This window comes from Schistocerca americana, chromosome 3 (assembly GCF_021461395.2).
Source record: "Schistocerca americana isolate TAMUIC-IGC-003095 chromosome 3, iqSchAmer2.1, whole genome shotgun sequence".
NCBI classification, from domain to species: domain Eukaryota; kingdom Metazoa; phylum Arthropoda; class Insecta; order Orthoptera; family Acrididae; genus Schistocerca; species Schistocerca americana.
In genome coordinates this window covers 44,574,617-44,646,705 of record NC_060121.1, presented here as the reverse complement: position 1 = coordinate 44,646,705, position 72,089 = coordinate 44,574,617, and the positions used below count along the sequence as shown (strand labels likewise).

The 72,089-nt window shown below is 45.1% G+C and overlaps 1 pseudogene; it reads left to right on the top strand.

Annotated features, from left to right (window-relative positions):
• Positions 1 to 36,115: 36,115 nt before the first annotated feature.
• On the top strand, positions 36,116 to 36,233 carry LOC124607693 (annotated as a pseudogene).
• The last annotated feature ends 35,856 nt before the right edge of the window (positions 36,234 to 72,089 follow it).

Genomic DNA, 72,089 nt, shown 5'->3' with positions numbered 1-72,089 from the left:
ATGATTTTGAAGTAATAGGTTTAACATCAGAAGAGGCACCAATGTTAGCACTGAATAGGGGATCATGGTCGAATTTTATAAGGGGGGCTATGCTCCAGACTGAACGCTGAAAGGCATAATCAGTCCTAAATGATGATGAGGAGGAGGAGGAGGAGATTAGTGTTTAACGTCCCATCGACAAGGAGGTCATTAGAGACGGAGCACAAGCTCGGGTTAGGGAAGGATGGGGAAGGAAATCGGCCGTGCCCTTTCAAAGGAACCATCCCGGCATTTGCCTGAAGTGATATAGGGAAATCACGGAAAACCTAAATCAGGATGGCCGGACGCGGGATTGAACCGTCGTCCTTCCGAATGCGAGTCCAGTGTGCTAACCACTGCGCCACCTCGCTCGGTGATGATGATGATGATACCAAGTTTGACTTATGTAACACACTGTCTCACAAAGTTCTCATGCCATTGAAACAATTTCAACATGTTAGCTTTTTGGGCATACAAAAGATCATGTCTGGATTCAAGCTCTATCCACACTTGGCGCAACATATCCACATGAACTGTGGCAACACCAGCAGCTACTAGGTTCTTTAAATTATTAATGTGGTTGACAAGCGTTTGGTAGACTCTGTCTATGACATACCCACACAAAAGAAGTCTGAAGGTGTAACGTCTGGTGACCTAGGTAGCCAGGAAATTTGACGACGGCTGCCAGTCCAGCGATCTGTCAACACCTGATCTAGAACGTCATGCACAGTCTGAATCCAGGGTGGCTGTGCACCGTCTTGTTCGAAAGCGACTTTGTCTTCACAGACAATTGTGGTAACGAATATAGCTCCAGCATATCAAGGTAATTGTTGGAATTGAATGGCTTCGGAGAGGGAAAATATGGTGCCACAATGCGACCAACAATCAAACACCACCACATATTCACCTAGGCTGTCGCGTAACCCTTCCGCCACAATTTTCCCCAGGATGAAACACTGAGTTTCTTTATCATACGTGGAATGTTGCTTCGTTAGAAAATACTAGGGTGTTTACAAAATTTCCAACTTCATTTAAGCTGTAAAGAGCGTCCACAGCGAATTTTGTACGTTGAGACTTGTCGTCCTCTTTTCTTTCATTGGAACTGTTGCAGTCGGTATTGATGTAGCTGCGATGTTTCCGAAGGACTCAGTGGATGGTCAACCTAGCGACTGCCTGCTCCTGTGAAGCCATGCGGACGGACGTCTTGGGTGACCCTTGAAAAGCCAACCGTAGCAATTGTTCCGGCCGCGCAGTCTGGGCCGGCTTGTCATGGTCCGAGTGGCTCCCCCCGTCCGAGGTTCGAGTCTTCCCTCGGGCATGGGTGTTGTGTCGTCCTTAGCGTAAGTTAGTTTCAGTTAGAATAAGTAGTGTGTAAGCTAAGGAACCGATGACCTCAGCAGATTGGTCCCTTAAGTCCTTACCACAAATTTCCAAATTTCACTTGTCCCAAGTAGTCCATGCTTCACATGTACGGTTCCTTTCTGCATAAAATTCCTGTACAACCGGCGTACCGACGTCCGCGAGGGTTGCTGCTTCCTATGCCGTATTTGGCAGTTCCATTGATCCTGCATCTTTGATTTGGTCTGAACGAACGATTCGACACACTGAGCTTTCTCTTGAACCTGGAATAAACACAAGCAAAACTAAAACTTTGTGAGATAGTGTGTCACACAATCCACACGTGGTATGAATATCTTAATTAGTTTAGGTGCCATAACACAATAAAACGTAGAGTATCTTCTGAGACACCCTTTACTTAGCAGCATCGGGTGGTGAGGAATAACTCGATCGTTAGCAGCTGAACACAATTCTGGAGAAACGTACTGATACTCAGTTTGGTAAAGTGCGAGTGACTTGTGGAGTCGTTTTGCGCAAACTCTTGCTGCTTGTACGGCTATTGACGTAGCCCGCCCACAGTTCCGCAGCGGCTGATCAACGCCGGAGCCAGCGGTGAGCAGCCCCCGACACCTGCACCCGGAGGTCAAACGGCAGCCTCTTCACCCCTCACCGTCACGCGCCACATCGTTCAGGCCCTGCCGCTGCGACGTGGGCGGCGTTTGCTTTGCCGCTCCGCAGACACCGCCAGCCCGCCCTCCTGCTACGCAACGCGCGGTGTGCACAGTGGCCGGCGGGACGCCGGTAATTGGAGCATCCATTATGCACGCAGCCGACCACCCCGGTGGCTCATTAGACGCACCTTGGCCGCCACTGTGTGCTGCCTCTCTCACACCCATTGTCCTCCCCACACTGCCACCGCGTCTCTTTTTCCCTCTCCACATCCGAACGACTAACCCCCGACTGTTCCGCGATGGGGATGGCGCCGTCTCGTATTCGGTTCACTGGTCCGTGACGCAGTGTTCGTTAAAAGAGACGCGCTTCCGACGTCCTATATGGTCTACAGCTAACAATGTCAAATGTTCAAGTCTGTGTGAATTCGTAAGGGGCGAAACTGCTGAGGTCATCGGTCCCTAGACTTACACACTGCTTAAACTTACCTATGCTAAGAACGACACACACACCCTTGCCCCAGGGAGGACTCGAACCTACGGCGGGAGGGACCGCACAATTCGCAACATTGCGCCTCAAACCCCGCGGCCACTACGTGCGACGTAACGATGTCGCCTCAAAAATGGCTCTGAGCACAATGGGACTTAACATCTGAGGTCATCAGTCTCCTAGACTTAGAACTACTTAAACCGAACTAACCTAAGAACAGCACACACATCAATGCCCGAGGCAGGAGTCGAAGCCGCGACCGTAGCAGCAGTGCGGTTCCGGACTGAATCGCCTAGAACCGCTCGGCCACAGCAGCCGGCGATGTTGCCTCCGACATTGTTTGAATAATATGCTATAATGACGAAGTGGAAAGAGTAGTAAATTTATATTTTTATTGGGTGGTAGTACAGCAGTGATCAGACAGTGCTGGCAAAGAGAAACTACAGAAATTGTTGAAGAGTATTGCAAGAATGAATGAATTGGAATGAAGATAGAAAAGGTGAAAGTGGCTTACTCCCACATGCAGCAATACCTGGACTCTGTTTCTTGCTGCATCATTTGTAATTACTCTTACTACACTCCTGGAAATTGAAATAAGAACACCGTGAATTCATTGTCCCAGGAAGGGGAAACTTTATTGACACATTCCTGGGGTCCGATACATCACATGATCACACTGACAGAACCACAGGCACATAGACACAGGCAACAGAGCATGCACAATGTCGGCACTAGTACAGTGTATATCCACCTTTCGCAGCAATGCAGGCTGCTATTCTCCCATGGAGACGATCGTAGAGATGCTGGAGGTAGTCCTGTGGAACGGCTTGCCATGCCATTTCCACCTGGCGCCTCAGTTGGACCAGCGTTCGTGCTGGACGTGCAGACCGCGTGAGACGACGCTTCATCCAGTCCCAAACATGCTCAATGGGGGACAGGGAAGTTGACTTACACCTTCTAGAGCACGTTGGGTGGCACGGGATACATGCGGACGTGCATTGTCCTGTTGGAACAGCAAGTTCCCTTGCCGGTCTAGGAATGGTAGAACGATGGGTTCGATGACGGTTTGGATGTACCGTGCACTATTCAGTGTCCCCTCGACGATCACCAGTGGTGTACGGCCAGTGTAGGAGATCGCTTCCCACGCCATGATGCCGGGTGTTGGCCCTGTGTGCCTCGGTCGTATGCAGTCCTGATTGTGGCGCTCACCTGCACGGCGCCAAACACGCATACGACCATCATTGGCACCAAGGCAGAAGCGACTCTCATCGCTGAAGACGACACGTCTCCATTCGTCCCTCCATTCACGCCTGTCGCGACACCACTGGAGGCGGGCTGCACGATGTTGGGGCGTGAGCGGAAGACGGCCTAACGGTGTGCGGGACCGTAGCACAGCTTCATGGAGACGGTTGCGAATGGTCCTCGCCGATACCCCAGGAGCAACAGTGTCCCTAATTTGCTGGGAAGTGGCGGTGCGGTCCCCTACGGCACAGCGTAGGATCCTACGGTCTTGGCGTGCATCCGTGCGTCACTGCGGTCCGGTCCCAGGTCGACGGGCACGTGCACCTTCCGCCGACCACTGGCGACAACATCGATGTACTGTGGAGACCTCACGCCCCACGTGTTGACCAATTCGGCGGTACGTCCACCCGGCCTCCCGCATGCCCACTATACGCCCTCGCTCAAAGTCCGTCAACTGCACATACGGTTCACGTCCACGCTGTCGCGGCATGCTACCAGTGTTAAAGACTGCGATGGAGCTCCGTATGCCACGGCAAACTGGCTGACACCGACGGCGGCGGTGCACAAATGCTGCGCAGCTAGCGCCATTCGACGGCCAACACCGCGGTTCCTGGTGTGTCCGCTGTGCCGTGCGTGTGATCATTGCTTGTACAGCCATCTCGCAGTGTCCGGAGCAAGTATGGTGGGTCTGTCACACCGGTGTCAATGTGTTCTTTTTTCCATTTCCAAAAGTGTACATTTAGAGAAATGAAAGTTAAGTAAATCTTCTGTTTGCTGAATTACTTAGTAGCTAATCATTTATGCTCTTTTCCAGTTTTTCTAGTACGACGATTACCACACCACTCTTTACCCCATCTCTCCTTACCGTCGTGGTCAAAGTTGTACACAATAACACATTCTTACAGACAGAACAAGTGAAATACTATGTGTATATGGAAAATTTAATGCCATGGAATGGAAGCTGTAGTGAAGAAATAAGGAGAAGCATGCCCGTGGGAAAGGGAGCATTTGAACAGGTGAAGCTGTTAATGACAGACAGAGGAATTCCAGTGGTGCTGAGCACAAGATTTACTAACTGTTATAGCTGGAGTATAGTGTTATCCAGCAATGAACTGTGTACAATTAAAAAGAAAGAAGATACGTGGAATGATATGAAATATGACAATGTAGAAGAACGCTTAACATGAAGTGGACTGACATATTTAAGAATGAACAAGTCTTGAAGAAAATAGGAAAAGATAGGAGATTATTGGAAATAATCATAAAGATGAAAAAATGTTGGCTGAGGCACACTGCGTAGGAATTGGCTGCAACAAACAAATTTAGAGCGAAAGATAGAAGAAATGAGAGGAAGAGGTAGGCAGAGAATTGTAACGATGAGTAGTATTAGAAAACAACGAAGATACACACAGATGAAAAAAGATGCTCGAAACAGGACACAAGGGATGGCCTCCAGTTAAAACACGCCATAAGAGACACCAAGTGAAAAAGAAAAAAAAAGATAGACTCATTTGAATAAAACATTCCATATAACATGTTCCCAACTTTTATTAATTACATAGATACAATTGTTAGAATGTGTCCCCAATAAATACTCACAGGAGGTGTTAACCTAAGACCAAATGACGATGTTCAAATTTGATTTTCGTATATTCTACCTTTAACTTCAATGCGCTTTCCAATTTTGAACGTCAGCTCCTATGCGGACACCACTGCTGATAACTTCAACGATCAATTCGTCTCTCATGTCTACTTTCGCTTCGCCTTTCAAGCATCGCTGCACGTAAATGTCTTAAGGGAGAGAGTCTGGGGGATGTTGGTGGCCAAGGAACGTGACCATTTCTGCCACTCCGGCTTCCAAGAAGTGTTAGGGGGAGACGATATCTCATCTGACTACTAGATCGTGTAGGATCTCCATCGTGATGGAAGAACGTAGCTATCTTGTAATTAGAGAAACCTCTCCAAATTGTGTTGCTAGCTCATTTGCAAGAGTCTCTAGGTAATTGGTCCCTGGAAGACTATGCCGCAACACAAAAGGCGCAATCAACTGGTTGTCTATCGTATCACGCCACATATTCCCTGAAATGTGCTCTTGATAACCTGTGAGCACGAAGGCATATATGTTTTCGTCCGACCACCGATGTGAGTTACCATCATGTGTGATAGTGGCTTCATAGTAAACAGTACTAACGGGATTATTGGGCGATTTACACTGGCAAGCCAAAACGTTGTGACCTCTGCCCACAGCGAGACTGGATGTCGCCCGAAGATGCTGCGAGCACGCAACGCACAAATTTATGTAAGCGGAACAGACACGGGTGGGGATCATCCTAGCGATGATATGGACCGCAGATGGGGAAATGTGTTGAGATAAGCGACTTTGATACAGGACAGATTATTATTACGCAGAGTCTGTGAACGGGAATATCGGAAACGGCGAAGCTGGGCAAATGTTCACGTGCTATTGTCGTTAACATCTGCAGAGAGAGCTAGAACGATAGTGAAACTACCACTAGTCGCTAAATACACTCCTGGAAATTGAAATAAGAACACCGTGAATTCATTGTCCCAGGAAGGGGAAACTTTATTGACACATTCCTGGGGTCAGATACATCACATGATCACACTGACAGAACCACAGGCACATAGACACAGGCAACAGAGCATGCAAAATGTCGGCACTAGTACAGTGTATATCCACCTTTCGCAGCAATGCAGGCTGCTATTCTCCCATGGAGACGATCGTAGAGATGCTGGAGGTAGTCCTGTGGAACTGCTTGCCATGCCATTTCCACCTGGCGCCTCAGTTGGACCAGCGTTCGTGCTGGACGTGCAGACCGCGAGAGACGACGCTTCATCCAGTCCCAAACATGCTCAATGGGGGACAGATCCGGAGATCTTGCTGGCCAGGGTAGTTGACTTACACCTTCTAGAGCACGTTGGGTGGCACGGGATACATGCGGACGTGCATTGTCCTGTTGGAACAGCAAGTTCCCTTGCCGGTCTAGGAATCGTAGAACGATTTGTTCGATGACGGTTTGGATGTACCGTGCACTATTCAGTGTCCCCTCGACGATCACCAGTGGTGTAAGGCCAGTGTAGGAGATCGCCCCCCACACCATGATGCCGGGTGTTGGCCCTGTGTGCCTCGGTCGTATGCAGTCCTGATTGTGGCGCTCACCTGCACGGCGCCAAACACGCATACGACCATCATTGGCACCAAGGCAGAAGCGACTCTCATCGCTGAAGACGACACGTCTCCATTCGTCCCTCCATTCACGCCTGTCGCGACACCACTGGAGGCGGGCTGCACGATGTTGGGGCGTGAGCGGAAGACGGCCTAACGGTGTGCGGGACCGTAGCACAGCTTCATGGAGACGGTTGCGAATGGTCCTCGCCGATACCCCAGGAGCAACAGTGTCCCTAATTTGCTGGGAAGTGGCGGTGCGGTCCCCTACGGCACTGCGTAGGATCCTACGGTCTTGGCGTGCATCCGTGCGTCACTGCGGTCCGGTCCCAGGTCGACGGGCACGTGCACCTTCCGCCGACCACTGGCGACAACATCGATGTACTGTGGATATCTTACGCCCCACGTGTTGAGCAATTCGGCGGTACGTCCATCCGGCCTCCCGCATGCCCACTATACGCCCTCGCTCAAAGTCCGTCAACTGCACATACGGTTCACGTCCACGCTGTCGCGGCATGCTACCAGTGTTAAAGACTGCGATGGAGCTCCGTATGCCACGGCAAATTGGCTGACACTGACGGCGGCGGTGCACAAATGCTGCGCAGCTAGCGCCATTCGACGGCCAACACCGCGGTTCCTGGTGTGTTCGCTGTGCCGTGCGTGTGATCATTGCTTGTACAGCCCTCTCGCAGTGTCCGGAGCAAGTATGGTGGGTCTGACACACCGGTGTCAATGTGTTCTTTTTTCCATTTCCAGGAGTGTAGTTGACGTCTACGACTCTCTACAGATCTTGGGATTTGGAGGCTGGTCTGCTCTGTAAAATCCGATAGACGATCTGTGGCACCTCTGCCGAGAGGGTGTAATGCTGGTGCGCTCACAAGTTTTTTGCCACACGCCGTTCATCGTCCATTGTTGAACGTGGAGCTCCACAGCAGATCACCCTTACATGCTGATACGGTGACCCATCGACATCGCCAATTAAGATTATTCTTAGAAATAATGTGTCTTTCTAATTAAAAAATGTTTGGCACAGTTGACTTTGGATTCCTGCTATCTGCCATCGCAATATCTCTTCTCCCTTGTTTGTATTGGAGCTGACTCCCACTGTAGCCGATACAAGATTAGTGAGTGACATTTCAAAAGGCGATAAGCCCACTCGCGGTCAGTATTAGCTTGAAGCGAATTTCTACTCTACAAGGTGTGCTACGTCGACCAATGGTGTTGTTTTCATTGAAAACAATATCCTTAACCGTATAAGTCAGGTCCAAAATTTGATGTTCGGTTCAAAGTGCAGTAAGTCCATCAGCGAAATTGGTTCAAATCGCGATAAGTCCATTTACTGCAGTTAACTAAAGTTTTTTTCAGTAAGGCAAAGAAAAGCTGTGGCGCCAAGACAGAAAGCGTTTTAAAACTTCACTACTCCGTATTTGCTGTATACCCGTACCACTCATTGCTGTAGCCAGCGCATTGTCACATGGGGCAGACTGGTTGGCGAGTATCTTCTTTATGTGGGAGCTTGCTGTTCGTGAAAAGTATGTCTGACGTGGAAGGAATTTTAAGTGTACGGGACCAATCCTTTGGATCAAGAAGCGGCCGCAGAGCGTTTACAGTGCGTGGTCACTCGTACTTACCTGTAGATCGACGTTTTAGTATTGTGGATGAAAGCCTTCGGAAGCAATCTGAAATACTAACACCTGAACAGTATCACAGGATTTATCACAAAATTCGGAATGTTCGAAGATTAGGAATAGATTGGGATGTTCTGAACTTCAAGGACCTCTGCCAAAATTTGAGGATCTGGTACCGCGCGCCGCGGAATTTGAATCCGCGCCAGACGTCATGGACGTCGAAGACCCATTTAGGTCTCTCTACCATCGCGCCGTAAGCTGTGGCGGCGCGCGCCTCCTGGCCCGCATTTAGAGTGAGGGCGCCACAGTGGAACTCGTGGTTCCAGCGGCCTATAGCGGCGCCCCCAATAGCGTACTTAAACGCCGGCCACTCGCTCAGCCAGTCAGGGGTTACACCTCGCTTTGCGCTAGACTGCTTTCTTCCTGGTTCGTGTACGAGTTTGTTTCCCCGCGACTCTGTTGTTCGGTCTTGTCGTATTCGTTCCGTCCTACGCCGGTTCGTGTACGAGTTTGTTTCCCCGTGACTCTGTTGTTCGGTCTTGTCGTATTCTTTCCGTCCTACGCTGGTCGTGTCCGTCCTCTTCCCTTGTGTTGTTGCTCGCGGCCTGTCCGCGGGTCCCGGCGCGCCTTCCGTCAGTGCTGCCCCGCGACCGTCCTGGTCGCAGTTACAACAGAGGAAGCCAGTGGGGTAAGAGACATGGAACGGGTTACACCCAGAAAGAAATTGAGGGGCAAAAGTATCCGTGTTGTTTTTACGATGAAGCCTTCATATGATTTGGTTGATCCGTCGGAAAGTTATATGACCTTGAAACTTACTGGCAGGTTAAAACTGTGTGCCGGACCGAGACTCGAACTCGGGACCTTTGCCGTTCTTGGGCAAGTGCTCTACCAACTGAGTTACCAACTGACTCACGCCCCATCCTCACAGCTTTACTTCTGCCAGTACCTTGCCTCCTACCTTCCAAACTTTACAGAAGCTCTCCTGCGAACCTTGGAGAACTAGCACTCGTGAAAAAAAGAATATTGCGGAGACATGGCTTTGCCACAGCCTGGGGTATGTTTCCAGAATGAGATTTTCACTCTGCAGCGGAGTGTGCGCTCAGCGCCCCCTTATTTCTCATTCTGTAGATTCATTGCGCTTTGACCATTCTTCTTCACAACCATACTTCAAAACTTTCTAAGGATTTTTGTTCTCTCTGTCTGACTGTCTTTATGTCAGAACCATAAGGCACCACACTTATCACAAAACATTTGGCGAACTTCTATCTGAACGTAATTGGGATGCTTCTGGTTGTCAGAAAAACCTTTCACTTTCCCGAAACTCTCTTCCGTATGCGTCTCACTTCTTCCCCACATACTTCACTGGAAGATATGAAGCTTCCCAAGAATGTGGGAAGCTTGAGTGTTTACTGTTCCTCCCAAAATACCCTGCTTGTTGAAGTCTTGCGGAAACCGTTGCAGCAGGAAAGAATTCGCAGCACTCACTATAATTTATGATGATACACGGTGACCCATTTAATCACGTACTTTGTCTGTCTAGCGTAAGGAGGCCACATCAGCGTACAGTTGGCGCTCCAATACACTCAGCCGGTTACACAGATAAAAGCACGACTTAAATATCATGGTGCTAGGTACACTTACGAATGTCACGTAGACAAACGCAAAACTTGATGATGTTGTGCCCCTAGTATATTTTCGAAAGCGACAGTTACAACAGAAGTCAACTGCCGTCGCAGATGCCAAGCACGGAAATAGTAGGATGTTTCTGGGGGACTTTTCAACTTTCTCCTGAGACTTACGTCCGGACTTTAAACGTATCGATGCTGCGTGTGTTCTAAATAGATGTACGCGTGGAAATAAAAAGCATAGGAAGCGGTAAGCAGCCAATGAACGAGAGTTTCAGCAGACATGAACAAGGAAGTTCTAGACACGGTTCTCGGATGGGACGTCGGATATTGCTGTGAAATTTCCACAATATTTCATCGGTGCAACAGACCGTATCTTCAGGTGCGGCGAACCTACTGCTGAGACTGTGACCGAAGCCTCCTATTTATGACAGTGTGAGAAGTAACCGCGCAGACGTGAACGCGCCAAGTTTGGTGACATTCCTCTTTGTGGTCGCTGTGATTTAACATGACCAGCGCTGGATCCCATGACGTGCTAAGTTGGATCCAGTGTCCCAGTTCAGCAGATTAATCGAGGTTCGAATATCCACTGCTTCTTTAATGACGCTGTCCCAGGAGGATGACACCGACTAGAGAATTTTGCTGTTTTCGTATTCCATATGCTGGGCACTAAGTTCTTTGGCTGGTCTAGACGTGTGTGTCGTCAATGTTCGACGCGTTTGTCCTCCAAATTGCGACAGGTTTGTCCAATGTATGACGTCCCTAAGCTACAGGGAATCTTACAGATCTTCTTAAACAAGATAATATTTCACGGAGCCTAAACGAGTTTCATTGGTGGACGAAAGACGCATTTAACTTCCTGTTTCTCCAACAATCTTCCTCTTTTCGGAGAATCACTGCCAAGTATAGCAAGACGATCATTCCTCTTTTTTCTTCACTTTCTTTCAGCTCCTCGCTTTGTCTAACATGCGCCGGGCAGAATGCAAGCGCATCTCCTGTTCAGAATGCCCATTCTCCAATGCACGCCACGTCGTTGAGCAGGATGGCGATAGCTAGTGGTCTGTGGCTTATAGTAGTCCGTGTGTAAGGGTTTACGGCTCACACTATGACCCAAGCTGCCTTCTTCTTTTCATCCCATCAACATGTCCAGGAACGGTAGTTCACCGTTTCCCTCCCTCTCCATCGTAAACTTGAAATTCGAGAGGAATCCAGAAGCAGAATACAGTGAGAGCGTCATACATATTTACAGGAAACAAAAAAAAAAACAAAAAAAAAATTCTTATTCCTTCGTGTGGCAGATATTCGAAGTTGCTTATCATCATGCATTTATGTTCACCTAAGGAGTACATTTAAGACGCTTGCTGAAGGATTCGGCTTTTCTTTCACTAGTTATAATTTAAAATAATTTAAATTCACCGAGTTTTGCTTCTGTTCCCACGGATCTACAGTATTTTGCATCTTTAGAGATGGATGTGCATACATTATTATTGTATAACAGTGACAAGGCACATTAGTACTACTACAAAGGAGAAGAGAAAAAGCCTGAAACACTGCAACTGACGTGATTACAAGGAATGTGAAATGAAAAGAAAGTTTGAAAGTAGTTAAAATATCACATGCTTACAAGTCGTGTCCTGTCCCGTCTAAATTACACTGGTAGCTCATTGTGCTCTGGAGGAATTTCTAAATCTGTGTCGTCCTCTGCATTGTTCACAGCTGCTTGACAATCGATTGTATTTTAGTGAAAGACAAGATTTTAGTTTCGTTCCCAAGTCTGCCTGTAATGCCTTTTGGGCAGGAAATCAGTCTCCTTCACTTTTGCTTCCCTTAACGCTCTTTCATTTCGGATAACATTTGGTTCCACGGACGAGTAGGCTTTGCCTGGTCAGCATATCACTCTTCCTTCACCAGCGTCAGTCCTGTAGCCTAGTTCACCTGCAAGCTTGCTACACTCCTTTAGAATCTGGACTTTAATAAAAATGGCACAGTAATCCTAATCAAAACACAGGGAGAAGTTGTGATTTAAACTGCAATAGATTTATTCATCCTTAACATCACAAGTCAACAAAAATGACTAAAGAAGCGTAACACAAACATTTTTATTTGACAATCGCTTTCACTAACATGAGTTCTATGGTGGACAAAATGATCAGCTGGGGATCGACACACGACACTAACCAGAACACTAGTCGCTTTATCTGACTTCATACATGTGAATCCGCGCAAAAACTACGCCACCATCAAGCATCTATACTCTACTAATCCAAAAAAAAAGAAAAAAATAGGGTGCTAAGAGACATATATTGGAGCCCTACGCCGTAGCAGCGAATACTTTACCCTTCTGACGGTCAGGGCGGCACACCACAATGCGTTCAGTGACCGAAGTCATGGACGGCTACAATCTGTTATTGATGGTTCAAATGGCTCTGAGGACTATGCGACTTAACTTCTGAGCTCATCAGTCGCCTAAAACTTAGAACTAATTGTTGTTGTGGTCTTCAGTCCTGAGACTGGTTTGATGCAGCTCTCCATGCTACTCTATCCTGTGCAAGCTTCTTCATCTCCCAGTACCTACTGCAACCTACATCCTTCTGAATCTGCTTAGTGTATTCATCTCTTGGTCTCCCTCTACGATTTTTACCCTCCACAGTGCCCTCCAATGCTAAATTTGTGATCCCTTGATGCCTCAAAACATGTCCTACCAACCGATCCCTTCTTCTAGTCAAGTTGTGCCACAAACTTCTCTTCTCCCCAATCCTACTTAATACCTCCTCATTAGTTACGTGATTTACCCACCTTATCTTCAGCATTCTTCTCTAGCACCACATTTCGAAAGCTTCTATTCTCTTCTTGTCCAAACTAGTTATCGTCCATGTTTCACTTCCATACATGGCTACACTCCATACAAATACTTTCGGAAACGACTTCCTGACACTTAAATCTATACTCGATGTTAACAAATTTCTCTTCTTGAGAAACGCTTTCCTTGCCATTGCCAGTCTTCATTTTAATATCCTCTCTGCTTCGACCATCATCAGAACTAATTAAACCTAACTAACCTAAGGACATCACACACATCCATGCCCGAGGCAGGATTCGAACCTCCGACCGTAGCAGTCGCTCGGTGCCAGACTGTAGCGCCTAGAACCGCACGGCCACACCAGGCCGGCTATTATTAACGGTGCATGACCGAAAAATGCAAGTACGCGGTCTCGCGTTTGGTTAATACGGAATGCAGGTACTTCCGTATGAGTCTCTGAAACCCCAGTGGATTGCAGTGTGCAGGTGGATCCATTTGCTGGTCTGCCAAATCAATTTGACTCCGTGCCACGACTATTCGTGACGGAATATGTCAAATGTTTAGACGGCCGACTCAAGGCAAATAAGTACACCCATGCATCACTCTCTGTGTGCGTATGCTAGAGGCAGTACCTCTGATGGTTCAGAAGGTGACTGGCACAGGCTCTAAGTGGCACACTGGAAATGACGTAAGTCTCACTGTTTAGGTAGAGACCTGCAGTTCTTTACTAGCGAAGCGCCAGTACAAGAGTGATCTTCTCTTTCTGTCCGCTTTCCACCTCAGCTCGGTTGTAAAAGCCTATTTACAAGCGCAAGCCAATCATGAGTTGGAGTGCGGAATTCGAAGGTCGGAGAGCGCCCCTTGCTCTGCATACACCGATCTGACCAATCAAAGACTTTAAAGTTAATTGGGAGAAAAGGAAAGAAGATTCAGCTTCGCAGCCTTTTTCCCACACGTCTACGCCATGTCTTTTGTTAACAACATGACCAGCATGGAACCACACCCCTCTATAAAGAGCTCTGCATACACCGACTTGACCAATCAGAGACTTTAAAGTTAACTGATAGAAAAGGAAGAAAGATAAAGCTTTGCAGCCTGTATCCCACACATTTACACGATGTCTTTTGCTAACAACATAACCAGGATGGAACGACACCCCCTCCATAAATATCTTGTTATCTCCCCTGTTGCAGCCATTTCGAAGTTTCCAAAGAACATCCATAAACTGGCTAAAAGCCTCGTGCTTTCTCAAATATGTTTTGTAACAGAGTCTGCGGCGCGGGATTAGTCGAGCGGTCTGGGCGCTGCAGTCGTGGACTGTGCGGCTGGTTCCAGCGGAGGTTCGAGTCCTCCCTCGGGCATGGGTGTGTGTGTTTGTCCTTAGGATAATTTAGGTTAAGAAGTGTGTAAGCTTACGGACTGATGACCTTAGTAGTTAAGTCCCATAAGATTCACACACATTTGAAACATTTTTTTGGAATAGTGTCTGGAGGTCTGGGTGCCAATGACCTGTCCCACGGAAATTCGCAGGACGCTCACAGTTGTCTTGTCGGCTCCCTGCCTAACAAGGACCCATCCTCTGCTTCATTGCCGCTCTACAATGCGCTGGCCATTGCTGCAGTGACTTGTCGGCGCTAGTCAACTACGGCTGCCTACCGACCGGCGCCATCCAACGTGTCTGCACAATGAGACCGCGGAACTCGGCCGTCCGGAAATGTTTCGATCCACGTTCCACAGAAAAAACGCGTTTCCCTCGGCCCACCGTCTCCGTGCTATTACAGCAGTCGCTTAAATCGGCACCATATTCGAAACTTCCTGGCAGACTAAAACTGTGTGCCGAACCGAGAGTCGAACTCAGGTTATTTGCCTTTCGCGGGAATGTTGGAAGAGCACTTGCCAGCGAAAGGCAAAGGACCTGCGTTCGACTCTCGGCCCGGTACACAGTTTTAGTCTACTATGAAGTTTCATATCAGCGCACACTCCGCTGCAGAGTGAAAATCTCAAAGAATGGCTCTAAGCACTATGCGACTTAACTTCTCAGGTCATCAGTCGCCTAGAACTTAGAACTAATTGAACTTAACTAACCTAAGGACGTCACACACATCCATGCCCGAGGCAGGATTCGAACCTGCGATCGTAGCAGTCGCCCGGCTCCCGACTGCAGCGCCTAGAACCGCACGGCCACTCTGGCCGGCTGAAAATCTCATTCAGCACTGTTGTGTACATAGTTCCGCGTAGTCAGCGCGTACACAACTTTCCCACTAGAGCGCGCCCCACTAAGCACAACAGCGCAGGTGCAGCGCTCGTCCGTCTCCGCACTACCTGAATGCGCGAGATATTATAGCGAGTGTACAGACCTCCGATTAGTCAGTCGGCATTAGTCTGCATTAGTCTGTACCAGTCTATAGTGAAGTTTCAGTCTGCGCCTAATAAGATTACCATATTCCTGTACATAGCCATGAAGATAAATGTATAGACACTTTGTCAAGTATCAGAGATATATGAGAATAAGATTAACGTACTAAGACCAAAGGAACTTCAGATTGTCAATTGTAAATAGCATCCAGAATGCAGTTAAGTAATTTTATGCTTGTCATTATTTTAATAGTGAAAATTAATCACGTTCTGTTTAAAGTTGGTCACCGTCAGTCTGCTATTCTAAGCGTGCAAGTGGCATCTCTATCGTCTGACCTAACGGCAGAAGATAAACACGCCACGAGACATATTACTAGCACTCGCATATTTCGTTAGAGCGACAAGTCAAATAATCTGATGGTGTGTGTACTGAAGGTCTTACAGTACGCACACCACAAGCACCATATTCCTTTGAAATCAGGTAAAGCTTACCATTTTTCCTTCCCTAGAGCACGCAAGCAAGGGAACTGATTGCTGCTCACGATTTCATCATGATGTATGAAGTCAAATTGCAATAAAGATCGTATTCCCTAAGAGCGTGAAGCGGCATAATACTGAATCAGAAGTGAGAGTGCTCTTCAGTCTCTCACACGTTTTACCAAATTTACTTCCGGCGATCACAAACAGTTTTGCTGGGGAAAATCTGAAGTGTCACTCACTCGGTGGCTTAATGACAGCCTCAATTGCATCTTTCCGACAGTGATTCTCGACATTTACTCCTAAGTGGAAAACTATTCCATGGTCCTTGAAAACTTTATTCTACTCACTCAGTGAGGTAATTGTGACTTTAGACCTGAAACCTTTCCCCCCCTGCGGGTTCGGGGGTTAGAACAGGCCCGCGGTATTCCTGCCTGTCGTAAGAGGCGACTAAAAGGAGTCTCAAACGTTTCGGCCTTATGTGATGGTCCCCTGTCGGGTTTGACCTCCATATCTCAAAATTTTTCTGAAGAGCGAGCCGATTGGGGAAGGGCGCCTTACTTGGTGCATTGTGTCCATGTTGTGTTGAGACCTTTCGCCATCTTATTCGTCGTCGCATTGCAGTCCCGCCCGCTCTCCATTGCTTGGGCTTGGATACGCTCCTGCGTGCACTTTCTGCCAAGCACTGTGCAGAGCCATTTTCTGCACTGACGACGCCCATGGACCACATGTCACCTAACATCCAGCACGGTAGCCAGTCCGTTGTGGTGGGGCCGCCATGTACCCTCTTCGTTGTAGCCCTCTGACAACACAGTGATCGCTCTACTGATGCCTGCGCCGTTAACTCCCCACGTATGCCAAGGAGTAGATGCCCATCTCCCTGGGGCATCGGAACTCCCGGCAATGGCCATCCTGCCAGGTGGCCTTTGCTGTGGCTGGGTGGCGCCCGTGGGGAGGGCCCTTGGTCGGAGTAGGTGGCATCAGGGTGGATGACACGCAATGAAGCGTGCCACATCTTCTCTTGCTGGTGGCCAGCCACCAGCAGTCTAAGCGTTCGAGGGCCCATTTTAAAGGTAACGTTTATGACCCCAAATCGTTCCCCTCCCTCGCCACACCATGGGAGGAACGAAAGGCATTGCATGAAAGTGAGACGTATTCGCCCAGATATCTTGTCTGTACCAGAGCTGATGGGGAATCTTTTATATCCGTGAAGCCTCAGTTCTTTGTGGAGCATTTAGAGGACAAGTTTGCGGAGGTGGAGGGCTTGTCCAAGATGCGGTCTGGATCGGTGTTGATAAAAACGGCATCCTCCGCCCAGTCGCGGGCCCTGCTCGCTTGTACTAAGCTGGGGGATGTCTCCGTCACTATCACGCCCCATAAAAGTCTGAATATGGTCCAGGGCATTATCTTCCACAGGGATCTCCTTTTACAGTCCGATGACGAGCTGCGCGCCAACTTGGAGCGCCGAGGTGTCCATCTCGTCCGGCGCGTCCACCGGGGTCCGAGGGATCGCCACGTTGCCACCGGTGCCTTCATCTTGGCCTTCGAGGGTGACACGTTACCTGAGAAGGTCAAGGTGATGGTGTACCGTTGTGATGTCAAGCCGTATATCCCTCCCCCGATGCGGTGCTTCAAGTGTTGGAAGTTTGGCCATATGTCTTCACGCTGTGCTTCCGACCTCGTCTGTCGCGATTGCGGTCGACCATCCCATCCTGATCATCCCTGTGCTCCGCCTCCAATCTGTGTGAATTGTGGTGCGCACCATCCGCCTTGCTCGCCAGACTGTCCGATTCTGCAGAAGGAGCGGAAGATCATGGAATTCAAGACTCTCGACCGCCTGACGTACACTGAGGCGAAGCGGAAATATGATCGGCATCATCCAGTGCGCATGACAGCTTCTTATGCCGCAACTGTCACTCCTGCTACAGTTCCGTCCGCTCCAGTTAGCTCTCAGAGTCGAAGACCAACTCCTGCCCCCTTGATGGTGGGGGGCACTAAACCCACTGTTGCTCCTGCTCCATCTACTTCAGGAGCAACGCCCCCCCCCCCCCCCCCAGCCATCGGGGACATCAGTTCCCCCTTCCCAGCCAGAGAAGCGTAAGACTTCTTCGGCTACTCTCGTCAGGAAGAGGTCCCTTGGGGACCTCCCATCCCAAGTTCCGACCGGTACCAAAGCCGACAGCCGCAAGTGGCTTAAACAGCCGCCGGTCCCTGGTCGTCGGGACACACGGTTGTCGTCTGTCCCTGAGACTGACCCGGTGACGCCCTCCCAGCCTGAACCACCAAAGGCACACCATGGGAAACAGAAACAGGACCAGAAGAAAGTCCCCAAGAATACCAACATTGTGGTGGCACCCGCTTACTACAAGCTCTGCCTCGGAGGACGAGGTGGAGATTCTGGCGTCCGCTGAGGACACGGATCTCGCCAGTCCCTCGGACGCAATAGATGGCTGTTGTCCAGGTGGTGACTCAATAGCAGCAGGGGCCCCGGAGGCGTAATCTGCCTCCCCAGTCCCTTCACGCCTTTCCCATCCATGACTAATACCATCCTCCAGTGGAACTGCAGCGGTTTCTTCCACCATATAGCTGAGCTTCGTCAAATTATCAGCCTTCGTCCTTTCCTTTGCATTGCTCTGCAGGAAACTTGGTTTCCAGCGATGCGAACCCCCGTCCTCCATGGCTATTGGGGTTATTTTAAGAACCGGAAGGGTTATGAAAGGGTGTCTGGTGGCGTCTGCATATATGTTCTTCACTCTCTTCACAGCGAGTTTGTACCTCTACAAACAGCTTTAGAGGCTGTCGCTGTTCGGGTGTGGACGCCACAGGCTATTACCGTCTGCAGTATTTACCTTCCACCGGATGGTGCTGTTGCACAGCATGTCCTGGCTGCTCTGATAGCCCAACTGCCCCCACCTTTCTTGTTGCTGGGCGATTTCAATGCCCACAACCCTCTCTGGGGTGGGACTGTCTCTGATGACCGCGCTCGGGCCGTGGAGCATTTGTTGGCTCAGCTCGACCTTAGCCTCTTGAACACTGGTGCTCCCACGCATTTCAGTGTGGCCCATGGCTCGTTCTCGGTCACCGATCTCTCTCTTTGCAGCCCCGGACTTGTCCCATCCCTCCACTGGAGGGTGCACCCTGACCTGTGCGGTAGTGACCATTTTTCCATCTATTTGTCACTGCCCCAGTGTCATTCTTCTGGGCTCTCCATAGGGCTGACTGGGCGGCTTTTACTTCCTCTGCAACCATTGAGTCTCCCCCGCAGGGTGACATTGACGAGGTGGTCCGCGTGTTAACCACGTCAATTATTTCGGCGGCCGAGGCTGCCATCCCCCGCTCTTCTGGTCTCCCTCAGAGAAAGGCTGTACCCTGCTGGTCACCGGAGATTGCTGAGGCTATTCGCGACCGTCGGCAGGCTCTCCAGCGCCATAGGCGGCACCCGTCTCTCGAGGCCCTCATCGCCTTTAAGAGGCTCCATGCCTTGGCCCGTCGTCTTATTGCACGGCGTAAGCAGGAGTGCTGGGAGAGGTATGTCTCATCCTTGGGTTCCCATGTCTCCCCCTCGCTCGTATGGTCCTGGATCCGGCGGATTTATGGATACCAGACCCCTATGGGTGTCCCTGGGCTCTTCTTGGACCGCGCTGTCTGCACGGACGCTGCCGCCATTGCTGAACGGCTTGCCGCGCACTTTGCTCAGAGCTCTGCGACTGCATCTTATCCCCCCGCCTTTCGCTCTCTAAAGGAGCGAGCCGAGCGGACGCCGTTCTCATTCCACACGCGTCGTTCTGAAAAATACAATGCTCCTTTCAGCGAGAGGGATTTCCTCGCTGTCCTCGCCGATTGCCCAGGACCAGACTGCATCCACGCGCACATGCTGAGGCATCTCTCCAGGGACTGCCAGAGACACATTCTCGCGATATTTAATCGCATTTGGGGCGGAGGCGTGTTCCCGTTGCAATGGCGGGAGGGTGTTGTTGTCCCCATCTTGAAGCCTGTTGCGGACCCACTGGCGGTGGACAGCTATCGTCCTGTTACCCTCACCAACGTTCGGTGCAAATTGCTCGAGCGTATGGTGGGGCGGCGTTTGTGTTGGGTCCTTGAGTCGCGTGGTCACCTCGCTCCATCCCAGGGTGGCTTCCGCCGGGGCCGGTCTGCCACAGACAATTTGGTGCGGCTGGAATCTGATATCCGTACGGCCTTTGCCCTACGTCAGCATCTTGTTGCTGTATTTTTCGATCTGCGGAAGGCATATGACACCACATGGAGGCATCACATCCTCGCCACGTTGCATGAGTGAGGTCTTCGTGGTCAGCTCCCGGCTTTTCGTCAAACCTTTTTATTGCGCCGCTCTTTCTGGGTGCAAGTCGGTGCCGCTTCTAGTTCATCTTATATACAGGAAAATGGGGTCCCACAGGGCTCGGTGTTGAGCGTCTCCGTATTTCTAGTGGCCATTAATGGCCTGGCTGCAGCCGTGGGGTCGTCGGTGTCTCCTTCTTTCTATGCCGACGACTTCTGCATCTCATTTAGCTCTACGACTACGGGAGTCGCCGAACGCAGTCTCCAAGTCGCCGTTTGCAAGGCAACATCATGGGCTCTGACTCATGGTTTTCAGTTCTCTGCAGCCAAGACTCGAGTTATGCACTTCTGCAGGCTTCGGACGGTCCACCCTCATCCTGTACTTTACCTCGACGACCACCTGCTTGAAGTGGTGGACACTTGCCGCTTCTTGGGACTCGTGTTTGAAGCCCGGCTCACATGGGTTCCTCATGTTACTCAGCTGAAGCAAAAATGCTGGCGGCACCTCAACGCCCTCCGCTGCCTTAGCCACACGTCTTGGGGTGCAGATCGCTGCACGCTGCTGCGATTGTACAGAGCCCTTGTGCAGTCCCGTCTTGATTATGGCAGCCTGGCCTATGGGTCTGCGTCACCCTCAGTGTTGAAGTTGTTAGACCCCTTACACCACTGTGGGGTTCGGCTTGCCACTGGCGCTTTTTGCACTAGCCCCGTGGATAGTCTACTGGTGGATGCCGGGGTTCCCCCGCTGCGGATTCGCCGACATCGTCTGCTCGCCGACTATGCTGTCCACGTGCATTGCTCGCCAGGCCATCCCAATCGTCGCCTGCTTTTCCCTGCCATGGTCCTCCATCTGCCCAAACGGCGACCTAGGTCTGGGCTATCCGTAGCTGTCCGCGTCTGGTCCCTGCTGTCGGAAATGGGGTTATTCCGTGCACCTACGCCTCCCTGGTGTTTGCCCCGGCAGTCCGTCTGTCTGGACTTGGCACAGGGACCCAAGGACTCGGTTCCGCCTGTGGCCCTCCATCGCCGTTTTCTTGCGCTCCTCACCTCATTTCCGGGCTGTGAGCCTGTCAACACTGATGGTTCCCTGGTTGATGGTCGCACTGCCTACGCATTTGCTCATGCTGCCCATGTTGAGCAACGCTCCTTGCCGGCTGGGTGCAGTATTTTTGCTGCAGAGCTGGTGGCCATCTTACGCGATCTTGAGCATATGCGTTTCTGCTCAGGTAGGTCCATCGTCATCTGCAGTGACTCCCTGAGCAGCCTTCAGGCCATCGACCGCTGCTATCCCTCTTCTCCTCTGGTGTCCTCTATTCAGGAGTCTGTTTCCGCCATTGCCCGTTCTGGTCGTTCGGTGGTCTTGGTTTGGACGCCAGGTCATGTTGGCATCCCGGGGAACGAACGTGTTGACAGGCTGGCCAAAGGGGCGATCGACGCCCCAGTTTTGGAGATCGGCCTCACAGCTCGCGATCAGCAGCTGGCGTTGCGCCGTAAGGTGCTTGGGGTGTGGTCTGCTGAGTGGCGAGGCATGACAGCGCCTAATAAACTGCGGGCTGTCAAGGAGACGACCGATGTGTGGCGCTCCTCCCTGCGGTCTTCTCGCAGGGACTCTGTTATCCTGTGTCAGCTGCGCATCGGCCATACCTACCTGACGCACGGCCATCTTTTGCATCAGGAGGATCCCCCCCTGTGTCACTGTGGGTCCCGGCTGACGGTCGCCCACATTTTATTGGAGTGTCCCTGACTGCACACCCTCCGGCAGTCTTTTAATCTCCCGGGCACTTTGCCTTTGGTTTTAAGAGACGATGCCTCCGTGGCTGATGTTTTAAATTTTATCCGTGGTAGTCCTTTTTATTGTTCCATTTAGGGAGGTCCTGCTCCTTTCCCTTTGTGTTTCTCTTGTCCTCGAGTCTCTCGTATTAGGTTGCAGATTTTTGTGTGTCGTCGGTTGGTTGACTCTTTCCCTTTTTTGTTGTCGTGGTCAGTCAACCAGTCTCCGGTCATCTTCTTTTGTTCCGTTTCTTTTTGTCTGGTGTCTTCGTGTCTGTAGTGTTTGTTGCCTAATTTGTGTTCTTTAGTGCCTGGGGGGGGGGGGAGTCTCCTTCCCCTTGGGGTTTTATCTGCTCCACGCCTTAATGTCTCGCCTGTTTTTGGAATGGGGGACTAATGACCTTAGCTGTTTAGTCCCCCTTAAACATCCCAACAACCACCACCACCACCTGAATCCTTTTCTTTTCGAGCAAACCTTCTGGACACAAAGCGGCCACCGTCACGCGAGTTGCCTTCTCTCCTGGTGATCGCAAATAACAGCCAAAAGAACAAGAGGTTCTTTGTAGTGAAGTGGCTGGCCGACTCTGAGGTTGCCGTCTAACGTCTGTTGAACAAGGCAGCTCCTTCCCAGCGCTTCCGCTGCCAAGGCGTGCAGCATGTGTCACGCCACTTTATCTTCTCCGAGGCGAGAGAGAAGTGCACATGGGAAGAAGTGAAAAAAGATACCCTCTACCCAGGTCACACCCTTCCAACTGCAAGAACTTTGGTGCCCCGCACGTCGCGAGCTGCCGTGGTTGAGAAGCGTGTAAGGTCGCGATAGCCTGCCAGCATGGTAGTCCCACTCAAGGAGGGGGCTTAACATAAGCATGGAGTGACACTTGCACGGAGCCTGGGGTTCTTGCTGGGCTAACCGGCTCTTCACAGGCACAGGTACAGTAGAGGTCCAGCAGGTCAGAGCAGCCGCTCGTACGAGCTGCCTCGCGCTCACTCCACAGCAGTGAGCTGCCGTGTTTGGCGACAGGTTGCCTCACTAACGCTTTTCGTGGCTGAGCCGTGGTAAAAATTGCTGTTTCGGAGAGCGCGCCGCAGCGTGTAATGTGAAGCAGTCGCCCTCCGTTTCTGGCGGTGGCGCCGTTGTGGCAGTCGCAGCTTTTGTGTTTCCCTCTGGTGGGAAAGGGGAAAGTTTGCCTGTCCACGTGCATTTAAGGGGCGCTATGAGCTCGCCAGAGGCAGTCTGGGTTAGTCTGTCGTCCCCAGCTTGATTGACTCTCGTTCACATTTGTTAGGCAGTTAGTGTCTGTCGTTCGGAGTGCTAGTATGTCTGCCGTTCGGATCAATATTTAAAGCCACCAAAATGAGAGTCTTTCCACTCCACCAGTAAGAGAACTCAGCGAGTGGTCACCCGGTCGGGGCTTAGTTCCTGCATTTGCGCATTAGGCCTCCAGTCTGCTCGAGATTGCTCAGGCAATGGTCATTGGCGGTTGGATAGATCTGTTGGTCGGTCGCGCACTGAGACACAACATGACTTGTCCGTCTTGAGCGTCGCTGCATGTGAGGTCGCCACATGAGTCCAGTGGGCTGCGGCGTATAGCGAGGGGTAGTGGCTTAGTGGTCGACAGGAGAGGAACAGGAGTTAACCCAAGACAACAGTGTGGCCGGCGCGAGCTGCGACGCCGTGAGACGGGAGATCGGCGCGCCTTCCTGCATCCGTTGAAGCGGCTGGCAGCGGACGGCTCGGGAGAGCGATTTGGGGGTGCTGCGCCAGGTCTTCTCGAGAAATCGCAGCTTACTAGAAGTGATTGGTGATCTGTTGTTTGATTTACTCTTGTTAAATTCTACTTGATTACTTGGTGAGCTCACCAGCCGTTTTGCTATGGGCTCGTCCCACCATTCTTCTCCTTTTGCCCACGCGCGGGAAGGTGGTTGTTTATAAATTGGGTGGTCCGTTTTTCCCTTGTGGAGTAGGGGCAGGTTAGAGCAACCTGCGGTTCGGGTTGTTCGGTAATCTATCAGTCTACCGTACATTAGTAGCTGCCTCTGTCATGTTTGTCGGATTTAGTGTGTTAACGAAGTTATTGCTTGGAGTGTAACGGCCTAATACCCGAAATATGTTTTGATCTTTGGAAACTTTGATATTAATGCCTATGATCTTGAGAGGCGGTATCTGTGTAGAGCATCTTAACTCTTGTTTGGCCAACCTTGTAGAATTTTATATAAGACTGCATTTCATGGGCTTTTATTTAAATGATCATTTTAGTATATAAAGTTGCCACCCTTTCACCGTAAGACTTTTCTTACAAGTTAAAATCAAGTTGCACCTTTGGTGGCAAGGTTAATATTTTAATTGTTAGTGTTTTGTATCATTTCCATCCCTTCTACAGGGGTTGCATAGTTTGTTTGCTTGTGTAAATTGTTAAAACTCTTAGTTTAAAGTTATCTGGTGTATTGCAGATTTGCACCAGTGTAGTCTTTCAGAGGCTGTTGTGAGCGGTCATAGCTACGGCTGTGTGAAAAGGGAGCGGCAAGGTTCTCTGCCCGAAACTTGTTTCATTCTGCCTCTGAATAAATTGTAACTTTGATATTTAGAGGGTGCTTTCTGATTATAATTTTAAATCTGTTTCTTTAAAAAAATGGTTTTAGGCACTATTGAAGTGAATAAAATTCCCATTTGTTAAAAGGAATTTGGTTATGGTTTCATCAGTTACTCCCTGGCAACTACTTCCGTGCTTACATAGTGTGATTAAATGTGTTACTGTTCTTGATGAATCGCTAGTAAATAAAATAAATGCTTAAGAATATTCTTTGAAAATAAATCACGGTTCAGTGGCAAATTTGTCTTTAGGACTTGTTGTATCAGTGAGAACTGACAATAACATTCCACATAATGAGAACTGACAGTGAAATTCAACACCTTTTACACTACTTTGATGATGCAATGCAAGGGTGGTAGCTAAGTAAGAAACACGATATTTCTTAATACTAATAGAGCCTTATCATGACTGCCGTTCCAGGACGAATTTTAAATTGACAAATTCGTATTTCGTAAACATTTTACATAAACATTAAACATAAAAACAGCCAATGCCCACGAATATTACTTATTTGCTTTTCACTAAACGATCAAAGTCTGGTACCACTTTTTGAGTAACGCTAATTCGAAGACACGCTCTCAAGTTTCAGTCTGCTAGTGAGCTTCTGTGGGTGGATTTCGTTCTCTTCATTGCGTAGAAAAGTAACATGTATATGTAAGTCGAAACATCGACATAATCGTAGCTGCAGACTTGTAAAGTCGTCAAAATTTACATCGAGGTCAGAAGTCTACGAGAGTAATTTACGATAGTAACTCAATTATTATAGTTATATTTTTGTTTATTTTGTTAGTGATGTCGTTTTATGTTGATGACGCTTGCTTTGTTTTTATTGCTATATCTTTGCAATTTTCAAGTTGCTAGGTTAGTTTCGTTATCGCTGCCGTGCTGTCAATCATGGCTGCTGCGCTATTTGCTCCAAAGAAGAGCAACGTCCAGTGATCTGTTTTTTGTGGTCGGAAAGTCTGTCAGGGGCCGAAATTCAAATCAAAATGGTTCAAATGGCTCTGAGCACTAAGGGACTTAACATCTGAGGTCATCAGTCCCCTAGAACTTAGAACTACTTAAACCTAACTAACCTAAGGACATCATACACATCCATGCCCGAGGCAGGATTCGAACCTGCGACCGTAGCCGTGTCGCGCCGCTCCAGACTGAAGCGCCTAGAACCGCTCGGCTACACCAGCTGGCAGGGGCTGAAATTCATCGAAGACTTTCGGTACAGTACGGGAACAGTGTTTTGTCGCAACGGACTGTCTACGAATAGATTGAAAAATTCCAAAATGGTCGCACAAGTGTTATATACGACGAAGGAGCCGTGCGACCGTTTACCACCACAAATGAAGAAACCATTGAGCGTTCACGTGAAATTATTCTCTTACACATACTATTAACTACTGACGAGATGGCAGATCGTCTGCAAACTAGTCACGGTTCTGCCTACGAAATCGTCCACAACAGACTTGGGTTTCATAAAGTTTGTGGAAGACGGGTCCCAAAACAACTCACACGGTTGCATAAACAAACGGGCTTGGACATCTGCAAAAGACATTTGGATCGCTATGGTAACGAAGGGGACAATTTCTTAGACAGGATCATTACTGATGACGAAACATGGATCCATTGTTACGATGCGGAGAGTAAACGGCACAGTGTGGAATTGAAACAACCAAATTCCCCGTGCAAGAAAAAGTTCATGACCCAACCTTCCGCAGGAAAACTGATGCTTACGGTTTTTTGGGACACACAATGTCCAATACTGGAACATTATCGGGAAAGAGGCTCAACAATAAACAGTGTACGTTACAGTGAGACACTTGCTGCCAATTTAAACCTGCAACTCGAAGCAAACGGCGGGGATCGCTGTCAAAAGGTGTTGTGTTGTTGCACGACAACGCCTGTCCGCATACTGCTGCCCACACTGCTGAAACGCTCCAGAAACTCAAATTTGAAGTACAGGATCATCCTCCATGTAGTCTCGATCTTGCCCCTTCTGACTATCACTTGCATGCATTAAGGGGCCGTCGATTTGCCTCCGACGAAGCAATGTAGGAAGTGGTGCATTCCCGGTTCGCAGCTCAACAGAGAACCTTCTTTTATGAGGGAATCAGGAAGCTGGTACAACAAGGGACCAAGTGCGTTGAAACGCAAGGAGACTATGTCGAAAACTGATGTTCTTTTAAGTTTCCTATTTGATTACAATAAAATTTTATATGTAATTTGTGGATATCAAGTGACCTACCCTCGTAGCTATGAACCTAGTTACACAAGCGTCGCGCTGTAGGTCTACAAGTTCTTCCAGCGGTGGCCAGGTTCCCACCCTGTCAACACAACCCGAAAATCAGTTAAATTGCGCAACACTTTGCGAACTGAAAAGCAGTACGGAAACTTGGTGTAACTGCAGATTCACTGTTGAGTGTTGCTCCTGAAATCAAAATGTTTTTTCATGGAGAAAATGTTGGCAAAATACTTTCTTCAATGTTAACACTGTACATCTTCGAAGTCTCTATAATATTTTGGGCGCAGTGGTTAGCACACTGGACTCGCATTCGGGAGGACGACGGTTCAATCCCGTGTCCGGCCATCCTGATTTAGGTTTTCCGTGATTTCCCTAAATCGTTTCAGGCAAATGTCGGGATGGTTCCTCAGAAAGGGTACGGCCGATTTCCTTCCCCATCCTTCCCTAATCCGAGCTTGTGCTCCGTCTCTAATGACCTCGTTGTCGACGGGACGTTAAACACTAATCTACTCCTCCTCTATAACATTTTGCATGGAGTCTATTGCAATGTCGTTGTAAACTGATTTTTTTCGTTTTGTTCAAAGTTTTGAAGCACATGAATAGAACACCAAGAGTGTCAACACACCGTAGCATACAATAAACGTATTGACTAGGCATCCTGCACTGATACGTTCATGTTGATCCATCTGACCGCTTAATTACGTGCTATTTCACATCTTTGAAGAATTTACACTTAGGTTCCAAAACAATTTGGCCGTATTCGAATTACAAGTACGTCTCAGAAATGTTTGAAATACGGTCTGCATAACGGGCTGTGGCATACCGAAAGAGGTCGAAGATAATTTATGATTTCCCTCACCTCCATACTTGGCCTAAACTCAAACTGGGAAAAACAAATTCCAAGATTTCCAGGAAAACTGAAGTGAACAGCTGGCAGCCAGTCGGTGGAAATCAATTAGTTTGCCTGTCGCCGGCCAGAGTGGCCGAGTGGTTCTAGGCGCTTCAGTCTGGAACCTGCCTCAGGCATGGATGTGTGTGATGTCTTTAGGTTAGTTAGGCTTAAGTAGTTCTAAATTCTAGGGGACTGATGACCTCAGAAGTCCCATGGTGCTCGGAGCCATTAGCCGGCCTTGGTGACCGAGCGGTTCTAGGAGCTACAGTCTGAAACTGCGCGACCGCTGCGGTCGCAGGTTCGAATCCTGCCTCGGGCATGGGTTTGTGTGATGTCCTTAGGTTATTTAGGTTTAAGTAGTTCTAAGTTGTAGGGGACTGATGACCACAGAAGGTAAGTACCATAGTGCGCAGTGAACACTAACAACAAAATATAAAGGACACTGCATAGCTAGAACGCTCCATTAGACCCAGAAGAAGGCTGCTGCAATCGTGGTCCAAACGTTGGTTTTTCTCCAGCAGCAGTAGTTTTTACATTATGGCGCGGTACTACACGCAGAAAACTTTTATGTCGACTTACTCTGGCCGCGGAAGCCTACGCAATTAATGATGGTCATTCCTCTGAAGGTAACACATTGTTTGCCCTTCTGCTGCGCCATCAGTAGGCAGAGCTGCGCTGAGTATCGACTTCTGACTGTTCCATTTTACTGCGAATGCTCACAATCCAGGCGGCGAGCGACCGTCAGCGCTCTTGCTCTCCTAGCCGCATCCTCAACAGGCCAGCTGTAGTCTACGATATGTGTAACTAGAAATTAGTTTCAACATGTGTTGAGAGGTTGAAAAACTGAGAGCGGTCACTTTTTTATGATGATTTGTTTCGTCTTTGCCAGTGTAATGCTGGTTTGCTTATCTTTTGACGAACGTCATTTACCTGCGTTTCCGTTGCTTACATTTTGTATTCAGTATCTGTTCATACAGATTTTGATTTTAAGACCCTCTCAAGGCGAATACTGCGATGGCTCCCCAGGAAAGACATGGCCTTTGAGTCACCATTAGGGAATATTTTACAAATTTCAAGAGGCAATTAGCCGGCCGCAGAGGCCGTGCGGATCTAGGCGCTACAGTTTGGAGCCGAGCGGCCACTACGGACGCAGGTTCGAATCCTGCCTCGGGCATGGATGTGTGTGATGTCTTTAGGTTAGTTAGGCTTAAGTAGTTCTAAATTCTAGACGACTGATGACCTCAGAAGTCAAGTATAATAGTGCTCAGAGCCATTTTTCAAGAGACATTTAGCTGACTCTGTGTCGTTTCCAGGGAACACCACGAGGAGTTAGCCTCTTTTCGTCCCCCGTTAAATCTATTTACAATCTTTACAACACTCTCAAGATTGCCAGTGATTACATTAAATCACTTTTCAATGTTAACAATTCTTCCAGTGGTTCTAATGTTGCCTTCATCATTCTAACTTTTATGTATAGGCCACAGAAGTCAGAAATGATTTGAAGTTCCCATCAGTTCCTTAAAGTCATTGCAATTGTTTCTCCAATCTTCATTACTGACGTTTTTCTTCTCTTCCCATCAGAGTTTAAAATTAGTCGGTCAAACTGGTGGCCATTGTACTCTGCATCTTCTCGAAGATTTTTCGCTAATAAGTAAGCTAATCGGATGGCTTATAACAATAGTGTATTTATTCTTAGGTTCCATCCTTCTGTGACGTTATTAGTGTCATGGCTCCTTCCAGTGCAGTTCCACATCTCTCTAGGCATGGTCCACTAAATAATCATAGAAGTATTGAAGGTTCTGCTTTTTAGGCGTGATCTCCTGAGCATTTCCAGGGGAAAATGTGCTGGAGCAAACACACTCTTATGTGACGGCACGTGCGTTACCTTTATGGGCTGGAACGAGGCAGGAACGCTGAACTTCTTTCCACAAACATTGATTACAATGGTAATTGTAACCAGCAACCTCTGTTCCAGGAAGCAAACAGTTAACGGCTTGGACGACGACAATTTCAAAGACCATCTTCAGAGATGCAGGGCTCAATCCATGGACTTTAGTTTTAATAACTTAAAAAAACATTCATGTGTTTCTCGCTTTTTGTTTAGTGATCATGATGATGATGATGAGTCCCATACTTCTTTACAGAGCGTAGGGGAGCGAACGTGGGATACCCGCGCCGCCTTGTTTAGTAGCAAAGCGAAAAGAACTGGATTGCTGTTTGTTCCCTCCCATCAATTATTAAGGTCGGCGTGGAGTACGAATAACTTTCCAAACTGCTTGCTCGAACTCTTCAACGTTCCATCCACAAAGAACGATTCGCAGTTCGATAAACACGATTTTCCCTTTTCGCTAACAAACACCAGTTTTCTGTCATTCGGTCTCCTGTTATTATCAGCAAGTAAGATATTGCTACCATCATTCATCGTTAAATTAATTCTGGGAAGAATATTCCTCCAGAATCGGTGGGATCTTGTGTAGCTCCCACATTTTTTCGCCTATCCGACGTAACGAGTATTTCGGACTTCTGTGTGATGGTAACGAAGTTACTAAATGGTTCAAATGGCTCTGAGCACTATGGCACTTAACATCTGAGGTCATCAGTGCCCTAGAACTTAGAACTACTTAAACCCTAAGGACATTGCACACATCCATGCCCGAGGAAGGATTCGAACCTGTGACCGTAGCGGTCGCGCGGTTCCAGACTGAAGCCCCTACAAAGTCGTACTCTCTGTTGAAGAGCTGCCCCACAACTTCATCGTAAACTGATGACACTATAGCGAATGTTTCTCTTGTCCGCTTCTTTGCGCAAACAAAATGTTTTCACACTTCATTTGTGTCCGCCGCTCGTGGTCTCGCGGTAGCGTTCTCGCTTCCCGAGCCCGGGGTCCCGGGTTCGATTCCCGGCGGGGTCAGGGATTTTCACCTGCCTCGAGATGACTGGGTGTTTGTGTTGTCCTCATCATTTCATCATCATCCAGGAAAGTGGCGAAATTGGACTGAGCAAAGATTGGATAATTGTACGGGCGCTGATAACCACGCAGTTGAGCGCCCCACAAACCAAACATCATCATCACCTCACACTTCATTTGCTGCTTCCCTGGAATACAAACATAGATACCTTCTCCTAAACTGTGTTATTTTTTGTGGACAGTCTTCCTGTGCCTTTATTCTTTTTAAGACGGCCGGGGTGGACGAGCGCTTCTAGACGCTACAGTTTGGAACCACACGACCGCTACGGTCGCAGGTTCGAATCCTGCATCGGGCATGGATGATTGTGATGTCCTTAGGTTAGGTTTAAGTAGTTCTAAGTTCTAGTTGACTGATGACCTCAGAAGTTAAGTCCCATAGTGCTCAGAGCCTATCTTTTTAAAGTTTATACAACGCCAGTAGGTCACTTCTTGTTTGTTGATATAGTCCACTACATTCTGATGTACATAGGAAATCAGTAAAGGCTTCGTTTTTGGTGGACTCGGCGAACTCCATTAAGTCAACAGTAGTACACGGAACACTACTTGCAGTCCAGAGGTCAACTGCTGTAACGGACTCTGGGAGAAAGTCAAGCACACTACGAACTGGTGCGGGGACAGGGAATTTCCGAGGATTCGTCGCAGGTAGCGGGGCACAGGCCGATGTTTCCTGCTTTTGGAACATCCTGTTCACTCCGTACAGTGTCCTGGGCTCCGTACAAATTTCCTTTCCGTACAAGTGTCAGCCCGTGCAAGTCACTAACTCCTCAGGAAGAAGTCCAAGCGTTCCGTCCGACGTCCCCGTCCAGGCGCACAGACGCCAGCCAGATCCACAAACACCGCCAGCAACATGCACAGCCCCGGCCGCCAACACCGCATCTTGGCGCAGCCAACAAGCCTGCAAGGGCGAGCACGCCAGAGGCTAGGCAGGATCAACCGCCCAGGGGGAAATATCCAGCGCCCTGATGGGGACATCACGCAGCGACAAGCGTCAGTGGCGCTTTGATCATCGTGAGAATAAACGCGGTGATCGGTCAGCAGCCATAGCACGTGTACACTGGTGTTGTTACTGTCTTGGAAGTACATCGTACTTCTGTGGCTCTGAGCACTATGGGACTTAACTTCTGAGGTCATCAGTCCCCTAGAACTTAGAACTACTTAAACCTAACTAACCTAAGAACATCACACACATTCATGTCGGAGGCAGGATTCGAACCTGCGACCGTAGCGGTCGCGCGACTCCAGACTGTAGCGCCTAGAACCGCTCGGCCACCCCGGCCGGCCGTACTTCTGTGTCAGATATTTATTACTATGTTACAGTAAATGAAACTAAGATATTCTAGTGCATGACAGCCATCACCAATTTTCTTAATCATATTTCAGCGTTGTAGTTTTTATTTCAAAACTCGTGTACTGCTGCTGTCTCTGTACTATTGTGCTCTCACAATCTTACTACATAGTGTGAAAATGTCAGACGCTGCTTCCTGCTCCATAGTGAAAAGTAGCTGGAACACCGTCAAAAAGTCGTGATATACAGGTCGTTCTCAGTGTTTTTCACAAATTTTCAGAGAGTTGAACTTTTCTGAGGGACTGCACTTGCGAAAGTTTCTGGTATTTTCGAATATGGGGTGCATAGCTATATTGTTAACTTGAAGGAATGATAATCCAGAATTAATGTCTTTATCGAGGGTTCAAATATTGCTAAGGTTGTTCTCTTTTTATCTTTAAATCTGGAATACTTACACCTTTAAATATAAAATTCATCTAATATATGATAACACATACATCTAATCATTATTTTGACTGATATGTACTTTTTCTTGTTCCTAATTACATATTGCAAGCAAAATTCCAGCTCACATCGCAAATATAAATACTTATCTAATGATATTTTATAAAATATTGTTAATAAAGGTTGTTAGGATCAAGAAACCATTACAAATTAAAGTTTTAGGACAAAAATGATAATCAAATAGTCTTTATTTGGAATATGTCCAGCATTTTGTAGCATAAACGCACAGATGTAGTCTCACGCAAGCCAGAGTGATAAGCGTCGTGGAAACATGCAGGGCAATCTTTTTCACAGCATTGAGCTGGCATTTTTGCAGTAGCTGCCGTACCACTACAACACGAACCTAACAGAACTGAAATGTAGCCGGGTTAAGGGATCTGGCGCGAGAAATAACAAGACCTCTATGCTGCCAGACGTACTGGAAATAATCCACAAAGCTTCGGCACACATCACTGTGGAACGCTGGCGGGATGCATAACGGCACGTCGTTACAGAAGAGGCGAAAGTTTCAAGCTTGTTTGCCTTCGTGCATTCTGCTGTTAATCGTGTCATTATAAATGTAACAGATGACAGCTCCCGTGCTTAAATGGTTTTTTTTTTTTTTTTTTTTTTTTTTTTTTTTTTTTTTTTTCAGATTCTGATATGGAAGGAACTGAGAGTCAGCAGGCGACTGACAATAAATTTATACCTTCAGTAGCTTTAATATTTAACTATACGGCGAAATCCCTGCAGTACACTTTTGCGTCCGACATATCTCGGGCAGATATGCTATCCTGTTTTTAAGTTAGTAATTTTCATCACCGTTGCTTTTAATTGCAATGTTGTGATAGCTAAGAACGAGAAACAGCTATGCTTTCCGTCTGGCCATCTAAGAAGAGAGCAGTATTGTTGGACTTTTGCCGAATATTATTTCTTTCTCTTTAAAAATTAAACATTCGATGCTGTATCATTTCTCTGATCATCTCTCTGTGCGCCTTAACTGCAGCTGCCCACATCGTTGTTGTTGCTGTGGTCTTCAGTCCTGAGACTGGTTTGATGCAGCTCTCCATGCTACTCTACCCTGTGCAAGCTTCTTCATCTCCCAGTACCTACTGCAACCTACAACCTTCTCAATCTGCTTAGTGTATTCGTCTCTTGGTCTCCCTCTACGATTTGTAAGCTCCACGCTGCCCTTCAATGCTAAATTTGTGATCCTTTGCTGCCTCAGAACATGTCCTACCAATCGGTCCCTTCTTCTAGTCAAGTTGTGCCACAAGCTCCTCTTCTCCCCAATTTTATTCAATACCTCCTCGTTAGTTATGTGATCTACCCATCTAATATTCAGCATTCTTCTGTAGCACCACATTTCGAAAGCTCCTATTCTCTTCTTGTCAAAACTATTTATCGTCCATATTTCACTTCCATACATGGCTACACTCCATACAAATACTTTCAGTGGAGGTGGTGTGTTGGAGCTTATGGGCGCTCAACATCGAGATCATCAGCGCCCTGACACACATTAAAAGGAACAAATGTGGACAGACCTCATGAAACTGAAGCACTCACTCAAAGAAATCGGGAAAAGAAGGAAAATGCTGCGCAAGAAGGTAAAACCTAAGGAAAGGGAAATCAGAGCAACAAGAATGCCACAGGAAATTGTCATTGGCTGGCCACTTACATGACTTCCTGACACTTAAACCTATACTTGATGTTAACAAATTTCTCTTCTTCAAAAACGCTTTGCTTGCCATTGCCAGTCTACATTTTATATCCTCTCTACTTCGACCATCATCATTTAATTTGCTCCCCAAATAGCAAAACTCCTTTACTACTTTAAGTGTCTCATTTCCTACTCTAATTCCCTCAGCATCACCCGACTTAATTCGACTACATTCCATTATCCTCGTTTTGCTTTTGTTGATGTTCATCTTATATCCTCCTTTCAAGACACTGTCCATTCCGTTCAGCTGCTCTTCCAGGTCCTTTGCTGTCTTTGACAGAATTACAATGTCATCAGCGAACCTCAAAGTTTTTATTTCTTCTCCATGGATTTTAATACCTACTTCAAATTTTTCTTTTGTTTCCTTTGCTGCTTGATTGACTGAATAACATCGGGGAGAGGCTACAACCCTGTCTCACTCCCTTTCCAACCACTACTTCCCTTTCATGCCCCTCCACTCTTATAACTGCCATCTGGTTTCTGTACAAATTGTAAATAGCCTTTTGCTCCCTGAATTTTACCCCTCTCACTCTTAGAATTTGAAAGAGAGTATTCCAGTCAACATTGTCAAAAGCTTTCTCTAAGTCTACAAGTGCTAGAAATGTAGGTTTTCCTTTGCTTAATCTTTCTTCTAAGATAAGTCGTACGGTCAGTATTGCCTCGCGTGTTTCAATATTTCTACGGAATCCTAACTGATCTTCCCCGAGGTCGGCTTCTACCAGTTTTTCCATTCGTCTGTAAAGAATTCGCGTTAGTATTTTGCAGTTGTGACTTATTAAACTGATAGTTCGGTAATTTTCACATCTGTCAACACCTGCTTTCTTTGGGATTGGTATTATTATATTCTTGTTGAAGTCTTAGGGTATTTCGCCTGTCTCATACATCTCTCCCAAAGCCGTCAACAGTTCTAATGGAATGTTGTCTACTCCCGGGGCCTAATTTCGACTCAGGTCTTCCAGTGCTCTGTCAAACTCTTCACGCAATATCATATCTCCCATTTCATCTTCATCTACATTCTCTTCCATTTCCATAATATTGTCCTTAAGTACATCGCCCCTTTATAGACCCCCTATATACTCCTTCCACGTTTCTGCTTTCGCTTCTTTGCTTAGAACTGGGTTTCCATCTGTTCTCTTAACATTCATACAAGTGGTTCTCTTTTCTCCAAAGGTCTCTTTAATTTTCCTGTAGGCATTATCTGTCTTACCCCTAGTGATATGTGCCTCTACATGCTTACATTTGTCCTCTAGCCATCCCTGCTTAGCCATTTTGCACTTCCTGTCGATCTCATTTTTGAGACGTTTGTATTCCTTTTTGCCTTCTTCATTTACTGCCCACATCACTGCAGGTTAATTGGACCAGCTGTAAAGCGGTAAAGCTGATGTCCTGCATTATCGCTCAGTCGATGTGCGCGTATCGCGCAGTATAAGTCTTATTGTTACTGTCGTACTTGACTGTGCTCGAGACAGCTTGACTTCCACTCTACGTGAAACGAAACCACACGAGATTCCAGCAAAAGCGGAAGAATCCATTGTTTCATGTCTACATCATGTTTATTCTTACGACGAACACAATATTCCAACGCCCTGCCGCACCGTACCATCCGCCGTAGCCAGTGAAGACCTGGACACACTCGTCAGCTCACTGTCCGAGCCAGTCCAACTGGTCTCACATTTGCAGAGACGCTGCGGAGAGTTTCCGAGGCACCGACGTCGCCTGCCCAAGCAGCTCTGTCATGTACACACTGGGCGGCGCCACAACGTAACTTCTGACGCCTTCCACGTTCGGAGCCCTGAGGTGAGGACAGCCGGGGCCTGTATTGCGCTCTTAACACCGCTGCTGCCAGCCGCAGATGACACAAAAAACCCGATGTGAAACCAATGAGGCAAACAAAATAGTGGAGGCACACAAAAGTCTCTCTTGCAGAATCTGTAGGTGAAGCATCACGTGCCAGTAATTCCACAACAACCAGGGGCTGAAAAGAAACTCCCAAAGAATCCAACACACCACAGCGTAAATTACTGTTTACACATGGCCTGATAATAAGGCAACGGCCTTGCCGCAGTGAATACACCGGTTCCCGTGAGATCACCGAAGTTAAGCGCTGTCGGGCATGGTCGGCACTTGGATGGCTGACCATCCAGGCCGCCATGCGCTGATGCCTTTTTTCGGGGTACACTCAGCTCGTGATGCAAATTGAGGAGCTACTCGACCGAATAGTAGCGGCTTCGGTCAAGAATATCATCATAACAACCGGGAGAGCGGTGTACTGACCCCAAGCCCTTCCTAGCCGCATCCTCCACTGAGGATGTCACGGCGGTCGGATGGTCCCGGTAGGCCACTCGTGACCTGATGACGGAGTGCTGTTTTTACGTGTCCTGATAATAAAGTTCTTGTTGCCGGCCGCTGTGGCCGAGCGGTTCTAGTCGCTTCAGTCCGGAACCGCGCGACCGCTACAGTCGCATGTTCGAATCTTGCCTCGGGCTTGAATGTGTGTTATGTCCTTAGGTTAGTTAGATTTAAAGTAGTTTCTAAGTCTAGGGGACTGATGACCTCAGATGTTAAGTCCCATAGTGCTTAGAGCCATTTGAACCATTTTTGAAGTTCTTGTTATTTCAATTCAGTGAAGTAGCAGAAAATAACAGAGCTTACGATTGAATCTTTCGTCGTGTGTTTTCCTTAATTCCTGTTCCAGTTAGAAGGATTTGCTGATCCTTATGGCCTTTTCCTTTTGGAACTGATTGTATATCTATTCCATAATTAACATCAGTGATTATGGATGACATGATATTTTATCCAACAATTGTTCTCCACGCACTGACAAACAACCAAAGCCAATAAAAACACGCCATTATGGTTAGGCGACAGCCGGTGTGCTACTGTTTTCTGTTTCAATGTACACTCCTGGAAATTGAAATAAGAACACCGTGAATTCATTGTCCCAGGAAGGGGAAACTTTATTGACACATTCCTGGGGTCAGATACATCACATGATCACACTGACAGAACCACAGGCACATAGACACAGGCAACAGAGCATGCACAATGCCGGCACTAGTACAGTGTATATCCACCTTTCGCAGCAATGCAGGCTGCTATTCTCCCATGGAGACGATCGTAGAGATGCTGGATGTAGTCCTGTGGAACGGCTTGCCATGCCATTTCCACCTGGCGCCTCAGTTGGACCAGCGTTCGTGCTGGACGTGCAGACCGCGTGAGACGACGCTTCATCCAGTCCCAAACATGCTCAATGGGGGACAGATCCGGAGATCTTGCTGGCCAGGGTAGTTGACTTACACCTTCTAGAGCACGTTGGGTGGCACGAGATACATGCGGACGTGCATTGTCCTGTTGGAACAGCAAGTTCCCTTGCCGGTCTAGGAATGGTAGAACGATGGGTTCGATGACGGTTTGGATGTACCGTGCACTATTCAGTGTCCCCTCGACGATCACCAGTGGTGTACGGCCAGTGTAGGAGATCGCTCCCCACACCATGATGCCGGGTGTTGGCCCTGTGTGCCTCGGTCGTATGCAGTCCTGATTGTGGCGCTCACCTGCACGGCGCCAAACACGCATACGACCATCATTGGCACCAAGGCAGAAGCGACTCTCATCGCTGAAGACGACACGTCTCCATTCGTCCCTCCATTCACGCCTGTCGCGACACCCCTGGAGGCGGGCTGCACGATGTTGGGGCGTGAGCGGAAGACGGCCTAACGGTGTGCGGGACCGTAGCCCAGCTTCATGGAGACGGTTGCGAATGGCCCTCGCCGATACCCCAGGAGCAACAGTGTCCCTAATTTGCTGGGAAGTGGCGGTGCGGTCCCCTACGGCACTGCGTAGGATCCTACGGTCTTGGCGTGCATCCGTGCGTCGCTGCGGTCCGGTCCCAGGTCGACGGGCACGTGCACCTTCCGCCGACCACTGGCGACAACATCGATGTACTGTGGAGACCTCACGCCCCACGTGTTGAGCAACTCGGCGGTACGTCCACCCGGCCTCCCGCATGCCCACTATACGCCCTCGCTCAAAGTTCGTCAACTGCACATACGGTTCACGTCCACGCTGTCGCGGCATGCTACCAGTGTTAAAGACTGCGATGGAGCTCCGTATGCCACGGAAAACTGGCTGACACTGACGGCGGCGGTGCACAAATGGTGCGCAGCTAGCGCCATTCGACGCCCAACACCGCGGTTCCTGGTGTGTCCGCTGTGCCGTGCGTGTGATCATTGCTTGTACAGCCCTCTCGCAGTGTCCGGAGCAAGTATGGTGGGTCTGACACACCGGTGTCAATGTGTTCTTTTTTCCATTTCCAGGAGTGTATATCATGCAGTAGGGACGAGGCGAAACTGCCACACACGTTCATGAAGTAATAAACTGTGAAAGCAACACGGTTGACATAAAACACATATCGTGTACAAAGCGAGTTTTCCTTTTTCAAACCTTCTTAGATGCTGGTGCTTGTTAAGGATATTCACAGTTCAGGTACCTTATCATGCAAATGATTCCCACAGTTTTGCTTTGCAAGCAGGAGTGGATGGACAGACTTTTGCTCCTCTAACCTATTTTGCAAGTAAGTTTTAGGGTAGACGCAAGTTGTTTTGCGCGTGTTTTAAGGGCGTAATCCACGGAAGGCAGCATGCAGAACAAAATGGTGGCAACAACTCGTTCTCGAGAAAAAGTGGATTGATCACAGTTTCCTGGCGGACACATCATTTAGGTGTTCCAAAAATGAATCAGGCGATGCGGTGGGTGGAGCCAGATAAGAAAGGCGTCATCCGCGCCAAAAGAACGTAGGTTTCAACTCCAGTGGCTGGAGTGCTCTGTCCTTGAAATCATCCATAAAAAGATTGGCCACAATGGATGACAAGGGATTAGCAATAGCGATACCATCAGACTGCTCAAAACAATGGGTCACTGAATGAAAAGTACGTCGAGGTGAGGACATTCTTAAACAGATGAACAAGATCGCCTTCCAGCTTCTCTCCAGTGAGCAGCAGTGATTTCTGCAATAACAATAGTGTGAAAATTGACGGTGTAAGTTGGAGATTCTTGAGCTGACGGACGAAAGTTTTAGAATTACATTTGTGTGATGACCACATTTTGCTAAGAAAGGACTCAGTTTGTACTGCTAGAGGTTTTGTCAGATTATATGTTGACATCCCCGCATTACTAACAGTTGGTCAAAGAGGCACGGTGTCCTTATGAATCAAGCAATCCGGAAAATCTTGGAGGAATAGGCGCTTGGGTACGAAGTCTCTTGTCCACAACATCAGTGATCAGCGATAGTTGTACGAGGCTTCGGTCTCTGCCTCAGCAGTGTGTGCGCTGCACCTGAAAATGTCGATCAGTTGCGCCGATGGAATATTGTCAAAATATCACAACGACATCTGACGTCTCACCCGGGAATTATACTTACAACTAGTCTGCCGGGAAAGCCTCAAGCGGCCGCAGCTCGTGGTCGTACAGTAGCGTTCTCGCTTCCCGCGCCCGGGTTCCCGGGTTCGATTCCCGGCGGGGTCAGGGATTTTCTCTGCCTTGTGATGCCTGGGTGTTGTGTGATGTCCTTAGGTTAGTTAGGTTTAAGTAGTTCTAAGTTCTAGGGGACTGATGACCATAGCTGTTAAGTCCCATAGTGCTCAGAGCCATTTCAACCATTTTGAAAAGCCTCAAGCAAAACACGCAGGATGAAAGTGTTTTAGGTTTTAGGTCGTTGTCTGTATAAGTTATGTGAAATCCACAGAATAATGACGCACATAGACAAATAGTATTTATGAAAGGCATAAAGTTGGGTCAAGTGTTCAGTGCTCCATGAGCCTCACTGCAAACTAGGCAACAAACGCCGTCCAAATCTGATGACTACGGGTCGGTTCGCTTCATGTGGTATAATGTATTACCAAGTTTCACAGTCAAAGAAGCGTTGGAGTCATCTTGATAATGTACAGTAATGTACATGTAGCTACTGGGAAAAAAACAACAACATTGCCGTGCGGGATTAGCCGAGCGGTCTATGGCGCTGCGCTCATGGGCTGTGCGGCTGGTCATGGCGGAGGTTCGAGTCCTCCCTCGGGCATGGTGTGTGTGTTTGTCCTTAGGATAGTTCAGGTTAAGTAGTGTGTAAGCTTAGGGACTGATGACCTAGGCACTTAAGTCCCATAAGATTTCACACACATTTTTCTTTTTTTTTTTTTTTTTAAAAAAGAAACATTGTTATTGTTTGTGTCATCGACCGCTGGTTGACTTCTTGTAGTTGTGTGTACCTGTCGTTCGGTAACTATCCCTATCATGCTACTGTATCCTACTTTATTGATGATCTGCCTTAAATGCCCATATCTAAGCCCACACCTGCGGTTCTCTTCTCACACTGTCCTTTCAATCAAAGTTTTCTACGTGGTGTAATGAACGACAGCGCTCTAGAACTGTTGATAAATGCAATATAATGCGTAATAATAGATGGTTGTTATAACATCCACGATATATACATTTTTTTATTACGAGTGGAATATGAACGTGTGGAAAATTACGTAACTCAACGATATTCATTCAATTATGTAATTATTTCTTAAAAAGATGATACTTGTGTAAAACAGAGACAATATTTGTATCACATTCTTTGTTAATCTATGTCATTCTTTTCTTTTGCTTTGTACCCTTTTGTCGTCTTCTTGTGATGTACGTCGATGATGGAAGACGCGAATCGATTTGAGGTCTGTTGAATGAAAAACATTTAATGAAAAATTATTGTACTTTTATGTTCATTTGCGGGTAAAAACAAATAGAGCCAAATGCGATAAAAGTATTTATGATTAATTATTGAAAATTCACTTCCTCTTTTAATTATAATTTTGTATTAATTGTTTTATCATAGCTGAAAGAAGCGCAGCCATTGTTAGTTGTGATGATATAGGAACTTCGTCTGTACGTCTAGTTGAAAATAGCATGGGTTTGTGTTAAACTAATTTGCAAAACAATTTAATAATTTTTTTATTGGTGGCATCAGTTTAAATGATTAATTGTTTATTGAGCTAAGGAAAATCTTAATTAAAAAAGAAATCCTCTATCTTTTGTTGGCCGCCTTCTTGACTTTTATCACAGTGGCAAATTTAAATTACTTGAAACAATATTCCGACGTGTAAGAAATAAATGTGCACCGGTGGTACTCAACTCTATTTATAAAAGAAAAAATTAATGGAATCAGACCGCATTTTCTAAGCTGATGGTATTTATTGTTGAACAAGATTTCATTGCTGATGTATGAGGCCAAAATTAATCTACGCACGATTCACGGAGAAAAGTATTTCTATAAGTGTTGTGTGCGGGTGGTACTCTGTGGTTCCTTTTCATGATAAATTTGCTAAGAATAATTAAATCCATCGAACACAAAAATTATAAAAGCTCTGATGTACGATCTGTAATTTTAGTGATATGAACACAACTTACAGTCAACATTATTACACTACGTCAGGTGGAATTCTTGTGCAATTTGAACAAAATAATTATCCGGGAGAAGTTGTAGTATGAATAATGCATTATACGTGTGTATAATATTGTCAGTATCATTTACAAAATCAAATCAATGCAACTGCTAAAAAAAAGAGAGTGAATTCAAACCGCAGAATACTATAGAGTATCATATCATGCATATTCATTGCATTTGTCCATGTTGATAATACACAATAACCGCCACATTGTGACAGTATGAGCTGCTTTATTTCCCTCGCACAATGTTCCACAGCTTGTCATAGTGCGAGTTAATTATGCCGCTCTTACAAGGCAATTGGTAACTCTGGAATATAATACACTTCGATTAACTATTGAATAAGACTGTCGCCACTACGCTTTATCACCTAGTAAAGAGTAAAAGGAACTTCCACCGATTGTCAAGTCAAAATTTGAACAGTTATGCTGCACATTGGTAACATATTATCATGATAGTCGTATCGTGAGGCACAGTAATACATTAGTTACCAGTGAGCACTGCTTTAAGAACACAGAACACCGAAAGACTCGCACTTCCTTATGTGATACTGTAGTGAATAAATGCCTGTATAAGCAAAAACATCCTATGGAAGAATCAAATAAAAACTAGAAAGATAGCAAATGACAAGGGAACTGTTTATTGGTCAATGTCTGGATGAACAACTGTGAGCCGTTGCCTGCGGAGCCATTATTGTAGCCAAGCGTGCACCTCTTCTTCTAAAGCAAATCGCGGGCCACTGTCTTCAGGGCTCCAAATCTACGGAAATCGCATGGTGAGAGGTTGGGATTTTATGCAGAATGCATGAGGGCTTCTCACCGAAAGTTCTGCAATGAACTGGAAAGAACTTTGGCAATAGGAGGGACCATTCGGATAAAATTGTTAACAGTAATCACTTACATTTTTATTCATCTGTTTCGTTTTCATTCGACTGTCCCGTACACAGGGTGTTTCCAAATTACATCGATAGACTTCGAGGGGATGTAGAGGGTATCTTGAGGAACAAAACGAGAATAGGTACTCGTGTGCGGAAACGTCACCCGACGAATCTCCAGAGCGCCGAATTTATATGCCCCGGTGCCTGTAAATGTATGTGTGATTCCATGATGATAACATAAATTTTCAGGATGTATCAATTTGGGACAAGGAACAGTGGTCCAGAAACGACCGATTCGAAAATTCTAAGCGAAAATCGGTCTGATAACCTCTGACTCTTTACTGTATGATTACATGATGATGGCGTCCTCTTGGGTAAAATATTCCGGAGGTAAAATAGTCCCCCATTCGGATCTCCGGGCGGGGACTACTCAAGAGGATGTCGTTATCAGGAGAAAGAAAACTGGCGTTCTACGGATCGGAGCGTGGAATGTCAGATCCCTTAATCGGGCAGGTAGGTTAGAAAATTTAAAAAGGGAAATGGATAGGTTAAAGTTAGATATAGTGGGAATTAGTGAAGTTCGGTGGCAGGAGGAACAAGACTTCTGGTCAGGTGACTACAGGGTTATAAACACAAAATCAAATAGGGGTAATGCAGGAGTAGGTTTAATAATGAATAGGAAAATAGGAATGCGGGTAAGCTACTACAAACAGCATAGTGAACGCATTATTGTGGCCAAGATAGATACGAAGCCCACACCTACTACAGTAGTACAAGTTTATATGCCAACTAGCTCTGCAGATGACGAAGAAATTGAAGAAATGTATGATGAAATAAAAGAAATTATTCAGATTGTGAAGGGAGACGAAAATTTAATAGTCATGGGTGACTGGAATTCGAGTGTAGGAAAAGGGAGAGAAGGAAACGTAGTAGGTGAATATGGATTGGGGGACAGAAATGAAAGAGGAAGCCGCCTGGTCGAATTTTGCACAGAGCATAACTTAATCATAGCTAACACTTGGTTCAAGAATCATAAAAGAAGGTTGTATACCTGGAAGTATCCTGGAGATACTAAAAGGTATCAGATTATATAATGGTAAGACAGAGATTTAGGAACCAGGTTTTAAATTGTAAGACATTTCCAGGAGCACATGTGGATTCTGACCACAATCTATTGGTTATGACCTGTAGATTAAAACTGAAGAAACTGCAAAAAGGTGGGAATTTAAGGAGATGGGACCTGGATAAACTAAAAGAACCAGAGGTTGTACAGAGATTCAGGGAGAGCATAAGGGAGCAATTGACAGGAATGGGGGAAATAAATACAGTAGAAGAAGAATGGGTAGCTTTGAGGGATGAAGTAGTGAAGGCAGCAGAGGATCAAGTAGGTAAAAAGACTAGGGCTAGTAGAAATCCTTGGGTAACAGAAGAAATATTGAATTTAATTGATGAAAGGAGAAAATATAAAAATGCAGTAAGTGAAACAGGCAAAAAGGAATACAAACGTCTCAAAAATGAGATCGACAGGAAGTGCAAAATGGATAAGCAGGGATGGCTAGAGGACAAATGTAAGGATGTAGAGGCCTATCTCACTAGGGGTAAAATAGATACCGCCTACAGGAAAATTAAAGAGACCTTTGGAGATAAGAGAACGACTTGTATGAATATCAAGAGCTCAGATGGAAACCCAGTTCTAAGCAAAGAAGGGAAAGCAGAAAGGTGGAAGGAGTATATAGAGGGTCTATACAAGGGCGATGTACTTGAGGACAATATTATGCAAATGGAAGAGGATGTAGATGAAGATGAAATGGGAGATATGATACTGCGTGAAGAGTTTGACAGAGCACTGAAAGACCTGAGTCGAAACAAGGCCCCCGGAGTAGACAATATTCCATTGGAACTACTGACGGCCGTGGGAGAGCCAGTCCTGACAAAACTCTACCATCTGGTGAGCAAGATGTATGAAACAGGCGAAATACCCTGAGACTTCAAGAAGAATGTAATAATTCCAATCCCAAAGAAAGCAGGTGTTGACAGATGTGAAAATTACCGAACTATCAGCTTAATAAGTCACAGCTGCAAAATACTAACACGAATTCTTTACAGACGAATGGAAAAACTAGTAGAAGCCAACCTCGGGGAAGATCAGTTTGGATTCCGTAGAAACACTGGAACACGTGATTCAATACTGACCTTACGACTTATCTTAGAAGAAAGATTAAGGAAAGGCAAACCTACGTTTCTAGCATTTGTAGACTTAGAGAAAGCTTTTGACAATGTTGACTGGAATACTCTCTTTCAAATTCTAAAGGTGGCAGGGGTAAAATACAGGGAGCGAAAGGCTATTTACAATTTGTACAGAAACCAGATGGCAGTTATAAGAGTCGAGGGACATGAAAGGGAAGCAGTGGTTGGGAAGGGAGTAAGACAGGGTTGTAGCCTCTCCCCGATGTTGTTCAATCTGTATATTGAGCAAGCAGTAAAGGAAACAAAAGAAAAATTCGGAGTAGGTATTAAAATTCATGGAGAAGAAATAAAAACTTTGAGGTTCGCCGATGACATTGTAATTCTGTCAGAGACAGCAAAGGACTTGGAAGAGCAGTTGAATGGAATGGACAGTGTCTTGAAAGGAGGATATAAGATGAACATCAACACAAGCAAAACAAGGATAATGGAATGTAGTCTAATTAAGTCGGGTGATGCTGAGGGAATTAGATTAGGAAATGAGGCACTTAAAGTAGTAAAGGAGTTTTGCTATTTGGGGAGCAAAATAACTGATGATGGTCGAAGTAGAGAGGATATAAAATGTAGGCTGGCAATGGCAAGGAAAGCGTTTCTGAAGAAGAGAAATTTGTTAAAAACATCCAGTATTGATTTAAGTGTCAGGAAGTCATTTCTGAAAGTATTCGTATGGAGTGTAGCCATGTATGGAAGTGAAACATGGACGATAAATAGTTTGGACAAGAAGAGAATAGAAGCTTTCGAAATGTGGTGCTACAGAAGAATGCTGAAGATTAGATGGGTAGATCACATAACTAATGAGGAAGTATTGAATAGGATTGGGGAGAAGAGAAGTTTGTGGCACAACTTGACCAGAAGAAGGGATCGGTTGGTAGGACATGTTCTGAGGCATCAAGGGATCACCAATTTAGTATTGGAGGGCAGCGTGGAGGGTAAAAGTCGTAGAGGGAGACCAAGAGATGAATACACTGAGCAGATTCAGAAGGATGTAGGTTGCAGTAGGTACTGGGAGATGAAAAAACTTGCACAGGATAGAGTAGCATGGAGAGCTGCATCAAACCAGTCTCACGACTGAAGACCACAACAACAACAACAACAACCTCTGACTGTGAATACGTGTACTTGTATTGTTGTTGCTGACCCTATAAGGTAGACAAATTGAGAGGTGATAGTTTGGACCAAAACAAGACAAAAATGCCCGTTAAATACGGGCTCCAAAATCCATACCTGAGGGGCTGTGAACACTTGTTCATCTTCACTACTGTGAAACATACCTCATCTGTTGAACAACTGCTCATACCTCTTAAGATATGCATTTTAGAGCTTATGTTTACTCGACGATTTTCTCTTCTTTTGGTCCATACAACCTCCTCCAAAAATGGGAAAAGCAAATATAAAAAGAAAAACCTTGTTGTAGAAGTGATACACAGGTGCTTGCGCCTGCAACCTCGACACGATTTCCTATACTCATTTGTTCCTCAAGACACCTTCTACAGCCTCTCGAAGTAAGCCGATGTAATTCAGAATCACTGAATTTGCACGTATGTAAGCCTAGTTACTTGTCCATTTGTGCTGTCGCATTGTTTTGGAACATATTACTCAGCGAGTATTGAATTATCTGTGGAGCACGTCCGTCACTACCGTCAAAAAATAGTTCGGCGTAGTACCACCTGGTTGTCGACCTAAAGTTATTTCCTGAATATACACAAAAATGCAGGTAAAATTTTCACAAAGATCTTTTTAAAGCGATTTAGTTCCACCCTAGACTCAGCCCAACCTATAGAACAAGCAGTAGTCCGAAGCAATTTTAGCACTATTGACCACATTCTGACCGTTAGTGAAGTGATAAGCGGAGCGAATGAATACCAACTGCCTCTCTGCATTGCCTTTGTTGACTTTGAAAAGGCATTTGACTCCATTAGCCATGTAGCTGTCCTCGAAGCTTTGAGTGAGCAAGTAGTGGGAGCAGCATACATTGAAGTGCTCAGGAAAATCTACGAGAATTCTTCAGCTTATGTCAACATCGGCGAATCAACTCAAGAATTCCGCATCATGCGGGGTGACAAGCACGGCGATCCCATCACCCCAAAACTGTTCTCTGCTGTATTGGAAAAGGCTATGTCAAAGCTGAGCTGGGAAGGTAAGGGAATTAGAATTAATGGAAGAAGGCTTACAAACTTGAGATTTGCTGATGATATTCCCTTACTGGCCAAAGACTTCGCAAAGCTCCAAAACTTAGTTACAGATCTTGCATCGGAATGTCAGCTGGTTGGTTTGAATATGAACCTTTCCAAAACAAAAGTAATGTCCAACAAATGGGTCCCAGCTGGAAATGCGAAAGTCAAGGACAGTCTATTACAAGAGGTCAGTGAATATGTCTACCTTGGCCAGATTATAAATATGAAGGGAGACATAAGGCTAGAAATCTATTGATGCATCAAGCTTGACTGGCAAGCATTTGGGAGGAATTCAACAGTATTCAGATCAAAAATGCCAGTAAATCTGAAGAAAGCAGTATTTGATCAATGCATTCTTCCTGTGATGACGTGTGGCTGCGAGACATGGACACTGACCTCATTTACAAAAGGGAAACTTAGGACCGCACAGAGAGCCATGGAAAGATCAATGCTGGGCTATACAAGAAAGGATAGGAAACAGATGACATCCGGTCTGTGACGAAGGTTAATGACATCTTAGAGACAGTAGGTTCCTTGAAATGGCAGTGGGCTGGCCACGTCGCAAGAAGAAAAGACAACAGATGGCCGAAGCTAGTACTGGAGTCCGAGAGAACACAGGAGGCGTAGAGGAAGACCACCAGGCAGATGGGACAAAGACATCAAGAAGATCACTGGTAACACCTGGCAGAGAACTGCCCAAGACCGTCCCACTTGGAGAAGACTGCTGAAAGCCTACCTGAATCCACGACTCGAAGAGGCCACATCATTTAATGATTGAATTGGCTGATGATGATGATGATGATTATGCAGGTAATATATTCCGTACGCTTAAGATGTCGGTAACGAAAGTGAAATTCTAGTGTCTCCCGTCAATTAGTACTCGGAATGCAGCCTATATTGGCTTTAATTAGGTTCACAATACGCTGTACGATGCTTTGCGATGACTGCTATGCAGGAGGGATAAGATTTATAGGCCACAGCGACAGGTGCCATTGTCAGGCATCTCGGCAGAGGAAACGAGAGCCAGGAACGAAGGTGAATGAGCAATTACCGCTCCACGCAGAGACCGAAAGCGGAACGTATTAGTGGAACAATAATGGCTATCGCGTACAGACGTGACCGGCTGAGAACAGATGTAGATTTCGATAAGGATCGGACGTGCCTTGCAGACGTTGCTGGAGAAGGCGCCTTATCAGTTGGCGGTCATCTCCGCGGCTGCGCCCGCACCAGCCGATGCTTGTCTGCGGGCCGTGGGGCGGCATTTTACCGAGAGCGGCCCTGCTGTCGATCTGTGGAGCGGGCAGGCAATATCCGGAGCGGCCGCTAACGACCTAATTGTGTTTAAAAGGCGAGCCGCCGGCCGGCAGGAGCGCGCAGCACTACCTGCTCGTCTGCGCATGGGCACAACGGGCGCCAGCCCGGCTCGCGCAGATAAGCGGGCGATGCCTGCCCCCGTCGCGTCTGCTCTTAATTAACAGGCCGCCCTCGCAGAGGCAGCTGTGGGGGGTGGGATGGGGGCGGGAGCGGGCACAGATTTATGAATTGCCCTCGGCGGCGTCCTCACCAGAAAACCGCAGCGCCGTCTTTCTCTACAGACAGGGGGAGAGGAAATGGTGGGGGGTCACCGTGTAGGGAGAGAGGGGGCTGACACGCCGCCCGCCAAAGAGCAACGCGCGGCAGCTTATAAATCAGCCGGCGCCACGCAACCGCACAAGTCGCTGAGAAATACGGAGGCGCCCTACAAAAATACGAACAGGTAGCCTCCAACCTGTACTTCCGATCCCTCACTATTGCTCATCGTGCTGAGTCCCTTATCGTGTACCATTGACATGAGAGATAAATAGCAAAAAGAGCGGCGCGTTTCGGCCTGAGCCCCTTTAGTAGGCCCGTGAGAGTTACGCAGCCGCTCCCCAGACTCCTGCGGTGGACGCTACTACGAATGCCGGACATTTGCCACGCCGGACGTTTGCCACGCCAGACACTTGCCACACTTGCCCCTTCGCCAGGTAGCGATCCCTCAGGTAAGGGACGCCCTTCCTCGTACTCCTTCTGTCCGCTTTGAAACCGTCGTCTTCACATCTTTCTCGATACAACCAGTACGTAAGGGACCTTCTTCTTCCACATCTTGGCCAAATACAGAGCTTCTTTTCCGAAATCGAAATATTTATAACTTTTGGGAAACGAAAGCAAAACCGACGATTATGTCAGTATGTAATTAGTTCTGCCAAGTATAAATATAGATCCCTCTGTCTGTACGGTAGCTTCCTTTCACGCTTACTGATTGCGATAGATACAGTCCATCGCCATGGGAGCAACAAGAAAGGAACGATGTAAAGAGAATGCGAATGTACGCTAATCATTTCTTTTTGATCACTGCATTTGTGCCTACTTTAACAACCACAATTGCATGCCCAAAAGACATTAAGAAAAGAAGAAATGGGTATGTGAATGTGTGAAAAGAAGAACGACATACTCCATATTAATTTACTCTCTAAAATGCGATATGTCTTGCGGCGAAACATTGGTTAATAAAGTGTAGTCGGACAAGTTCACAACATGACTGAAAATACGTTCACCAAATAGAGATAAGAACATCTATGATTGACATGTCATCTAAAGTCGACGTACAATTTTAAAATGTTAGAAATAAGGAAATGAAGTAATACAGAATGCTATGCTTCTAACGTACATTGTTTAGCTCTGGTATTTACAGGGTCACAAACAAAGCATCTTAAGTTTTGGAGGGAAAAGCTGTAATTGTAATGATCTGCACTACAACAGAAACAAGAAGCACAACTTAAGGAAAAATAATACAATGTGTGTTCCAGCTCACAAGCGACATTGAAGCAGATAGTTCCTGTGACACAGTATTGGCAGAGGCTATATTCGGAACCGAAATCAATTAATAACTGGCTCCTTTTACCGACCCTCGGTCTCAGATGAAACAGTTGCTGAACAGTTCAAAGAAAACTTGAGTCTCATCACAAATAGGTTCCCTACTCACAAAATTATAGTTGACAGTGACTTCAATCTGCCTTCCGTATGTTGACAAAAATAAATTTTCAGACCCTATTGTAGATAGAAAACAACTTTCATAATTGTTGTAAATGATTTTTTAAAAAATTATTTTGAACATTTAGTTCACGAGGCCATTCAAATTGTAAATGGTTACGAAAACACACTTGACGTGTTAGCGACAAATAATCCTGAGCATCACGACGGATACAGGGATTAGTGAGCACACAGTCGTAGCGAGGCTCAATTCCGTAACAAACAAATTCACCAAAACTAAACACAAAATACATCTATTTATAAAAGCAGCTAAAAATTCGGTTGACGTCTTTCTAAGAGGCAGTCTCCAATCCTTCCAAACTATGTAACTGAAGACCATATGTGGCTTCAGTTCAAAGAAATAGTATCAACAGCACTCGAGAGATTCATACCAAATAAATTAATAAGAGACGGAACTGATCCCCCATGGTACACAAAACACGACAAAAAGCTCATGCAGGAGCACCGAAAAAGTCACGTATAATTTAGACGAACGCAAAATCTCCAAGAGTGGCGAAGTTTTACTGAGGCTCGAAATTTGTTGCGGATATCAATGCAAGATGCATTTAATAGTTTCCACAACGAAACTCTCTCTAGAAATTTGGCGAAAAATCCAAAGAGATTCTGGTTCTGTGTTAAGAAAACCAGGGGAAAGACTCAGTAAGCGGTGAGGAGGAGGAGGAGGAGGAGGAGGAGGGGGAGACAAGGGACCCAACCCTTCGCAGCAGGTAAAATCGTGGCAACTGTCCGGCGTGGCAAATGTCCGCACACCGCTACTACAGTGCTATCACAGAGCCGTTCACGGTTAATTTCTTTAAACTCAGGAAGCAATATACGGTGCATGACGGGGGGTAACTTGTACCATTTCTAGCCCTGAGCTACTCGGAGAAAACGAACCACCACAGCCATGTATCGAAGAAATTTATTTCAAACGATTAGTTTCGGCGCAACAGTTACGCTATCTTCAAGTCCAATATAAACTAAGAGAGTACTTTCATTCCTTGGCCCACCTATCGCAGAATCCATATAATACTAGTTGTTGTGGACCGCATATAACAGCAGTGTATACTATAGAACGTGTTCAAATTCCCTGAGCTCTTCCGCTCGCAAACGGAGCGAGGTAAAATTGACAGACTGTACGCTACAGTGTGAGCCTTGGTGCTTATTACCCCGCCTTCGCTGTGGGTAACGCCAGATGCATGCTGGTGGCAGTAGGAACATTCTGCAGTCCACCGCGAATGCTGGTTCCTTAAACTTCGCAATAGCGTCCTCTCCCTTTCAGTGCTTCCCATCCGAGTACACGAAGCATTTTCGTGATATTAGCGTCTTGGTTGAATTTAACAGTAACAAAAGTCTAGTAGCACAGCACGCCTCTCAATTTACCAAGTAAAGTTTATGTCGGAATGACTGGACGATCAATTAACACCGGGATCAAAGAGCATAAGCGACATTGCAGGTTGGGGCAGGTGGAGAAATCGGCCATGGCAGAGCACGCACTGAATGAGACCGACCACGTAATAAAATTCGCCGACACGGAAGTTCCGGCTGTAGAGAAGCACTATCACACGCGCTTGTTCAGAGAAGCTGTAGAAATACAGAAACACGCGAACAGTTTCAACAAGTAAGAGGAAAGCCTTAAGGTACGCGGATCCTGGCTTGCCGTATTGCAGCGAACGACCGTCGCAGGTAGCAAGAGGAGAACCGCACCGGAAATGACCGCGGAGAAGCCCTCGGACGTTGGCGCGCCAGGTACATATAGTCTGCGGCCGCGAGCTCGGCTCCAGTTCACCACCGGCAATGGAGGGTGAAGCTTTGACAATGCCAGCCACATGTGCTGGCGAAACGTCAGAAAAATCATTAGATGAACGTCGGCCGAAGAACCCGAGACGGAAGCCAATAGACAGTTTGTCAACAAGTGGCCACGAAAGCCTTAACAATTTTGAATTCTATGTATGATGGATTGCTTTCGGTCAGTTTCGTTAAAGGATAGTTGTACCAGGGTAAAATGAAGATGAGGACTCCACTCCACACCGACCACGAGATAATCAGAGATGGAGTATGACCTCGCACTGGGGAGATATGAGGAAGGAAGCCTTTCTATGATAACCATCCTTGTATTTAATTAAGGCGGTTCAAGGAAAACAGAGAATTTAGACGGTAAGGAAAGAACCTGAACTGCCTTCATACTGAATGCCAGCCTAGTGCCTTACCACTGCCTCAGGTACGTTGCTCGTTATTATACAAGGTATATCAAAGTATATATTATACAAGGTATGTCTGAGACAGCAAAGGACTTGGAAGAGCAGTTGAACGGAATGGACAATGACTTGAAAGGAGGGTATAAGATGAACATCAGCAAAAGTAAAACGAGGATAATGGAATGTAGTTGAATTAAGTCAGGTGATGCTGTGGGAATTAGATTAGGAAGTGAGACAAAGTAGTAAAGGAGTTTTGCTATTTGGGGAGTAAAATAACTGATGCTGGTCGAAGTAGAGAGGATATAACATGTAGACTGGCAATGGCAAGGAAAGCGTTCTGAAGAAGAGAAATTTGTTAACATCGAATATTGATTTAAGTGTCAGGAAGTCGTTTCTGAAAGTATTTGTAGGGAGTGAAGCCATGTATGGAAGTGAAACATGGACGATAAATAGTTTGGACAAGAAGAGAATAGAACCTTTCGAAATGTGGTGCTACAGAAGAATGTGAAGATTAGATGGATAGATCACATAACTAGTGAGGAGGTATTGAATAGAATTGTGGAGAAGAGGACTTGACTGGAAGAAGGGATCGGTTGGTAGGACACGTTTGGAGGCATCGAGGGATCACAAATTTAGTACTGGAGGGCAGGGTGGAGGGTAAAAATCGTAGAGGGAGACCAAGAGATGAGTACACTGAGCAGATTCAGAAGGATGTATGCTGCAGTAGGTACGGGGAGATGAAGAGGCTTACACAGGATGGAGTAGCATGTGAGAGCTGCATCAAACCAGTCTCAGTACTGAAGACCACAACAACAACAACATCAAAAAGAATCATGCAATTGAAAAAACTGATAAATATATTATGTTGTTGGAAATCCGTGATTGGTCAAGGTACTGTTGGAAAGAGCAAACTCTCGAGTCTTACTATGCAGCAACAAGTGTGCACCCACTTGTGTTCTAGTAAAAATGGAGTCAGGACAATATGAAGTGTTTTGTGTTCTATGTTTTGCGCAGTTCGCGTCAGTAATAACTATTCAGCGAGACTTTTGTACTAGATATGGTGCGGATTCTTCTACAGTCCAGAGCATTAGACGGTGGCATGAACAATTCCGAGAAACAGGATGTTTGTGTAAAGACAAGTTGCCGAGCCGTTGAAAGGATCCTGTAGCCTCCTATCATTAGTCCGGTAGCCCACTTTCACTAGCATTTCCCTTTCTTTTCCTTATTTCTCTTTTTTCATAGTTGATTGAATGAATGTGTTTGTGTGTCACGTTGCTAGACGGTGGCGTAGTCTGCTGCAGGAAGTCTGCAATAGTACGAGTAATATAGATTCAGCAGCAGTTGTACAGAATATCCAACTCTCATACTGGTCAATAAGCAAAGAGGTTTGCGTTACTTGTGAGAAATCTACCTGCGTTAGGTTGGTGGCTGAAATGGCATCTCTGGGTTTTCCGGGCCACTCGGAGCGTGGAAGAGGCTGGAGGAGAAAAAGCGAGGCAGTCTGCCGCCGGTACGGGAAGCGTCCACAGCTGTGATCCAGTCGAGGAAGGGTGAGTTTGACTGACTGCATGGCGCGTTGTTACATGGAGAGAGGAGACCTGTTAGCTTTTGGTCTCGCTTTTCAACTCTAAAAGATTGCTTTTCCTTGTCGCAGCAAGGAATGCAAAACTTTGGCAAATTTTTCTTTTATTAAATTTCTGTAGCAGACTTGGAGCCACCGGAAGAGCGCCACACAAAGGTGTCACAACTATAAGAAGTGAGCCCTCGCTTCTGTATGAATGCCTCTTTGCCTTCAGCTGCGCCTGTATACGCTTTTATTTTTCTAAATATTAATAACTCTGCCTTCTAGCAAATTTTCCTTGCTTTATGTATCTTTCGTACGTGGGGAGCCAACCACGTGGTTGAACATTAGAGTTTGTTGGGCTACCGTCATCATTAACTGTCCGATCTCATGTGTGTTTTAAAGAATGTTAACTGTTCGTGATTGCGTCATGTGATATTATTGCAACTTGGCCACGATGCCTACAAATTGTGTCTCCACAAACCACGTGGGCACGCGGGTGTGCTGCGAAACGTGTACCGTTTCACGAGCCATTGCAGTCAGTCATAAGGCAACGACAGTTGTATGAATGATTCACACCAATGATTTTTGGTGTAGATTATAACGGTGAATGTATCGATGCTTTTTTTTAATGTTTTAGGAATTAATGCTATCAGGAATTGTGTACATGCCTGACATCCATGTCTCAGGAATAAATGATTTTATCCACAATTTTCTGTTGCCAGAATGAGATTTTCACTCTGCAGCGGAGTGTGCGCTGATATGAAACTTCCTGACAGACCAAAACTGTGTGCCGGGCCGTTTTCTGTTGCATTCCGAGGCTACGTTTTTGCACCTAAGCCACACACCTCGTAGCTTTCCCGTTAGCACAGCCAACACGTTTCCTTACTTACAGGTCCAGTGATTAGTTTCTCCTTTTATTTTAAAACAAATGCTTTAGATTAAGTCTTATTTTCAGGTGTTGCTGGGAGCTGATCTTATGCACAATGTTCATGAACCTTCTATATTAGTTTAAATGTTTGATTCTCGTGAACAGTGCACGGGCAATACTATTAATTACATTGCATCCCCTATGAGCGATATCACAACGTATGCACTTTTATGAGTTTTTGGTCAATGATCAAATTAATTTATTTTCCGACTAGGCCAAACCTTTGATTAGTTGTATGGTTAGAGTCTGTGGCGACCCTAATCTTCCCACGTTAATTTTACAGTCAATAAGCATTTACATTTGCATCTGGTTCACTTACATATTCGGACACAGTTCCGAGCGCTACGCTCTGTTGACTCAAAGGCGCTCCATGCCACTTACACAGAACGCAACAAGTACACGGCTGCCTTACACGGTTTATTCACAGGTGCCGCACGACGATTGCCTATGCTTTGGGTCAATAGTAAGAAGTAACCAAGTGAGTTACACGAGGTCGGTGCCGGCCCAATAATAACGTAATAACCCGTACAAACAGGTTAGTTACACCGGCCCCGAGCATCTGACACAGACGTCGAACGCATCCACCATTGTTTCACAAGGAGTGCCCAGGAATCTGTTTGCCGTGCAGCTCGACAGCGCATCATTCCCCCACTGTCCGTCTACGTGTACTGCGTCGACGTTTACACGTGAAACAGTTCAAAGTTCCGCTACTGCTAGCACTTATCGAAGCTGACAAACAACAACGTGTATAGTTCTGTAGTTTCGTTCTTGGCAATCTGGAGAATGGCAGTTTTCTTCCACGCTTAGTGTTTAGTGACGAAGCAACATTTCATTTAAATGGAAAGGTGAACCGTCATAATGTGAGAATATGCGATACGGAACCACCACACGAAGTTGTACAACATGAGATGGATTCTCCAAAATTTAATGTGTTTTGTGCAGTTTCACAGCAAAAGGTGTACGGTCCATTACCACTGCCGAGAACACTGTTACAGGAAGCACATACCTCGATACGCTTGACATCTGTCTTTTTCCACAGTTGGAGACTGATTTGAACGACTCCATTTACCAACAGGATGGGGCACCGCCAAACTGCATCTACAATTGCTGGCATTTTTAAATCAAAAGTTTACTGAACGATGCATGGGTTGCACTGGACCAAATGATTCAGCCTTACCTTACTGGCCTCCAAGGTCACCAGACCTGACTGTATGTGATTATTTCTTGTGGGGATATATAAAAGACTCTGTTGATGTGCCTCCATTGTCAACAGCAATGAATGAACTGAGACATCTCACAACAACAGCTGCGGCAGCTGTAACTCAAGACAAGCTCGCAGCAGTGTGGGAACAATCTGGACACTGCACCGACGTATGCCGTGCTTCTTCCATTTACAGTCGCTCCCATCAGCCACCGCGCCGAGTGTCAACTTTGTTTGCTCGAGTAATATTGAGTATTCCCAAAGTATAACTCCATTTCGCAATATATCAGATGACTGATAAAACATACGTGTTCTTAACTAATTTTTTATGGTAATTTCATAAATATTCTTAGTTTTCTATCACGGAGAGTTTATTTCATGGTCATAGGAAGTGTATTTTGCTTTTAGCTATTAGAATTTTGTCAAGACAACAAGCTGGATACACTAAACTGCCCTTGTTTTTACGATGGTGTGGTGTCTGGGAAAAGAAAATGCATCGGAGTCTAAATTTTTAGCTACATTGGAGGCATTTTGCGCCTCAGACTAAAACGACTCTTATGGACTTCTTGCAGGCCGGTAAAATGTGTTGGCTCCACAGCTACATATCAAACTAGCCTTGACCAAACCGTTTAAAATGCATCTTTGACATGGAGCGCCGCTCTTTATGTTTATTTTCATGAAATTTCATGCTGGTCTTCAAATGCACAAACTGGTTAAGGATCGCGAATTAGAGAATATATTGACTGTTAACGGAAAACATGCCTGGACAGCCTGCATGTCTGTAAATTACCCAAGCGTTCAAAGAAAAAAGAAATTCATATTATAACAACACTGGCAAAGCCATGTTGGAAAATGTGTAAAAGTTGGGTTGTAACACGAGAAATTTTTCACAGGGATATTAAGGAAGTGAGGAAGACATACCATTGATGATGGCATGGAAGTATGATGGTTGGCTGTTGTTAAACGTTGGAGAGAGCCAGTAAATGTTCTGTGAAGAAACCATAAACTAAAATATCTGAAGATTAAATTTAACAGTTATTAGTAAATTTAACGGTTAGTAGTATTTTTACTGTACATATGAAAAAGAAGAGCAATTAAAAAAATATAGCCCATAATTGAAAATTTATGTAAATGTTTGTGTTGCAGTTACACCTTCAAAATATGAGTTGCTATTTTTGGAGAAATGGTGATGTGGTGGAACAAAACGACATTGATTAGGAGACTCAGTACTGAAATTGATTCTAGAGAACCTATTTTTGAGATACCGAGAAACAAAAAAATTGAAAATGTGTTCGTTCGCCTCCTTCATTTGTTCGTTGATAGTCCTCGGTGTCGACGCACCACACTGGTATAGTGGCAGAAAAAATGGTGAGTTGAAATTCATCACTGACTACTGTAAATGATGTAGCATAATTGCGTTTCACAAGTCTTTACTTTTACTGTTCACAACCTCCCAATATTACACAATTTCATGGCCAGTTCGCTATTGGTAAATGTTGATGAGCCTCATTAATAGGTTGCAGGCAACATCAGCATACTGCTACAATAGTTTGCTGTTGAACATCTGTGAGCAGTCAAAACCTAACTACACAGTTCACAGTTCTTGCAGAATAATACGGTAGGTGTGACACTATTTTTCAAATAAATTAAACAGACATTGTCATTTACCGCTCTAACACACGGCCTATTTGTGTTACACTTATTTCTCTGTTAGGTTGATGCATTGTTGTTAATCTAACCAATAAATGTTTCACGTCTGATAATCGGCCGTGGACTGACTGTCTCGGGGCCAAAAATCGGTTGTTTGTATATCTTCACAATAATAGGCACTGAAACTATACATTGTTCGATGTTTAAGTTATAGAAAAAAATGTTCAAGTGTGTATGAAATCTTATGGGACTTAACTGCTAAGGTCATCAGTCTCTAAGCTTACACCCTACTTCACCTAAATTATCCTAAGGACAAACACACACAGCCATGTCTGAGGGAAGACTCGAACTTCCGCCGGGAGCAGCCGTAAGTTAAAGAAATTACCATTAAAACATAACTCATTCAGTTAACTGAATACGTCGAAATCTTTTTAACAGTTCCTTCTACCTCAAAGGTTATGCCGAATTTTTTGTTTAAATAATGAAATTAACCGATATAGTTACATAAACAATACTTTTGGCAAACCTGGTAATTGTTTTGGAATTAATTAAGGCCTGGCTTTGCTAATAACTTTTCGAATAGAGCCAAATAAATACTTTAAGAATTGTAGTAGTTCTTCTTCCAAATGTTTATAATTAGTACATAATTTATATTTGTTTATAGGTTAACAATTGAATCTAAGTCACGAAACAATTACGGATTTCAGCCCATATCAAAATACATTAAATAGAGTGGTCAAAATAAATTAGGAAATTAATTACATTAACAAAACTAATCACAAAATTAGACTTGGTGCTATATTCCTTCAGAGTGAAGGCCAACCTTTCTCTTTTATGGATTATACTCATACATGTTAAAAATAATTAGGCAAAAATGAAGATAAAATGAATTTTAGGAGGCAGATGGCAAAACAAGAGTGGAAGGAGATCCCAGCTTTCTTCGTCACAAGTGGTGTCTTGTGTAACACACAAAATATCGTATGATAAAATGACATGTATGTATCACAAATGTAACAGCTCCTTTGTTTCTATGTCATCTGTATTCGAGAAAATTCGCAAGTAAACGAAAAAAATGCGTAGGTGTTTCGGCAGTTCTGTGATATACGCCTCCGGCTCGAATATGTGATAAAGTTGCAATCCGTCTTGTATGTGGATGTCCTCATATTTTAGCTACGTACTAACGTGGCAGCTGTATTCGTTATGCCTGTCTTGTACAGGTAGTCGACACACATCCCACGGCCTTCTCGATTACCACTCTGTAGTGGGAACGAAATGCCAGCCGACGGAACGAAATGTCAACCGTCGTCCGTAGCGCCGAATGAAAGCACGGCGAGGAGTTGCTCTTTTGCGTGCGCGTCTGTCAGCGCCAGCGAGGAAGAGGAGACGGACTGAGAGAGACGGAAGAGGACACGCCGCAGCCACGTGTTAATCCTTAATGAAACACGCATGAGCGTTCATTAAAATAATTAAGCAGAGGCGGCGCGCTCCGCCCGCGGCCGCGACGGCCGGGCTGGCTCTAGAAGGGAGGGAGCCACCAGCCCTCCGCCGGGGTTTTGTTCGGCGCGCCGGATTAACTCGAGGCGTCTGTTTACAGCGGCGTGGGCGGGTGGTGGGTGGCGGGTGCTAATAAACCCCGTGTGAAGGCAGCCCGCGGCGCCGGCACGTACGGTGGTGAGTGGCGCAGTCACACGGCGGGAATGCGAAGCCCAGGAGACGCTCCCGGCTGCGTCGACGGGGCCGGCTCCTGTTTGAGTAGGAACACGCGAGGGGTGGACGCCCTCGGCTTAGGAAGGGAGTGGGCTTGTTGTGCATCGCAAGTAGCTGTCCGTAGTTTTGTGTGGCCCGTGTTGACACCGAACCCAGTAGAGTCTCTGTATGTCCATCTTTTTAGCGATATTCCAACTAATATAAGGTAATCTGCGGCAAACAAGAAAAATAAATCAGTAGTAAAACTGGCTTAACAGAGTAATACAAAGTGAAATTCAGTAGCACTATGCCTGGGAATCAGCAGCAGCAAAGGCAATAACTTATATCTAAACATGACAATCCCACAAGCAGAAAAAATAGTACACTAAAGACAACAGTGCAGATAAAGGAAATGTCTATTCACATCTTCATGTCTATGTCATTAAAGTGGTACACCACAACAACTTAGTCCACAAAAAAATTACCAAGTACTTAAAAAGAAAATTATGTATGCAGTTACTGTTATTAGTCCCTTCTTATTGACCTTTCCTTTCCAAGTGCTCCTTTTTTGAAGAACGTGCATCATAAAATTATTATTTAACAGATCTGTTGACAAAAAGTGTTCACATTAGCAAATGCATTTTATTTTATTTTGTAAAACCAATGCTGCAACACAGCTGGAAACCAGATATCAAATGAAATAAGCAACTATGTACAAAGCAAAGCATAAAAACATCATTCAATAGCCATGTGGCATTTCATCTAGTCAGTAGAAATTCTCTCAACTCTCGTAGAAAGACACTTGTCATAATCAGGTGTGCAGATGTAAGAATATTTCCCAGCAATTCATAAGCATTTCAGTAAGTAGCACAAAGTACAAGCTCCACAATATACTCGTATGTTTCCAAGTAATAGCGTGTAAAATTTGCGATGCTTTCTACAAAGGAATGTCAATAGCGAGGTTAATGGCCTCTTTTTTTTCTCCACCTAATGGCTTTTTCTCCAGATGACTGGCCCAGCTGGGCGCCCACAACGCATTACATGAAGGTCGCTTAACTTTCTTACTGAAATATTTACGACAGTAGTTTCCGCTACAGTGACAGTCTCGTATAAAACAATTTGACACATCGAAAAATTACAGTAGAAATGTGTAGAAACGAAATCTCATGAATAGCACTGTTGTGATACATTCACACGTGGATACACAAGTCATAACTCAAAAAGTACGATTCTTGGTTTCCAACATCCTTTTTCACAAATCAGAGTCCCTAACCACTACTCATTATTCCTTACCTTATTACACACATAAATATTCATCGACACTTCTTCTTATTGATCATGAACATACCTCAACAGTATAATACACATCGTCGTCATAATAATAACATCTTAGCACCTCAGTCAAATCTCAAAAACGTCGTAGCTTTCTGCAATAATTTGAAAACCTAAAAAAAATTCTCTGCTGATTTCAATAGTCTCATCTACCTCAAATGTAATTTAAAAATCGTGATCCCATACAAAATACATCATTCAAAGTTTTCATAGTATCACAATGGTTCCGAAAAAATATGAACAGTTCACAAAGTACAGAGAAAATTCAATTTCATAAGTGTGATGTTACCCAACTGTGTAATTACGTAAACATTTGTCACTGATGTAGTAAAAAAAAAGTTTGTCTCTCTCAGTTCAATGATCAGATAGCCGTGTAATTTATGCGTTAGAGAAATATGGTACCGATGTGTAAAGTTGTATAAGCAAATACCATGTTAGCTAGGGCTTCTTGTGCTTGCCACACACATGGTACCCAAAGTAAGCGTGTACCCCCCTGAGGATTAATGTAATTACACCCTCAGGTGTTACAGATTACAGCAATGGAATGAAATGTATCACGGAAAACCTTTGTATCATTGTAATTCAAAAATCTTTAAAAATAAATGTTTTAAGTACAAAATTAATCACTCAAATACGTGTACTGTAGCGCTAAACTGTGCGTTTTGTTGTAAGATAATCTCTGTCATTACTTAAGGGTAAAAAATGTGCGAAGTGTCGTAATTGTCGTCGTCCGTAAGCAAAGTTATGTAGAAGTCAATGTACTTACCTCGTAATAAACAAAAGTGAAATGCTCTGTGTGTAGATATCGTAGTTATTACGCTAATTGCCGTGATGAAGTAGGTACTGTACTGTAACGTATTGTTGTGCTACGGAAAAGGTTGTCTCATTGTAGCTATACCTCAAAGTTAGAACTAAAACATGTTTTACTTGCCAGAATAATACAGAAAAACTGTGCAGATATAAAACAGATACACCACAAAAGCAACAATGTAAATTGTGTCACACGTTAGTAGCGTCGTGATATAATCGCGTAGCTGTCAGAGAAACCAAATGCTAAGTCACGGAATGTACTTCAAATCAAGAATGTCTTTTCGGGTAAACCAAAATGTTGCATTAAAATCTCATTATCAGTATATGTTCTAAGTATGTAAGCCGTATATTCGGTACGTAATCGTGCAACTAACAAGCAAGAATGTACAAATAACAACACTGTGTCGTCTGTTCACTATAACAATGCATTCGTAATTTGTTTAAATAAGTTCTCTTGGTTCTTGACTGGATATTTAGCTTCAAACATTGTTGCATGTTAACAGTTTCTAAGTCTGACAAAGCATACTAGTAACGTGAAGTGAAAAATTTTATGGCAAAGACTAAGTTGAAAAGCAGATTATCTTTCAATAAACGCTTTTACATGTGAAATGTGATGTAAACCTTTACTCTTCCTAGTACACAGAGTTTCAACTTCAACGCAATTATCATGTGGTGTACTCCGGATTCTGTAAGGTCCATTGTAAACCAGAAAGATTTGGTGACTCAAGTGTTTCTTCTTATGTGACAATGAATGAGCTTTAATGAGAACTTTCGGACCAATCTATAGTTTCTTTGCATTTGCTTCACCGTGTAGTTTTCTCCTTTTGTATGCAGCAGAATTTATATTTTTAATAGCCAAATCAATTATGTCTTTGTGCAGAAGCTTACGTATATTCGGAAAACGTACAAGCTCTCTGATTCTGTTTGGTTGTTCTTCATTCTTCAGTAATAGAATAGATGGTAAAGCAGTGGAGTCATTAGACATTTCATTCAGCACATTTTGAAGTAAGTGTAAATATTCGTCCCAATACTGATGCTTTCTGTGACAATAAAGACTGCAAAGCTTACTGATTTCTTTCATAATCCGTTGAGACAGGTTACAATGTAGTGAGTACAATGAAATAAAAACAAGTTTGATTTTATGATTCTGAAGCACGCGTGACCAAACAGCAGATCTGAATTGCGGTCCGTTATCTGAAATGACTTTACTAACGTGTCCAACTTCACGTAAGAAATTTTTAACAAACGCGTTCGATACAGACCGTCCAGTGGCTTTACGTAACGGTGTGAGAGAAACAAATTTTGAAGTAAGTTCAACAGAGACTAAAACGTACGAAAATCCATTCGACGTTCTGACAAGGGGCCCCAAGAGATCAACAGCAGCAGATTCTCTTAATTTAGAAGGAATGATAGGTAACAACGGAGCTCGATATGAGATGGTAGATGGTTTAGCTTTTCGACAAAGTTTACAAATAGACAAGACTCTTCGAATTCTCTTTTCCATATTGTTAAAATAACAAGTCGCAAGAAGAATATAACATTTTCATGGACCAAAATGTGCATAGCTGAAATGAATGTACGAAATGAGCTTATTAACAAAATTGTCTGGAATGCAAAATACCCATAGTCTGTCACCAACAGTGCAGCGTTGTTTCTAACCAGATAATAATGCCTAATCTGTGTGTGTGTCTTTTCATGCCATTTACTTTTGATGTCTTTCCAAATCGGATCTTTATCTTGTTCATGAGCAATGTCCTTTAAAGACGTGGTGATGAAGTTTCCAAAGGCGACTTTCTGAATGTAAAGAATACTGAAATTTTTCTCGAGGTTGCCTTCTGTGTTACTTTTCTCAAGCCCAGACGGTGCGGGTGACAGTGCGTCCGCAACAATGTTCTCCTTGTCGGGAATGTAGACTATTGTGAAATGGAATTCTTGCAGAAACAATGCCCAACGTTTTAACCTGTCACGATTTAATTTTGAAGACATAAGGAATTTTAATGCACGATGATCACTGTATACGTTTACGTGCTTACCAGAAAGAAAGAAACGGAACTTTTTAAATGCCCAAACGATAGCTAAAGCTTCTAATTCAGTAACGAAGTAATTTTTTTCAGATTTTGTTAGCACTCGGCTAGCAAAAGCAATGGTTTTCTGAACAGTAGTGTCATTTTCTATGGCTTCTTGAAATAAATGGGCACCAAGACCGACTTTAGAAGAATCCGTGCTAAGGCAGAAATCTTGTGGCAGATCTGGATGAGCTAGTATTGGCGCGTTAAGTAGCGCTTCTTTCAAAGAATTGAATTCCTACTGTGCTTGTTCGTCCCAGTTCCAAATAGTATTTTTTCCAGTGAGAGAACAAAGTTTTGGTGTAACTAGAACTTGCATATTCAGGAAACGACGGTAAAAATTTACGAGACCTAGAAAACTGCGGACTTGTTTTTTGTGGATGGAAGTGGAATGGCTCTGATTGCTTCTAACTTTTCAGGATCCGGCAGAATGCCTTCAGAAGAAATAATGTGTCCCAAAAACTTAATATTTGACCTACCGAATTCAGACTTTTCCAAGTTAACTGTAATTCCAGATTCTGCAAAAACACGTAACACAGTGTTGAGGATGTGACTATGTTGTTCCCATGAGGCTTCTTCTATTAGAATATCGTCCACATATAAGGTGATGTGACGGTTTAAGAACTCAGGTAATATGGAATTTACCGCGCAAACGAATGCTGCCGGAGTAATGTTCACATCAAAAGGAAGTTTCCGAAATTGATAACAAACGTCGAAAAAAAGAAAAGCTGTGTATTTTCTACATTCAGGATGAAGTTCGATCTGATAAAAGCTGGATCTGAGATCAATGGAAGACAACACTTTTACACCATTAAAATTTTTAAGAAGTTCTTCCAACGTTTGCGGTCTGCCTGTTTCAGGAATGATGATAGTATTGGTTTGTCTCGAATCTAAGACAAGCCTGATCGATCCATTTTTCTTCTCAACAACATGTAATGGATTGTTGTATGAGCTTACTGCAGGCTCAATAATGCCATCGTCAAGCATAGATTGTATTTCTGTTCTAACACGGTCCCTATAATGTGCTGGAATTACGTATGGTCTAACACAAAATTTAGTATGCTCACGAACACGGAATTGGTATTGAAATCCCTTGATTGTTCCTGTTTTGTGAGTAAAAACTGTAGAATGTGCTTGTAAAATCTCAATGAGGTCCTACCTATCAGTGTGAATTTTACTATGAATTAATTCATGAGTATCAAATACGTCGTCGATATCATACCTCTCAATACTAGCAGAGTAATTGTTAGTGTCAAGTTCCGTCGAAAGTTTTGAGCTGTTATCTAACAGGAGGTAAAGCCGATTAATTTCCTCGTCATGGTTTCAGAGTCAATCTTCAAATTTCAAAGCTATTGACTTACCTTACTTCTCTAAACTTATTTCAGCGTCGTGAAAGTTTAAGATTGCTTTGTATTCATTCAAAAAGTGTACTCCCAATATAATTTCTGTTGACAATAATGGAACGATAAGGGAGTTCATAGAGGAACTGTGGCTTTGACAAAAGAATTCTAAGTTGGTTTGTTGCCGTACATCTACACTTTTTCCAACGATTGCACCTTTAATTTAATCTTACGTAACGGAACTGTGGGGCAATCGTTCGATTTGTTGAATTTGCTAAAGGCTGTTTCACTAATTACTGAAATGGGACTACCAGAGTCAAGTGCTGCCGTAAATTTTACGTCATTTACTGTAATGTGAACTACAGGATATGCAACGTCGTTCTGTTTTACGTCGTGTTCCTGGAGTAGGATGTCCCTTATGTCTTCCATTTTTACGTAATTACTAGCCACGGCAGCTACGTCGTCAGCTTCATAAGTACGTATTGTGGCTGCCAGCGGTGTGAGTCATTGCCTACTGTCTCTTTGTTGGCGCGCGTCGTTATTGGGATTGGGAGACCTAACTTCTATAGCCGGCCGGAGTGGCCGAGCGGTTCTAGGCGCTACAGTCTGGAACCACGCGACCTCTACGGTCGCAGGTTCGAATCCTGCCTACATCTACATCTACATTTATACTCAGCAAGCCACCCAACGGTGTGTGGCGGAGGGCACTTTGCGTGCCACTGTCATTACCTCCCTTTCCTGTTCCAGTCGCGTATGGTTCGCGGGAAGAACGACTGTCTGAAAGCCTCTGTGCGCGCTCTAATCTCTCTAATTTTACATTCGTGATCTCCTCGGGAGGTATAAGTAGGGGGAAGCAATATATTCGATACCTCATCCAGAAACGCACCCTCTCGAAACCTGACGAGCAAGCTACACCGCGATGCAGAGCGCCTCTCTTGCAGAGTCTGCCACTTGAGTTTGTTAAACATCTCCGTAACGCTATCACGGTTACCAAATAACCCTGTGACGAAACGCGCCGCTCTTCTTTGGATCTGCTCTATCTCCTCCGTCAACCCGATCTGGTACGGTTCCCACACTGATGAGCAATACTCAAGTATAGGTCGAACGAGTGTTTTGTAAGCCACCTCCTTTGTTGATGGACTACATTTTCTAAGGACTCTCCCAATTAATCTCAACCTGGTACCCGCCTTACCAACAATTTATTTTATATGATCATTCCACTTCAAATCGTTCCGCACGCATACTCCCAGATATTTTACAGAAGTAACTGCTAACAGTGTTTGTTCCACTATCATATAATCATACAATAAAGGATCCTTCTTTCTATGTATTCGCAATACATTACATTTGTCTACGTTAAGGGTCAGTTGCCACTCCCTGCACCAAGTGCCTATCTTCTGCAGATCTTCCTGCATTTCGCTACAATTTTCTAATGCTGCAACTTCTCTGTATACTACAGCATCATCCGCGAAAAGCCGCATGGAACTTCCGACACTATCTACTAGGTCATTTATATATATTGTGAAAAGCAATGGTCCCATAACACTCCCCTGTGGCACGCCAGAGGTTACTTTAACATCTGTAGACGTCTCTCCATTGATAACAACATGCTGTGTTCTGTTTGCTAAAAACTCTTCAATCCAGCCACACAGCTGGTCTGATATTCCGTAGGCTCTTATTTTGTTTATCATGCGACAGTGCGGAACTGTATCGAATGCCTTCCTGAAGTCAAGAAAAATAGCATCTACCTGGGAGCCTGTATCTAATATTTTCTGGGTCTCATGAACAAATAAAGCGAGTTGGGTCTCACACGATCGCTGTTTCCGGAATCCATGTTGATTCCTACATAGTAGACTCTGGGTTTCCAAAAACGACATGATACTCGAGCAAAAAACATGTTCTAAAATTCTACAACAGATCGACGTCAGAGATATAGGGCGTGGATGTGTGTGTGACGTCCTTAGGTTAGTTAGGTTTAAGTAGTTCTATGTTCTAGGGGACTGATGACCTCAGAAGTTAAGTCCCATAGTGCTCAGAGCCAGTTTAACTTCTATAAATTCACCCTGCCGAGAGGGCCCTGCCCTGTTTGAAACCCGCCAGTTCTGATGAAATTCAGGTCTGTCGTTATGTCGGTAGTTTCCATGGTTCCATTTTTGTCGGTCATGTGGTGGAGAATTTCTCCCGGAATCGTAACTGCGCGGTGGACCGTTGCGTCTTAAATTTTTCTGTCTCCCTTGATAATAATTATTTTGGTTCCTATATTGTCTATTTCTCTGAATGTCTCTGTCATAGTCATTACCACGGAAAGGAGATCTTTCCCTGTGATTATTATTACTCTGCCAGTGGTTGTCATATGAGTATTGTTTGTTTTGGTCACGATTTGCCTCGTCGTATCCAGTTATTGTTTCTGTCGTCCCGGAATTGTCACGGATGTGACCTGTAATGATTGTTTTCCTGTTTTCGCGTCCCGCGATTGTTAGTGTCAATTTCCAATTCTTGTAACAGTCACTGAAAAGATTCAATGTCGTCTTTGCAACGTCCTGCCAAAATAATATGTCGTAAATGTTCAGGCAATTGGATTAAGCAAATGCGGATGAGTTCTGAGGGGCTGTATGTGTTTGACAGGTACTGATTCTTGTGCAATATGTCTTCAAAATATTTGATAAGACTGGAAAATTCAGATTGTTCAAAGTGTTTCATCATCATGATGCTGTGTTTTACGCGATCTTGAGTAGCTTGAGACCAATATACTGAGAGGAAGACATGATAAATTTCTCCTTGAGTGTGACAATTGTTAATGACCGGCCGCATTCTTACAGCTGGTTCAATCTCTAAGTAGCCACACATAAATTCTAATCTGTGCTCTAAAGGCCAGTTGGGAGGAAAACAGTGAAAGAATTGATGAATGTCGTTGCCAGAATTCTTAAATGCTTTGAATTTACGTGTAGTAATGAACAGCTTATAGTCAAAATCATCGTGTCGGCGAGTCGCATATCGGTCATTGTTACGTCTTGTCGGCGGTTCCATCTCAAAATTCGGTGCACCTTGCCAATTTCTTTCATAATTTCCGAAATACTTTGTGTTATTATTTTGTGGCATTTCCGTATTTCTAAGTTCCTCTTCCCGTGTCGGAGCGCGAGTCTCCTCTAAAATATCTAATTCTTGTGTTACCTGTGCCAACTGATCTTGTACTTCCCGGATTTCTCTTTTGTGTTGCGTATTAATTTGATTCTGATTTTGTTTGAATTCCCTAACTTGTTCGTACTCTTCCGTGTCATTAAAGACTACCAGTCTTGTGTCATTCAGATTATCATCCACCTTCGTAGATAATTTATTTAGCTGATCCGAAAGTTCGACAACTTTCTCTGATAATGAACTAATTTCTTCCATTCGTCTTTCTGAACCAATTTTCAGAGTATCTACTGTGTCCTTTAAGTTTTCCCGAGTTTTTGCAAGTTGCGTAACCGAATAGGTAGATGCAACCGAGTCAATTTTAGTCAGTATGGTCTCGTAATTTTCATGAACAATAGTTTGCAGTTCTTTTATGGCTGCTTCGTGATTGTGTAATGCATTTTCATGCCGCGAAAAAATAGGTTGAAAATGCTCACAAATTTGTGTTCTTACGTCATTACAGACTTTTTGACATTTCGATTCGATTTTAAGTAACTCAGCAGTTAAACCTTCACGTGTTTGTTGAAGTTTTTGTTTAAATTGTTTCTGATTTTGTTCCATTTGTTGCTGTGATTGTTTTCGATTTTGTTCCATTTGTTGCAATAATTGCAATAGTAATGTGTTAGTATCTGAAACATGTTCCTTTGTGCCTATCGGCACTGCATTTGCACCGGCAGCATTCGTATTTAGAAAAAGCAGAAAATGTGTCTTGACATAATAGAGAATAATGTGAGGACGCAAAACCTGAATCTACGGTATTTGCAAAATTTTGTCCTGTCATTTCGGATTTCTGAGGTGAGCTGTTGCCGACCGATCGATCGACAATGCTTCCCTGTTCACTAATTGTTTCACTGTCTACACCCTGACTAACAATAACCTACAACTTTCATCTTCCCCCACGAACCATGGACCTTGCCGTTGGTGGGGAGGCTTGCGTGCCTCAGCGATACAGATGGCCGTACCGTAGGTGCAACCACAACGGAGGGGTATCTGTTGAGAGGCCAGACAAACATGTGGTTCCTGAAGAGGGGCAGCAGCCTTTTCAGTAGTTGCAGGGGCAACAGTCTGGATGATTGACAAATCTGGCCTTGTAACATTAACCAAAACGGCCTTGCTGTGCTGGTACTGCGAACGGCTGAAAGCAAGGGGAAACTACAGCCGTAATTTTTCCCGAGGACATGCAGCTTTACTGTATGATTAAATGATGATGGCGTCCTCTTGGGTAAAATATTCCGGAGGTAAAATAGTCCCCCATTCGGATCTCCAGGCGGGGACTACTCAAGAGGACGTCGTTATCAGGAGAAAGAAAACTGGCGTTCTACGGATCGGAGCGTGGAATGTCAGATCACTTAATCGGGCAGGTAGGTTAGAAAATTTAAAAAGGGAAATGGATAGGTTAAAGTTAGATATATTGGGAATTAGTGAAGTTCGGTGGCAGGAGGGACAAGACTTTTAGTCAGGTGATTACCGGGTTATAAATACAAAATCAAATAGGGGTAATGCAGGAGTAGGTTTAATAATAAATAAAAAAATAGGAGTGCCGGTTAGCTACTACAAACAGCATAGTGAACGCATTATTGTGGCCAAGGTAGACACAAAGCCCATGCCTACTACAGTAGTACAAGTTTATATGCCAACTAGCTCTGCGGATGATGAAGAAATAGATGAAATGTATGACGAGATAAAAGAAATTATTCAGGTAGTGAAGGGAGACGAAAATTTAATAGTCATGGGTGACTGGAAATCGTCAGTAGGGAAAGGGAGAGAAGGAAACATAGTAGGTGAATATGGATTGGGGGGAAGAAATGAAAGAGGAAGCCGCCTTGTAGAATTTTGCACAGAGCATAACTTAATCATAGCTAACACTTGGTTCAAGAATCATAAAAGAAGGTTGTATACCTGGAAGTATCCTGGAGATACTAAAAGGTATCAGATTATATAATGGTAAGACAGAGATTTAGGAACCAGGTTTTAAATTGTAAGACATTTCCAGGAGCACATGTGGATTCTGACCACAATCTATTGGTTATGAACTGCAGATTGAAACTGAAGAAACTGCAAAAAGGTGGGAATTTAAGGAGATGGGACCTGGATAAACTGAAAGAACCAGAGGTTGTAGAGAGTTTCAGGGAGAGCATAAGGGAACAATTGACAGGAATGGGGGAAAGAAATACAGTAGAAGAAGAATGGGTGGCTCTGAGGGATGAAGTAGTGAAGGCAGCAGATGATCAAGTAGGTAAAAAGACGAGGGCTAATAGAAATCCTTGGGTAACAGAAGAAATATTGAATTTAATTGATGAAAGGAGAAAATATAAAAATCCAGTAAATGAAGCAGCCAAAAAGGAATACAAACGTCTCAAAAATGAGATCGACAGGAAGTGCAAAATGGCTAAGCAGAGATGGCTAGAGGACAAATGTAAGGATGTAGAGGCTTGTCTCACTAGGGGTAAGATAGATACTGCCTACAGGAAAATTAAAGAGACCTTTGGAGAGAAGAGAACCACTTGTATGAATATCAAGAGCTCAGATGGCAACCTAGTTCTAAGCAAAGAAGGGAAGGCAGAAAGGTGGAAGGAGTATATAGAGGGTTTATACAAGGGCGATGTACTTGAGGACAATATTATGGAAATGGAAGAGGATGTAGATGAAGATGAAATGGGAGATAAGATACTGCGTGAAGAGTTTGACAGAGCACTGAAAGACCTGAGTCGAAACAAGGCCCCGGGAGTATACAACATTCCATTAGAACTACTGATGGCCTTGGGAGAGCCAGTCATGACAAAACTCTACCATCTGGTGAGTAAGATGTATGAGATTGGCGAAATACCCACAGACTTCAAGAAGAATATAATAATTCCAATCCCAAAGAAAGCAGGTGTTGACAGATGTGAAAATTACCGAACTATCAGTTTAATAAGTCACAGCTGCAAAATACTAACGCGAATTCTTTACAGACGAATGGAAAAACTGGTAGAAGCGGACCTTGGGGAAGATCAGTTTGGATTCCGTAGAAATGTTGGAACACGTGAGGCAATACTAACCTTAGGACTTATCTTAGAAGAAAGATTAAGGGAAGGCAAACCTACGTTTCTAGCATTTGTAGACTTAGAGAAAGCTTTTGACAACGTTAACTGGAATACTCTCTTTCAAATTATGAAGGTGGCAGGGGTAAAATACAAGGAGCGAGAGGCTATTTATAATTTGTACAGAAAGCAATTGGCAGTTATAAGAGTCGAGGGGCATGAAAGGGAAGCAGTGGTTGGGAAAGGAGTGAGACAGGGTTGTAGCCTCTCGCTGATGTTATTCAATATGTATATTGAGCAAGCAGTAAAGGAAACAAAAGAAAAATTCGGTGTAGGTATTAAAATTCATGGAGAAGTAGTAAAAACTTTGAGGTTCGCTGATGACATTGTAATTCTGTCAGAGACAGCAAAGGACTTGGAAGAGCAGTTGAACGGAATGGACAGTGTCTTGAAAGGAGGATATAAGAAGAACATCAACATAAGCCAAACGAGGATAGTGGACTGTAGTCGAATTAAGTCTCGTGATGCTGAGAGAATTAGATTAGGAAATGAGACACTTAAAGTAGTAAAGGAGTTTCGCTATTTGGGGAGCAAAATAACTGATGATGATCGAAGTAGAGACCATATAAAATGTAGAGTGACAATGGCAAGGAAAGCGTTTCTGAAGAAGAGAAATTTCTCAACATCGAGTATAGATTTAAGTGTGAGGAAGTCGTTTCTGAAAGTATTTGTAGCCATGTATGGAAGTGAAACATGGACGATAACCAGTTTGGACAGGAAGAGAATAGAAGCTTTCGAAATGTGGTGCTACAGAAGAATGCTGAAGATAAGGTGGGTAGATCACGTAAGTAATGAGGAGGTATTGAATAGGATTGGGGAGAAGAGAAGTTTGTGGCACAACTTGACTAGAAGAAGGGATCGGTTGGTAGGACATGTTTTGAGGCATCAAGGGATCACAAATTTAGCATTGGAGGGCAGCGTGGAGGTAAAAAATCGTAGAGGGAGACCAAGAGATCAATACACTAAGCAGATTCAGAAGGATGTAGGTTGCAGTAGGTACTGGGAGATGAAGAAGCTTGCACAGGATAGAGTAGCATGGAGAGCTGCATCAAACCAGTCTTAGGACTGAAGACCACAAAAACAACAACATAACTTTCATGAATCACGTACCTCACAAAAATCTTCGTTACTCGAACTACAGCAATACAGCGAGCGCCAATATTGCCAG